At 60.4% G+C, this 69,957-nt stretch overlaps 1 protein-coding gene across 1 annotated transcript; it reads right to left on the reverse strand.

The window, feature by feature from the left end:
- Window positions 1–6,366: 6,366 nt before the first annotated feature.
- On the reverse strand, window positions 6,367–50,213 carry LPCAT1 (lysophosphatidylcholine acyltransferase 1). Its single transcript, XM_047729794.1, is given in 15 exon segments — window positions 6,367–8,137; window positions 9,582–9,720; window positions 11,259–11,357; window positions 12,382–12,535; window positions 13,100–13,225; window positions 16,241–16,323; window positions 18,498–18,552; window positions 19,963–19,997; window positions 22,024–22,082; window positions 22,332–22,392; window positions 23,411–23,523; window positions 27,522–27,736; window positions 33,332–33,474; window positions 49,974–50,023; window positions 50,026–50,213. Coding segments are annotated over 15 exon segments (1,611 nt in total). The 5' UTR covers window positions 50,120–50,213; the 3' UTR covers window positions 6,367–7,952.
- Window positions 50,214–69,957: the final 19,744 nt, after the last annotated feature.

Genomic DNA, 69,957 nt, shown 5'->3' on the forward strand with positions numbered 1-69,957 from the left:
TTGGAGAACACACTCTTGGTGGCCCGTGGGACCTTGTACGTTTATTGTGGCTCCTTTTGTATCCCAGAATATGGTGGGTCTTGGTAGGTGTTTCACATGCATTTGAAAAGAATGGGTATTCTGCTGTCACTGGGTGCTACATCAACATCAAACAGGTCAAGTTAGTTGTACTGTTTATAGGTCATCTGTACCCTTACACACTTTGGTGTGTACCTTTGGTGTAACTGTGCATGGTCATGGTTGGGAGACAGGTGCTGAGCTCTCCAGGTGTGATTGTGTGGACTGGCTCACGTGCCCTGTGGCAGCGTGTGTCTCTGCCACATTGATTGTGAAGCTCTGTGTTAGGGGTGCTCACACATAGGGCCGTTCCATCTTCCTGGGGCCCTGAATCCTAATAACCTCTACTCTGAAACTGACGTTGCTGTTAGAACTGCCACTGCACTCCTCTTCCCTTCAAGTCCGGTTGGAATTCATCCTTTCCCCTGTGGCCCCTTGGTTCAAGGGTGTTTCTTATGGGCATCGTATTAGGTCTTGCTTTTATAACGGATCTGGCAGTTTTCTGCTGTTGCTGGGGTAGAGGGGGTGTTTAGATCATTTACATTTAATGTGAATGTTGCTATGGTTGGGTTTAAATCTACCATCTGCTATTTGTTTTCTGTCTTCCCAATGTGTCTCTGTCCCCATTTCCTCTTTTCCTGCCACCGTTTGGATGGAGTCGTGTTGTACAGTTCAGCTTCCCCTCTTCGGCTTGGTCATTCGCTGCATCTCTCTGTTGTGTTCCTGACGTGCTCGCTTCAGTGCTTGTGGTATGTGTCCTGCACTGACCCAGTCTGCTCTCAAGTGACTCGATGCCACCAGCCACATCCTGGGATGTCTTCTGTTTACCCCTCCTCCTGTTGTGATGTTATTGTCAACGTTTTGCTTCTGTGTGCTGTGAACCCTAGAATATGGAATCAAATTTGCTTTAGACCCTCAGTCATCTTTTTAAAAGAATTACATAACAGGAATATAAATGTAATTCCCATTTCTGGTCCTCATCCTCTGTGTGGGTCAGGTTTCAAGATGGCGCCATGTTCCTTCTGCTTTGAGTATTTATTTTAATAAGCTAGGGTCTGCCAGTCATGAATTCTTTCAGCTTTTGCAAATCTAAAGACATCTTTATTTTTGTTTCGAGGGACATTTTTGCTGAATAAAGAATTGCGGGCTGGCGGTCTTCTTCTTCTTTCCTACTTTAAGCGTGTCGCTCCACTGTCTTAACAAAGTGTGTTGTCTCTAACGAGGTATCTTCTCTTTTGCACGTCTTCGCTCCTTTGTATGAAATGTGTCTCTTTCTCTTCGGGCTGCTGACTTTCTCTTTAGTGTTTGTCTTTAGTGTTTGATTATGATGTGTCTGGTAGACTTGCCGTCATGGTGTCTGTGCTTGGAGCTCATTGAGCACATTGGATCTGTGGGTTTATGGTTTGCATCAAATTTAGGAAGTTATTTCTTTGAATATTTTTTCTTTGCCCTTTTCCTTTGGGGACCCCATCAGGCAACTGAGGTCCCACTGCTCATTGATGCAAAGTTCAATCTTTTCTTTTTTTCTATTTCATTTTGAATAGTTGGCATGGCTTTATCTTCAAGATCACTTGCCGTGTCTTCTGCCATGTCAAATCCACCCTTAAACCCAACCCGTGCATTTGCAACTCTAACACTGTAGTTTTCATCTCTAGAATTCAGACTTGCGTCTTTTAAAAGATATTTTCCACTTCTCTACTGAACACCTTGCACACTGGCCCCGCTGGCAGGTGATAGAGTTGAGTTGTGGACTACGCTGTCCGCGCCTGGCCTGTGGGTGGCCTCACCCCAGTCCTGGCGGGGCTGGCTCAGCTGAGTAGACAGCTTTCTGCTTTCTTGCATCCTGGCGATTTCTGATCGGATGCCAGGCACTGTGCATTTTGCCCTGTGGGGTGCTGGATAATGTGACATTCCTGAGAATATTCTGGAACTTTGTTTGGGGCTACAGGTAAGTAACTTGTAAACCATCTGGTCATTCTTCCAGGTCTTGCTTTTAAGCTTTGTTTGGTTGGATCGGAGCAGTGTTTTGGCGAGGGCGAGGATTTCTCATTGCTGAGGCAAATCCCATCGGAGTTTTCCACTTAATGGCCTGTTCCGGAAGGGAGGGTCAACCCAATCTCGGTTTCTCCCACCTGACTAGAAGCAAAATTGTGGACTTATTAACTTCCATTAAGTTTGAAAGAATTAATCAGAACCTAACCAGCTCTGGCTGTGCTCCTGGGTGGACACCTGGTCCCTGGTGCGGTCTGCTAGGTCGCGGGGCTCAGCCCTGCTCCTGCAACGCGGGCAGAATTCACGTTGTGCAGCTCCATTTTGATGAGGACACATGCTCTGTATGATTTCAATATTTTGAAGTTTACAGAGATGTACTCTCTAGCCGAGGGTGTAGTCTGTTTTGTCAACTGCTTTGTGTGCCCTTGAAAGAGCAATTAAGTCAATTTGGTAAATGGGGTTGTTCAAATTTTCTACATAATTATGTTTCTCCCCCTGCTGCTTCTATCGATTACCGAGAGAGCTGTGTTAGGATCCCCACTTTTTTTTGCCGATTTGTTTATCTCTCCTGTTAATTCTGTCCGCGCTGGCTAAATATATTTGAGCGGTGTCATTAGGTACATGTACATGTACCTTTGGGACCGTGGTGTCTTCCAGCTGAACGGAGCCCTGGGTGGTCGTGCAGGGGAATCCCCTCGTCTCCATGTTCACTTGGTGGCTGGTGGACATCCGTCTCAGCCCGCTGACCTTACGGTCCTGTCGGCCTGGTCTGGATCGCTCCCATTTAAAACACTTTCAGTGTGCCTTTAAATCACACAGAGTTAGTTGTCTAAAGAGAATCGGACTGCCAGCTGATGGAGGGGTTTTTAGGCTCCATCTGATGTAATTACTAGTATGGTTGGACTGAAACTTACCATGTGCTGTTTCTGTGTTGTCTGTCCTTTGTTCTTTTTTCTTGGTTTCCTGCCTAGTTAGGATAAATTATTATTTTAAAAATATCTTGTTTCCTTTCTCCCACTGGCTTCTTAGTTGTATGTCTTTCTTTCCTTTGGGGGGCTTACAATATCCCTGTACCGCGGTCTGTCTTCACACCCTCCCGACCCTCACGCGCAGCCCGTTCCCGCGTGCGCGCCATTCTCATCTTTGCTTGGGGATAATCTTGCCTTTTCCTTGGCTGCTTGTAGGACAGCTCTTTACAAGTGGCTCTCAGTCTGTGTTTTTAAAATAACGCGCCTTGGTGTCTTTCTCTTGCCGTTATTTGCTTGCGGCTTACTGAGTTTCTTGGGCGTCTGACTATAGATTTGGGAACATTCTGGCCATTATTTTGTCAAGTCAGTGTTTTTGCCGTGACTGGGTTTCCGGGACCCAGTCGCATGTGGGCGGACACTGACGGTCTCTCTTGGTCGGCGCTCCTGCTGCTTCACCGGGAGTGCACATACCGCGGGGCGCTGTCCCCGAGCGTCTGGTCTCTGGGACCCGGTCTGGGGCGTGACAAAGGGCTGGAGGGCAGTCGCCCGTTCTCCCAGCCAGCGCGGCGTGGGCTTAAAGACAGTGCCCAGAGCGGGGCTGGCAGGGGGCTGGGCTGTAGCTCGGGTCAACGACTCAGGAACTTGGCGGCCTAAGGTAGTCGCACCGGCTTCCCCCTTGACAGAGGCAGGTTCGGGATGTAGCCCCCCACGTGGTGCTGTCCCTGGGCGTGGGGACGCTGCTGCTGGAGCCTCCCCCACTGAAGGGGGATGTATCCTTGTTTTAATACGCTTATTCCGGAGACGGATCTGCCTTCTCTGCCCTTGGCAGCTGTGCCAGCACCATCTGCGACTTAATGAGGGCCTTTCCTCCCGGCCGCCCATCGGGCGTGACACCGCCATGGGCTGCGCTTTGCTAGAGGACGCCGGCACGTGAACCCACTGCTCTGGCCAAGCTCCCCGCCCGCCCCAAGCAGCTGACCACGCCGCCAGAGGGAGGACCCAGGGGGCTGCCGCCTGGGACGGCACCTGGAACGTGGGGCATGTTCCTAGGCGGTGGTGCCCACGATAGGCAGGCTGTGCTCTGGGCTGTGGACCGACACGGGGGCTGTCCACAGCGCAGCCCACGCCTGTGACACGGGCAGGGACGGCCCATCTGACAGCCGGTAGTTACTGGGGGGCGGCGGGTGCTGCTTTGTCTTGAGGACCTGCCTGGGCTTCCTGGCAGCCCCTCCTCCGTGGGACTGAGCTCTGGCTGCCATGTGGGTCTGGCCGGTGAGCCCGCAGCAGGGCCGAGGTGCTTCGTGTCCGGGGAGCTGCAGCCCTGCACACAGGGGTCACTGCCCCCTCCCTGTGCTGCCCGCCTGGCGGAGTCGCCGGGGGAGGCCCTGCTCTCAGGCCGGTGAGCGGCCCGCCCTCTGAGAGATGAGCAGCGCGTGTGCCTGCTGTCCCTGCGTCTGGCAGCTCGCCGTCCTCACCAAGCGCCCTCTTGGCAACTTGGGGCTGTTTCGCTTGAAGATCGTAGTTCCCAGGGATGGACCCCTGGGCTCCACCCCCTGCTCTGAAGCTCGGATGCTCATAGCTGTTGGGGCCGCCCCGGCTGCAGACCCTCTGGGACACGGGGAGTTGATAGGTGCTCTTCTCTCTCTGGAGCCTGAGGGTCCTCTGGGCACTTGAATCGCTAAGATCGTGGCTAATAAAGGCTCCGCATTCTCTGGAGGGAAAACCCTCCACCAGGTGGAGACCCTTCACTTTCCGAGGAACTGGCGGCAGCCGAGGACACATGCCTTGGGGCGGGGGAGGGAGGTTGTAAGCAGTGGTCCCAGCCCTGTAAGCAGGTACAAGGCCAGGCTGGTGCCAACCATGGGGACGACTTCATGGCCTGCTGTGTGTGTGTGCGTGCATGTGTGTGCGCATGAGAGAGTGCACACGGGTGGCCGACCGCTCACCCACCTTCCCCTGCCTCGGCCTCCACCGTATTTTGTGCAGGAATATTAGTAGTGTTGAATGGTGAATGTGCGACTCCACGCTGGGAAGCATCGGAGGGCTACGTGACGGCAGCACGAGCGCCGCCAAGGACGGCCGTGAGGACTGTGAGATGGTACATTTTTGGGGAGAAGGTAAAAGCGTCTGCTTGTGCAGTAAGCGTTCCCTTGCGTTAGGAGAGGCACCCACTGGACGTCAGTCACACGCCATCAGAGGGCAGGAACCCAGGGAGAGGACGGGCCGTGCCCACCGCCGAGTTCAAAGCCCTGCTCCGCGAGCCAAGGCCTGGGGTCAGACGCGCTCCTACCGGTGGCCCCCAGGGCCCAGGCTGGACCAGCATGGTCGGGCGGGCCCCCCGGCTGGGGCCTGGCAGTGGGGAAGCCGCAGTGCCTCTTCTGCTTCCTGTTTCTGAAGGAATCTCCTGGAGCTCCCTCCTCCCGCGGCACACATCCCACTCAAGCCTGTTCCCATGGGGGTGCGGCACGCCGAGTGTGTGCAGAAGTCGCTGGGGGCGCGCACGGGCCACGTCACCCGCGGTGCGCTGTGCCTGGAGCCCTCGGCGGCTGCTCCCGTCCCCGCTGGGGAGCAGGTCCAGCCCAGAACGTCCCTGCCATTGTGGGGGTGACGCCCCTTTATATTAAACAGGCAAATACGAGCACAGAGAAGTACAACCCGCTGAGTCCCAGTGGAACGCGTGCCTGGGCGCCCTCCTCGGACCGCCAGGGGCAGAACCGTGCAGCCCCTGGTGCACGTGCTGCTGAGCGGACCGGCTCGTTCTAGTGGAGCCCTGGAGCCAGCGACTCCCTCACCCCCTTTCCTTCCGTTTCGGAGGCCGTAATGCTTCGGCCCTATTTCCTCTAATTCTAAGCCTTCACTGCCTGGAGCAGAGAACGGAGTGCGAGATCCCGTCTCGCTCGGGCTTCACGAAGTGCGTTTACGGCTTTCGCTAGGGGATTCTGGGGGCCAACCCAGCGCTGCGGCAAACGGCCACGCGCGTCGCTGCCTCCCAGTGCCGGCCACTGACCTGATGAGGCTGCACCGCGCCGGGCCTGCCTCTGGGATCAAGGAAGACTTTCCTACAGAATTTCAATTTTGTGTTTTCCAAACACGCTGGGTGACTTGCTGAGAAACCCAGCCTTGACTGGTTTTCTGCCACAGCCCAAGACACGTCTGCCGTTGTCTTTCTTTTCTTTTTGATTTTCTAAGTAGGCGCCCCACTCCGCAGGGAGCCCAGCGTGGGGCTGAGCTCATGACCCTGCGATCGAGACTGGGGCTGAGGTCGAGTTATGGCGCTTCCTGGACTGAGCCGCCCGGGCACCTCTGCTGTGGTCTCGCGGATAAAACGCCACACGCATAACAAAGTATGTCGTCATGTGGGCGAGACTACATTTTATTCATTCCACGGAAAACCCGAGGGACCCCAGTCCTCCTGGGGCCTCTTCCGTCCGCCCATCCCACCGAAGGGACGGACTCCCAGGCTACGCACACGCTCGGTCCAGGACGCGGAGCGGCGGCGGGGAAGGGGATCGGGAGGGACAAACGTCCGTTCTGGGTCTGCTCTCAGAGACTCTTCCTGAACGCTCGGTGGCGCCTCATTCAAAAAGCCCTTCATGCGCAGACCCGGGGTGCGGGGGCCACGTGGGGGTCCCCACCCGCAGAGTATCTTCGTTTGTTTGCCTCCTTCATGGGTCCCTTGGACGTTCCTCTTCGAAGAATGAATTTCTGTGCCTCCTGCAGCGACAAGCCGGCGACGACCGTGCGCCGGGGAGGCCGCGTGTGCAGGGTGGGAGTGTGCACCCATACGCCCGGGGAGGCCCGCGAGTGTTTTTTCTGGTGGCCCTGGTGGTCACGTTCTACGGAGACACCCAAATACAAAATCCAATTCATTTAAAAATTCAAAAGGACTTTTTCCCCAAGCAAACCTGGAGGCTTCGCTTCAGACCCAGCTAGAGGCTGTGGTCCCGTGTGCTTGAAGAGTGGGCGTCTGTGGCAGGAGCTGTGAGGCCGGGCTGGGCCGGGGTGGGGGAGCCCCCCACCCCCCGTGTGCGGAGACCCTGCTCCTCGCCCCGACTCAGGTGCAGGCCCCGGCGCCTTCCAGGACGCTGGGCGGGGGCCGCGGGGCGGGACGCGGCTGGCATGCACGAGGGGTGCGGGTGGGCGGCCGGGCAGGTGTCCACAGGGAGTGCCCTGCCAGTCGCCCCAGCCGGGCCGGGGGCCACAGGGACGTGGATGACATGACGTTAAACAAACACCGAGCTGGTGACGTCTATAAAAAAGAGGGGGTTTGAAAGGGATTAAAGAAGCAGAAAAGGCGCCTGGGCCGGGGTGTGCGGCGGAGCCAGACGCTGGAATGTACCTGGTCAAGAGAGGTCACAGAGAGGTTTAAGTCAAAGCCCCAGACAGCCTCGGGTTCTATCAAAAAAGGGCCCATAAATAAATATCCTCTGGCCCTCAAAGGAAAAAATGAAGTAGAAAACAATTTTTTCTTCTTTTTTTAAAAATGCTGAATGCTTCCTGAAGTATCTAAATGAAGTTTAGAAAATACTCATGAGTTCTCACAAATATAGAAATGTTTAAAAATCAGACAGGCCCTGCCTCGCTGTGACCCCACAGAGGCCGGCAGAGGATTTGTGCTGGAATCAAAATGCACGTGACACGTCTTGGTCTCACGCGTGTCGCCTGTGCGTGTGGAGGCCCGTCCACTTGTGCGAGCCGCCGAACGCAGACTCCGACAGGAATGTGAGGGAAAACCACGGTGGCAAGTGACCCGGGACAGTGCAGGGGACTCGGCTACAGCCGGCGTCGCGGGAGGGACAGCGCCCTGGGGCTCACACAGCCCCATCCCTACACGGCTCCCTGCGGAGGACCAGGGTTAGAACAACCCTGGGTGTCATGGAACTCGGGCCGAGGCCGGCACACGCACAGAGCCACATCTCTCCAGAACCTTCTGTCCTAGTCCAGTTTCTCACGGAAAGGTTTCCTTCCAAAATCCGAGTTTTCGGGGCTGAAGTCTGCGCAGAAGCCATTGGGGGTTGGAGCGAGTGGCGTCTGTGCGCTGCCGTCCGAGTGTGTCTGCTTGGGGTATAGGTACTCCTCTGCGAAGTTGGGGAACGTTTCTGCAAAACTGCAGAAATCCGCTGGAAAAAGAGGTACTGGGTAAGCTGGGGGCAGACACCTGGACTCAGCGGGGGCAGGCACCCCCACCTCACACCCTTCCGTCGGGGCTGGAACCCATGCCCTCAGAGGGGAAGGGGAGGTTGGAGGGGAGAGGAGAGGAGAGGAGAGGAAGGGGGAGAGAGGGGATGGGACAGGGGACAGGAGGGTCCTCCCGTTTTCTCGGCTGCTCATCACAGAGCGGCCAGCTCAGGGCTCTCGGCATGCCCTTTTGGGGGAAAATCTACAGAGAGCAGGCTTTGGAACCCCGCAGTGTGCTCTGGGTCTGTGTGCAAGGAAGGCACTGCTCGTCAGAGGATCTGGTTTGGGGACAGGACAAAGCGTCCATGTGAGGACCTGATCTCGGCATGGCAAGAGCTATTGAGGGACACAGCCGTGCTCCGGAGAGACCAGACGTGCGCCCGGGGAGACAGGGCCACTGTCTGTGCCGGTCACAGGGCTGAGCAGGTCTGAGGCAGTGCCTCTCCCAACAGCCCTGGGACCCAGTCCTGGGGTGGACAGTGCCCTCCAAGAGCACGGGGACACTCACAGGCCTGGGTGTGGGAGACTACGGACCCCAGGGAAAACCACCCGTGCTCCTCTGGGGGCACTGAAGGACTTACTGGGAAACGTCTGCAGCTGGTCAGCGCTCACTGTGAACAGCCCCTCCCCAGCCCACCACCAGAGCGCACGGGGACGCACGGTCTACTCTTCGAGCAGGTGGACACACACAGACACACACACACGCTCTAAATCAACACACACACCCGTGTCTGACATTTGGTTGCAATTTTAAAAACATGTCCAAACAAGACATGAACCGTGACCTTTCCTGAGCAAATGTCTCCTCTTTTTTAGCGAGAATACATTCATTTCCAAACGTGCGCACTGGTGGGCCCGCTGAGCGGGGCAGCCTTCTGGGGACCCAACCACCCCAGATCCCTTTCCCTCAGCCTACAAGTGGGTTTCAGGTCTGAGTCCCCGAGGACCTTAGCTGTCCCAATTTGCGTGGCTAAAAGTGATGAGCCCCCCTGCCCCTCAGCCCACAAGGACATGCCAGCAGTGGTCGGCCTTGAGGGGCAGGCTCTTGCTTCCATGGGGGACTGAGACCAGGGACCCCCGTGGGCTGTCACGGCCCGGCCTCAGCCCACACTGCCTGCAGTCCCTGGGGATGGCATGGATCTGGGGCTCCCAGTGTGGGCTTTGGCTCTGGCTCTATCCATCCCCCGTACAACAGACTCCAGACCCCCTAACCTGCCCCTGCCAGGCCTGAGGACAACCCCTCCTTCTGGGAATTCCACGTTGCACAGGACAGCATGGCCCTGGTGAGCACACATGGGCGTCGCTCCCACTGTGTCCCCGTGCCCCACCTCCAGGCACACCCCTGCACAATGGGCCCCTCCTCCCCCTGCCCCCGGGGCCACTCACCAAATGTGATCCGCCCCGTCCCTTTCTGGTCAATGGCCTGGAAGAGGTTGGTCACGCTGAGCTCTGCCACCCCTAGGGCAGTCTTGAGGATGCTGGACAGGGCGTCCTCATTGATGTCACCGTCCTGTGACCCGTACATCTGCCGGCAGAGGCTGGCGTCACCCCATAACCCCCCCAACCATGCAGGCATCCTGCTTCTTCTGCTCATGGGGTTCCCAGCACTCGTGTAGGCCCGACCCCACCGGCTGGGAAGAGCCAGGACTCCGAGGACACGGATCCCCACAGGGCAGGGAGCTCTGAGCACACGCCCCGCGCTCCCACTAGAGGGCGCCCCAGGCAGCGGCGTGTGTTTCCCGGGGAGAGGGACAGAGCCCGCACCCTGGGCTCGCTGGCACATGTGGGCACTCGTGGGCTTTTGCTCAATGACATGAATGAACCACCACCTTCCTTGGCTGGCCAAGGGGGTGGCTGGCCCATGGGCCCAGCGGAGAGTGACCAAGAGCAAGGCCCTGAAGGGTTGGTGTGTGCTGTGAGCCTCAGTGTGGGTCCTGCAGGGAGAGGCTGTGGGCCCCGTCAGGCAGGCCCAGCAACTCGGGCTTGGGAGGGGGGTCACCCTCTCCCCGGCCCCCTCCTCCTTCTGCAGCCGGGTAAGCCTGCCCCTGCAGCGGGGGCTTCGGCAGACACTGCCCGGAAAATGGTCTGCTCTGAGCTGGGAGAGACGAGGGGAGCATGGCCACCGTTCCCAGACCAGAGTCTACAAGCCGACAGCAGAGAATCTGCCGGGTGGGGTCCGTCAGAACGGGCTGTGCTGAAGGCAGGAGCCGCAGAGCAGCCATAAGCCAGGCGCAGGCCCAGGGCCCTAGAGGCACCTGCTCGGGCTGGAGGAGGCCGGTCACGTCTTTCTAGACAGGAGCCACCAGATATCAGTGTCACCCAGTTAATTCTCACGGCGCGACCCACAGAGGCACCGTGCACCAAGGGGGTTTCCCAGCGATGCTCTGCAGAGGGTCTGCTGGGGTCCTGGATTCTCCAAACAGTGAGAGATAAGCAGCTGCCTGGCTTATACATCAGGCTCTCATGAATCTGGCTACTAGGAGTTGCACCTGTAAGAGCTACCTATTCTGAGACCCTGACAGAACTGTGTTTCTGGATGAGGAAAGCCAACCCACAACTATCCTAGCTGACGCTGTCCTGGTGAGCCAGGAGAATCTGCAGGTGAGCAGGGACCCCCATATGAGTGTCTCTGAGACTCCCACACCACCTGCAGCAGGGTGAATGGCTGGGCTCTGGACAGGCAGCTCCTTTGCAACCCAAGTCAGTGGGCTGATGAAGAGGTCGTGCTGGGGGACCTGAGAGGTGGGGGCCTGTCCAGGATGGCTGCATTACGGCACTGGGTGTGGGGCACCCGCCAGCCCTGTCCAGGCCTGCTGGAACTCACGAAGACCAGACCCCGTGCCCTTCTGAGAGTGTGGGGTACAGACCGCAGACAGGAAGGCTTTTGTGGAGATTGGGGGGCATTTGTACAAACGACGGCAGATACAAGCTTCCGTGAAAACGGCAGTCAGACACAGGGCAAGTCTGCCACGTAGGACGGGGCTATAAGAATGTAGCACAGGCCTGACGTGACCTGCGTCTCACTGTTCCTACAGGCTAAACTCCTGTAAATGCCACACTTGCCTTGAATGCCAGCTGGATGGTGTCCAGAGTTCGGGCAGGCCGGCAGACGACAGACAGGGCGACCACGTACTCCCGAGGGTCCATCCTGCCTTCTCCGCTCTGGGGACGAGACGTGCCCTCAGGGGAGAGCCGGGCCCCTCCCGCGGGTCGGAGACCCGGGCTTGAACACTGACGTCGGATCTTATCTGCCTCCACCAAACGAGTATTTTTGGAAGAACATTCATAACCCACTGGCTTTCGCGAGGGGCCACACCATACACCCTCTTTAGGCCACTGTGATCAAGTTCCAGGGCCTGTGAGTCTGGCATATGAAGCTCACGAAAGCTCAGGCCACACGATGGCCGTCACGTGCTAAGGATTTCCTTCGAGGAAAACACCCGCACGCGGCAAGCGCACACTCGTGTTCTGAGGACCTAGTGGCCCGTGGCAGAGCGGTGAGCCTGCAGAAGGACAGCGAGCCCCCAGCCGCGATGTGAGGAACACCCGGCGCCTGGCCCACTGGACACTCGCTGAGTGCCACGGAGCAGGTCCTCAGCGACCCTGGGGTCACCATGGGACAGGCTGCCGCTTCGAACAAGCGGGCCGCTGCAGGGAGCGGGAACGAGCCAGGGGCCGGCGCGGGGCGGAGGGAGGCTCCCAGCGCAGTCTCCCACACCCAGGCCCTGAAAGGCCACCCACGTCCAGGGCTGTACTGGCAAACACGGACCCCTGGTCCAGACACGACGGGTGACTGGGTGGAGCGCGGCATGGGGACAGTTCTCACGCGCCGCAGGGAAGGCCGAGGGTTACCCTGTGTGCCGAATGTCGGGAGAGAGGCCCCCCATCCAGAAATCCTGGATTTCTGGAGGAGGGCACATGGTTTGATATTTTTAGGCTTTTTAGAGATCCCATTTAAAACCCCAAACTACAGGTTTATCAGCAAATGTTAACTTAAGTGACAAACTTCTACGTGCATTTCAAACCACAGGAGAAAACATCCAAGCGACAGGGTGGGCTGGTCAGGGCAAGGAGGGGCCGTTCTCCCTCTCCTTCCAAATCCCCAGGCAACGCTTCTAACTAAAACAATACATGTTGGAAAGCTGGAGGTTTTGCCAGGAGACCCCTCCCAGGGCCACGGCCCCACCTCATCAAACAGGGAGAACATGTCCTCCAGCGTGTCCGAGACTGGGACGCCCAGGTACTCCGCGAACTCGGGGAGGCCCATCCGTCCTCCCCTCTGTGTCCTGGCGCTTTCAGAATATCTAGCCAGATCTTTCTCAAGCGTTTCTGGCTTTAACCTACACACAAAAAAAGGAAAAGATTTTTTTCATTAAAATTACAGAATGCTGCAAAACAGGATGTTTACTGTAACAAGACTCAACAAAACATTAAAATTACTTCTACAACGGACAGCGGGGTCATTTTCAGCAGGTGTTCTAATAGTCTGAAGGCACAGCACGGATCCCGCCTCAGCGTCTCCGCGGGAGGGACGGACGCCTCTCGGGCAGGTGGGTGGGACCGTCCACGGGGAGCCCCGTGCTGAGCCCTGAGAGTTTTGAGACACCTCGAGGCAGACTGAAGCTGATACTGGGAAAGCGCCCGCAAACCCTGAGCACGAGCACTTCTATCTGCTTGAAGGCCCAGCCGGCCCTCAGCACCCACGGCGACCTCCAGCTCGGTCACCAACAACGGCAGGGGAGGGAGGGCCTGCTAGGAGTCCCCGGAAGCCTCCTGTCTTAGAAAAAGCGTCTCAGTGGTGCTCCTCAGAACTCTCCCTGTTCCTGAGCGAGCCCCACTAGTGCTGCCGGAGAAGCCACCGCGAGCGAGGGAGGGGCTTGAGGAAGAAAAGGCGCCGCACTCACCCCAGGCGCCTCACAAGCCTAGCGAATTCGAGAAGGCAGGTGTCCGCGGGAAGCCGGAGCTGTCCTTCCGCCAGGGCGAGCTGGCAGTCCTCAAATGTGTAGTCGGTTACGGAGATGCCCAGGGCCCTGCGAAGAGGGGAGGGCACCACGGTCAAGCAGCCCCAGGGCAGCAGAGCAAGGAGGGCGGCCCAGGGTGACCACAGGACAGCGAGCGCATTGAAGGACCAGGGGCCCCCTTCCCCGGCCCCACCCCTCGGGGCTCCCAACCAGGTCCGTGCAGCAGTGGCGCCTGCCGCACGTCCCACCGAGACCCCTGCGCCCAAGGCGCACTGTGGCTGGTGCGTGAGGACGTGCAGCTGGGGTCCGCCACCCCTCCCTCTGGGGCCCGCAAGGCTTGTCTGCAAGTCATGCTTTTGCTGAGGTGTCTGCGCACTAATTTGGTGTCTCTGCAAAACTTGTTTTAGTTAAACAAGAAAAAATTGCTAGGAACACAGGTGGTGTCCAGGGCGGACGTGCAGACCGTGGGAAGAGCAGGCTTCCCGAGAGCGCGCGAGGCCCGCGTGGGGCCACAGCCAGAGCGCGGTAGCTCTGCTCCAGAAAGCCCAGGTGAGTCTGCGGCACTCGGGGCGCGGAAGGCTCCGGGGAACGGGCGGAGCCGTTCAGCATCAGAACGAAGCCGACATTTGCAACTTTGAAAAACCAGACTAAAACACACGAGTGTGAGGGTGTCTGCTGAGCCGGTGAACCATTCTCGAGCCTGGGCTGGGGGCTTGCCATGCAGCCGTGAGGAGCGCTCCGTCCCTTCGGATCCTGCGGACACAGCAAGGCCGTCTCCAGCCACTCCGGCAGAGCAAGCCCCAGGAGACGGCAGAAGCCCTCGCCACAGCCTGTGTCCCGTAAGGTAAAGCTGGGAAGGCCTTGTAGAGGGACACCCTGAAAACTTCCCCTGGGTCTGGGCGTGTGGAGGACAGACTTCATCTCCCCAAGCTGTCCACAGACAGGAAAAGCCATCTCCCCTGTCCACTCCCATGTGTCCCTCCCCAAGAGGGCACATCTGGGCGGGGCCTGTGCAGGACAGAAGGACGGCAAGGAACCTGGGGCCGGTGGTGGGGGGGAGGTGACAGGGGCCCAAGCAGGGGCTCCAGCCCAGGCACTTGCCCCAGAGCCCTGTGGGACCAGAGTTCTCACGCACGCCCACAAAAGCACCCCGGCCCCCAGACGCCTCTGATAGGAGCACTGGGCAGTGAGTACTCTGAATGCTGACATGTACAGAAAGACAGCGTTTCAAGTTCACATCTGGCACTAAACATGAGCACTCACTAGTGGACCCCAAAGTCCACTTATATAGAGCCTGGGGCGCCCCAAGAAGTTAGCCATCACTGCGGTTTCCACCCTGCTAGGAAGCAAGTGTGCAGCAGGTGCCTTCGAGGCCACCACGCCACCAGCTGTCTCATTCAGAAGCACAACTCGTCTTACAAGTCGCGGGGGTCACCTTCATAAGGGCTGGCTGTGTCCCCAAGTCAGAGCTCAGCCCTTCTAAAGAACGGCATCAGATTTCAGGAAAAATGACCTTCTTCTATTACAGGAAACACAATGGTAGAATATTTGCCAAGTATTTAAAACTAAGCGCTGTCCCCCATAACTGAATGGGCTTTTAATCATCACCATGCTACAATGACACTGTGCCATTGTGGCTGGCAGATTGGCTTTGAAGTCCTTCCACGGCCAGTCCAGTCCCACTCGGCAAACTGAGGTATCATCGTGTGGGGACAGAAGGCAGGATGACCAGGAGCGCCTCGGGTCATCCCGTGAGGAGGTGGGGGGAGGTGCGCGCGGGGGCTGCCGGCGACGCTCAGCGGGTCCCAGGCTGTTCTCGGTGGGTCTAAGGGCCAGGAAGGCGACAACCCACTTCCATGTTTCTGGGTTCTCCTGTGGCTGTGGGGGCAAGGGGCTGCCCTGTGGCCAATGTGCCCTTTTCCATTCGATGTGGGGTGCTTCCCCTCCACGAGCAGAGCGTCTGTGACATAATTACTGTTAAATGTTATTAGCTAATTTATCTGAAGAACTAAAGCAGTTTACCCCCAACCTGTCAAGCCTCTGACTCTGTGGAGACGATATCCTTGTCGAGGGGTTGAACAACCTGGCTTCCCCTGAACGGAGAGTTGAGGGCATCCTGATGGCCGACCGCCCCCCACGCATCCTGGTGTGGGGTTCTGAGAGCGAGCGGGAGGTGAAGTCCAGGGAGTGGGCACCCGAGGAGGCTGGGGGTGTCCCGCGGGCCTTGTCCCCAGCGCCGGCCTTCCTGAGGGGCGTGTGGACTGCGTGTGCCTACCCCGCGGAGCTTTAACTCCCGCATGCTGAACCTGTGACTTGGCCTGGTAGGGCCGCACAGAACGTGGGAACATGGGGGTTCTAATGCGCACACAGTGGGGCAGGGGGCTTACCTCCTGCCTCGGTCACAACTGCTCAGCCACGGCGCTGGGAAAACCCCTCCAGAGCCACATGAGCCTGCCACGGGGGACGCCTGCAGAGCCACTGAGACCCCCTCCCAGCACCGCAGTGGCCCAACGCAGAGGCGGCCCCTGCTGCCCGGGAGCAGGAGAGAGGGAGGCTGGGACACGGCGGGCGAGGCTGTGCAGGCCTTAGGCTGACGTCCCCTCATCCAAGACAGCTGGGGACAGTGCGGACTTGGGAAGCGAGAGACTTGTGGAGCGAGCGTGCCTCACTTGGGAGATGCGGCATCTAGTTCCCACGCCGCACTCGGCGAGCCGGACGGAGGCCCCGCAGACACTGCCCGGGGGCCGCCCGCCGTGGCCGCCTGCCTCCCCAGGGCGCACACACCCGGCGCTGTGGCGGCTGGCTCCGACCCACGCAGGTGAAACTGAGCGAGTTTAGCCACAAAGACGCAGACCCGGTGCGCGACGCAGCAGGGACCGGGGAGCCCGGCGGCTGACACAGCCTCCAGTCTGCGCGCGGTAGGCACTTACTCGCTTCCGCCGCGACCTGCTCTCCGAGGGCTACTGAGCGCGTCTGGGCTGGGCTAAGGAGGAACGGGCTGGTGAAGGGCTCCCTAACACTCCGAGGGCTCCCAGGGGATGCCGCGGACACGGGCTCTGACCCGGCGGGAAGGGGCACACTCACTCGGCCATGACGCGCCGCACGTTGCTGGCGTACAGCGCAGGGTCCTTCTTCTCCTCCTCCGACGGGCTGTACACAGGCAGGAACTGAGCACAGAGAAGGCTGCGTTACTCCAGAGCGTGTCACACGCCCGCCCCGGCGCACTTACTGGTTGGACGCAAGGAAGGTCTGTCAAAACAGCTTCCGTAAGAACCACCCTCAAAGCGGTCACGGTGCACGGGCACACGCACCCAGATGCACGCGTCCACGTGTGTGATCATGACCACGATGCCTCCGGGACAGAAGCTCGTGTGCGCACTCGGTTCTAACGTCACGTGGAAGCTCCCTTCGGATGCTAAAGAACTACGTAAAAGTAGTTAGAACTTTTTCTCAAGTATGCTCCCCTTTCCAGAAATCTCTGCTTGTGCTGGGGGATACCACAACACGCTGCGTCCACGTGGAAGAGAGACGAGATCTGGTGTCCCCTGCCTTTTGAGAGGATCACACACTGCCCTGGGAACGTGCATCTTGCACGAGTGACACTTACTCTGCACCGTCAGTAAGTCCCCCGCTCCGTGCCGACTCTGCTAGGCAGAGAGGAGACATCCCCGAGCGCTTCTTCCTTCCTGCAGACACTCAGCCCCTCCCCCAGCACACGCTCTACAGACCCCTAATCCCGCGGGGGCGTCCTGAAGCCTCATGGGCTCTCGCCACACGGTTTCAGGCGTTCACCCCATTCACCCGCTCACAGGCCCCTGTGAGCACAGCACGAGGGGAGACGCTTAGTGCAAGTTCAAAAATTCAGAGTTGCCTTTAAACTCCGAAAACTGTGGAGACGCCTGGGTGGCTCAGTCGTTAAGCGTCTGCCTTTGGCTCAGGTCATGGTCCCAGGATCCCGGGATCGAGCCCGCATTGGGCTGCTCAGCAGACAGCCTGTTTCTCCCTCTGCGGCTCACCCCGCTTGTGCTCTCTCTCTCACAAATAAGTACATAAAATCTTTAGGAAAAATAAAGAGCTCTGAGAACTGGAAACGAGGCCTGAAATAGAGAAGCACACACAGGAGGCCAGGAAGCAGCCACACGTAATGTCCTGGCGGATGGCCAGCCCCCTTGGACTCGGGCCAGGGACCTTTCCGCTCAGTGTGTTGTAATTAAGTAGCTTCTGCTATACTGAAAGAAACTGGAAGCTGGCTGAAATCCAGGCTCACTTGTAAACTCAGTGCAATTCTGCAACTTTTATCAGAAGGTAGCAAATTGCCTCATTAAACCCTTTCCGTTGCATTTGGACTCCTCTGTCGGGGGCAGGGTAGCCACTGATTCCCCTTTTAAGAAAAGAAACTCTACTCCTCACCCACTTGGATAAAACGTACAGGCTGCATGAATGTGGCTACTGAACGGAGCTGAGAGAAGGGGTGTCGTGACCTCGGGACCTCCTGGGCTGAAAGCTGCAGGCAGGCTGTGGGATCTGACCACGGATCAAACAGGACGACCGGATGACAGATCTGTATGATCTCTGTGATCCAGCAGTAAGAGTAGCAAGTAAAAATGCCACAAACATAACCCATTGCACGTGTGCCAATGTTAAACACCGTTAAACTCCGGTAACCATGATAAAAGTAGGGTCTAACTTCCTTGTCGATGTTTAAGAACCTATTTGATTCGTGCAAAATCCTGCAGGAGACACTATGTGACCGGTGAAAAGGCCCAGGGAAGTACGTCTGAGGAGCAAAGAGAAGTGGGAAGACCTCGGAGCAGGCCAGATGACGTACAATACCGGACCTGTGCAGACAGCAACGTGACACTGCCAAAGTCGTGTCTGTGCGGACACCGACACCCTTATCTCTAGAGATGCCAACACGATGCTGGATCTGCAGACGCTGGTCAAACCTCACGTCCGCACAGGAAACAAAGGTCACGTTGTCTTCATCCAACGCAACTCTGTATCCGCAGGGACAAGGCCATAGTATCCGAACGGAAGAAGGGCTGAGTAACACTGTATCTGTTCTGACCACGTGCCGTGTTCCCTGCAGACACCAGCTAACCCTGGATCCGCCAGAGCCGATGGTGGAACAGTGTATCACTCGGCTGGGTCTCCGACCCGCTCTGCACAAACCACACCAGAGGCCGCCTCGCGCTGGCTGTGCGCAGACTGTGACCTCACATGACGTGACACTCCAGCTACAGACACCCCGACGCAACACCGCATCATGCCGCATCTGGACACTGATGCTGGACCTTTGCAAGCCCGAGCGTAAGGTTGTTGAACGCGCATCTGTACAAACCTCGATTTCCACACGATTGTGAAACTGACACAGTGTGAGCCACAGGGTCTCCAACCTTAAAAATGAACAAACAGATTTACAGCTTTGGTTAAAAGATTCTCAATCTCTTTTAATTAAATGACTTCAATTCTGGGAGCATCTGGGCGGTTCAGTGGGTTAAAGCCTCTGCCTTCGGCTCAGGTCATGATCTCAGGGTCCAGGGATAGAGCCCCGCATCGGGCTCTCTGCTCTGCAGGGGGCCTGCTTCCCCCCGCCCCCCGCCCGCCTCTCTGCCTACTGGTGATCTCTGTCAAAAAAAAAAAAAAAAAAAAAAAAAAAAAAAATCTTAAAAAAAAAAAATGACTTCAATTCTGGGGCAAACTCTGCCAACGCCCGACCCCTGCAGGGCAGCTACCTTGTTCAGGGCACGCCGCGTCCCCCTCAGGCCAAGGCCAAGCCTCACAGCACTGTGATGAGGACAGGGCTACCCTTCTCAAACGGGGTTCCTCAGTGTCCCCGCCAGATGCACCCACCCCTGCAGCTGTTCTCTGCCCTGCAGGCGCCCATTCCCCACGTGTCCTCCGGCTCAGGAAACCTCGTCTATGTGACACTGTCCCGGACCTGGCTGTCCCCAGGCCACGCAGACGCAACAGGTCCTAAGTCGTGCCATCTGCAAGGTCAGCCCCTGAGCTCCGGACCGCAGAACAAACACCACCACCCGTCTCTCTGTAGAAGTTGGAAACAGGAGCCGTCTGGAGCCTCTCGTCCTTGGCATGGCTCCTCTCCCCAGCAGGCAACTGTGCTCCAAACTCCCTCTCTATAGCCCCGATCTCTGACCATCATCAGCCCCAAGCCTGGCCACCAGGGCCCGAAGGAGCCCCTTCACACCTTTCTCCCAGATGCCCCCTTGCTTCTCACCATCCACCCCACACTCTGGCCTCAGCAATGCTAACGCTACGGGCTGCAAATGCGGCCACTCAGGGCACCCCCCGCCCTCACCCCCAGCATCCGTTCCAGACGCCTTGCCGGGGGGCCTTGGGAGGGCTCTGCCTGGTCCCACCACTCACCCTTCTGCTGTGCCAGGTCAAACACTGGTACCACGGAGGCCTGCTGTCCTAGAACCCTGTGCCTCCCCTGCGCAGCCGTTCAAAAGAAGGGCCGTCTCTGCAGCTCCCCTTTTGTTTTTTCTAGGAACTGCAGCACGTGAGTGGGATGGTGGCCACTGAGCTCACTCACAGTCACCTTCCCCTGGAGTGGGAGACCATTAACTTAGGTCCTGGAATCCAGGAGTGTGTGAACGGGCCAGGTCTGCACACTTAGTTTCGCAGCAGCAGACTCTAACTGCTACCATCGAGCACCAGCGGGTCCCATGTTCAGAGCTTCCGCATTTGCAAAAGGAACCAGAATGCAAGGCAGTGACTTGCGTGGCCCCTGTGCGTTCCCGCAGGACAGGACACACAATGTGACGGCACAGGGTCTGACTTACGCGCCGGGTCCTTGCCACGTCCACGTGATGGTGTCCTGGGGCAAGAAAGGAGCAAAACACATCACAGCTGGCAATCAGGGACCTGGGAGGGAGCCCTTCCTTCCGTGGTGTGCCCGCCGTCTGTCCTGGCCCTCGACCTGGCCCACCTCTGACCCCAGAGAATGCTGGTACCCTTCTTCTTCCCCAGTCCACTATGGAACAGGGGAGCAGGTGGGTGCCCATTACCTCCTGGCCACCCAGACACACTCCTCTCCTCCCACGGCTCCAAGGTCGGCAACTCTGACATCTGCCTGAGCTGCCGCCCCAGTTCCGCTTTCCAGCCTCCTCTGTGTTTAAGTCCCTGACAACATCAGTTCACAGCCCAGGAACCTGCTTTGGGCGAGCAGTCCCAGTGACCACTGTCCGCCATCACCATCACCCACCACGTGAGGCTCATTCCAACCCACACGCCCGTGGACCCCCAAGGCCCTGGCCTCCACTCGGGGCCGGAGACGCCCAGCAGATGAGCCCAGGCCTGCGGGGGAGCAGAAGAAACCACTGCGAGGCACTAAGCGCGCCTAAAGGCCCCCCCCACCCCGTCTCAGCTGCATCAGACACCGAGCTGGGGACGCTAGAGGACACAGACCCTGTTTCTGCCCTGACTCTGGTCCCAAGTGAGCTTCTTTCTTCTGGAGTCCTGACACCCCCTGCCTGCTTCCCGTGGGCTCCGGAAAAGCCGCCAGCTACAGGGGACACCCCGGCCCCCACCCTGCCCGTGGCCGCTGCTCCTCCGCACGGGTCCGTGCGCCAAGCTGTGAGCGGAGGCCCTCCCTGAAACTGGGCAGCTGAGGTCTGCCACAGACCGGCGGGCTGAGGGCGCACCGAGGCAGTGCTGCCTCTCTGGCAACTAAGCTGAAGGCTTCTGGAAGAACCCAGTAAGGCGATTTACTGAAAATAAGCCCATGGAACAGGCTTAAAAAAAAAAAAAGAAAATCTAGAATTCAACCCGCCGAGGATTCTCTTCTTGTCGGCCGCTGGCGAACAAGCGTGGCTCTTCTGAGTTTCAGGGACTTAATGTCAGAAGCCTCTTATCTGTCAGTTCGTGTGGCGACGGGTTCTGACCGACACTGACTGACTGACCGCTCTCCCCTTGGAGAACCTCTTTTGTGCTGTCAGCACCTGGAGGCATAGGGTCTGGTGTGCAAATCTGGGACCCTCCGGGTCTGGGCCAGAAGCAGGGGGCCAGCCCCTCACGCCCGCAGGTGTCACACGTAAGCATGCTGCCGTCTAGACAAGCAACTCCAGGCCCCACGGTGCTAGGGCGGCTGAGTTTCCTTTTTGTCGTCATAAAGACACGCTGTGACAGGGAGAAAGCTCGGTGCACTGAGCAAACCCACCTTGGTGTCCTCCGTCAACAGTCCAGGGCAGCTCACACCCAGGCAGGGCCCAGGGACACGAGCCTTGGCTGGGAGAGCCCAAAGCCCGTGCGGGTGCAAGACACACACCTGGAGGGGCCACGGCCGAGCGAGACGCACCGGGCACCGAGCAGCACCCGCAGAGGCTCGGGGCCTGCGCCAGGAATGTGGCCCACTGAGCTGGACACGTGTGGCAGGGCCACAGAGCCCCCAGGGGAGGGGACAGCTGCGGCTGCTTTGACAGATGTGGAAACGGATGCCACGGCGAGCCTCTCGCCACAACCCGTGGAGGCTGCATCCGGCCTTCCTGCCTCCCCCGAGCCGGGGCCCCGTCGAGATCACCAGGTGCTCTGGGGCCCAGAAGCCCCCTCCTGCGCTTTGCTCGGACAGAACAGGTGACGCCTTCCCCACAGACTCAGATGCACCGGCAGAGGCTCCTTTGGTACAGACTCACTTACTTCCCTTCCCTCCCGCCGTCTCCAGCCTTTCAGGGTGTAGACTCTCTTAATGTCACAGTTTCCCAGGTGACCAGGGAGCAAAGGCTGCAGAGGACGTGGGGGGACGGCTTACGTCAACGCAGCAGGACCCGTCAGCAGGGAGTTCGGGCCCCCGCTTCGTGACCCGTGCCAATAGGCAACTCACCATAGTCCCAGGAAAACACACTCACCAGTTCGTTCGGGTACCGCAGAACCACGGGCTGCACGGGGACCCCCGGGATGAAGGCGCCTGCAGGGAAAAGGGGCGTCGTCTTACTTGGACCGCTGGTTCCTCTCCCTGCACGCTTCATCCGGGCCCGGGGAAATGAGCTTTTCTGCCACCCCTTCTCGGTGGATGGTCATCGGGTGCCCGGAAGGCTTCCTCAACGGGGGTGTGGGCTGAGTCACGCCAGGGAAAACCACAGGCTCGCAGGGACCCAGGAGTGTCTCCCCGACTCGCTCAAGGAGGAAAAACAGAGAATTTAAGAAAATTACATACCGGGCTTGAAGGTAATGAGGCAGGTCCTGTTGGTACACGTTCCTTCTGGAAAAATCATTATCTTGGAATGAGAAGAGAAAAGGTCCGCTTTGAAGGAACGTAATCCGGAAATAGTCCACTTTCTGCACTCCAGACACTTCATCATTCTCAGCGTGGTTTAGGCACACGACGGAAGCACGCCTGGCTGTGCTCCCCGGGTAGGAGTTCTCTACAACGAACCTGGGGGCTGGCGCCCGCCTCCTAAGCGCGTGCCCGGGACTGATCGCGGCCGCCGTGGGGCCCGGCTGCCACCGCCTGGATGTACCACCAGCGCGCAGCGGGGTCCCCCCAGGGGCAAAGCTGGACAAAGACACACAGAAGGGGAGCTCAGCGGACGGCCCTGGGCTGAAGGCATCGGGACCAGGGCCAGAGCCGAGGCACAGCTGGGCCAGCAACCAGAAACGCCGCAGAACCAGTGGTTAAACACGTCCCTGCTGGGACTCCTGAATCCTTCTGGTTCCTACTGACCTCCAGCCACACGACAGAAACTCAACTCTCCCCTCAGCACAGGGACTACAGCCCACGCGGCTGCTTCCAGACGAGGGGCAGGAGCCAAGCACCCCGGACGTCACGACCCCCGGGGGGCTGCCTGCGGGTGAGGGTGCCTGGCAGCCGGGCCTTCCATTCTCTGAGCACCCAGGACCCAGACAGCCCCAGGGCGCTCCAGCTTCCGAAGAAATACAGCCGACATCAGCTGAGGCCGCAGCCTGGCTGCCCACAGGTCTTCCTGATGCTCCCTCGGGAGCTGGGCTCACACGGACAAGCTCGGCCCGGGGTTCTCAGGGCCAAACAGCCACGCCTTATGGACTGGCATACACCAGAGGCCGTGCCTGCTGCGGGTCCAGGGATCGCCAAGCAGTCATTTTAGGAAAGACGCTTCAGGCACGTGAGACACACGTGAGACCTGCCTCATTTGTCCCAATTTTACAATTTCAGGACCAACAGTATCTGACACTCAGCACGACCCTGAACTCACGCACACATCAAACGCAAATGAAATGAAATGAATCTGGCCCCCAGCTCGCGGTTCACTGCATTACCTGTGGCCACTTTCCATTGGACTGTGCGCGCCTCCTGATCTCCTCCACGGTCTTCCTGCGGGAGTCCTGGTCGGACCGAGACACGAACACCGGCCGGATGTACTTTATCAGAGCTGCCAGGGCAGGAGAGGCACTGGTGTGGGAACGCACGGGTTCTGCCGTGTGCAGAGGGATACAGGGGGCTGCCCAGGGCACGGGGCAGAGACGAACCCCCCGGGACACCCCAAGGGCAGCAGTGTCCCTGAGGGTGGGCGGCAGGTCAATGCCCGATCACAGGGGATCAGGGAAATCACCGCGGCTCCCTCACACGATGGTATGCCACCCACAACCTGCCAGGTCGAAAGTAGCACCACCGGTGTCCGCAGCCTGGAAAGCAGGGAAAGCAAGGGCAGTAAGGCTGATCGCGGACAGAGGAGGGAGCTGCGGGGAGGTCAACGGCTCCAGAGTCGGAAGGGCCCGAGGCGCATGGCTTAAACCCCACCAGCCCGTCATGGGCAGAGCCGTCTCCCTCGAAGACACGGGCTACTGCGCTGACCCCGGGCACTGAGGACTGTGACTTTCTTTGGAAATCAGGCACCTGCAGACGGAGTCACGTTAAGATGACATGGTATCAGAGCAGGGTGAGCCCGGACTCACGCCCAGTGTCCTCGCATGGAGGAGGAGACACGGACGTGGGCGCAGAAGGCCATGGGGCGGCAGAGCCCAACACTGGAGTGACGTGACCACAGCCACGGGACACCGAGGACAATGGGGAGCCGCCAGCGGTGACAAAGGCTGGACAAGGCCTCCCACCAGAAGCCACCCTGCTCACACCCTGACTCGCGACTTCCGGCCCCCAGGACAGCAAGAGAATCAGCACCTGCTGTCTCTGGGCGCCCAGTGTGCAGCCCTCTGTCGGGGGCGCCCCAGGACACTCACACGGTGGTGGTCCTGACCAACTTGGTACTGCTGCTGCGGCAGGTCGCTGCTCCCGTGACCAGACCTGGCGGCAGCAACCACCACATGGTTCTTGCCCCTGAGGCTCTGAAGGTGGGGAGACACTTAGAAGAGAAACCCCAAACTGACATGACAGCTGTCCTTAGAGAGCGCGTCCTCTCCTGGGAAGCACAAGTGGGCAGCCGCAGTGGCCAGGCACCCCCGTGGCGGTGAGACACATCCCTGCTGGGCACATCAGCTTTGGACTTCCGAGCGTTCTAACTACTCACGAGGAATCGTGTGTTGTGACTCTTCTTCCTGGGAGGTCTTCCAAAAGGCAAACACCTTTTAAAATTCATTAAAAAAAAGAAGAAAAGAAAAAAAAAAAGAAATTCTATCTGGTCACGTCCATGGGACTCAAAATCCAGGCTGCAGGTGGGTCTCAGTGATGTTTTCTTCTGGCATCTGGAATCTTCTTTCCTGTTCTGTCATTCTCGCGGATCCCTGCGGACGGCGCTGGGAGCGGCACGCAGGGAAAGGGCTGGGGGGACCCCCACAGGACGGGACAACGGGGAAGCCGCCCAGCTTCCTCCCGTCTGCGCCGGCTCCGCGCTGTCTTCCAGAGAGGAGGAGGAGCGGGGCAGGCTGGTCTTACTGAAGAGGGTCGGGCGTCACAAGTGCCCCTTCCTGGTGACATGAAGAGGCTGTCTCTTCACGATGCGTGGACGCGTCAGAAGCTCCAGGCAGAGGTGGGGAGAGGCTCTCTGGGCTCCGAGGATGACGGGGTTTCATCCTCTGACTGGTATCTCAGACTCCCCTTCTTTTTGGGGATCCCCAGGTGAACCCCCACACTAGAGACCTTGTAACTGAACAGCTTGCTTCTGAGGACGGACGGGAAATATGGCCGCATGTCGGGTGAGCCCCACGCAGTGTTGGCAACAAGGGCCAGGGGCGCTGTCCTGCCCAAAGACCGTGAGACGCGGTCACCTCGGACACCACCCCGCATCTGTGAACGCCAGGGGCCCACAGAAAGGACACTGGAAGTAAGCCGACGATGTAAAAATGAGAAAAATCCTTGGGCTGATCACTCTAACTGGTGGTCACAAATCTGAAGGGAACAATATTTTGAATATTTTTAACATTCATCCCTTCACCAAAGTTGTGGGCTGTCAAAGGGTCCAGAAGCACCGAGCGTTAAATAACAAGGATGAGAAGAACCAGGAGGATGGGCCACTGGGAACGCCCCGGGCCCCGCGCTGCAGGGGGGTGGGAGCCTGGAGGGGGGACGGGGGCTTGTTCCGGCCCCCACGGTGGGAGGAGCCTCAGCCGCAAGACCTGGAAACAGGGAATGCGACTTGGGATGTGCCGTGCGTGACTTCTAACTGAAACCCGTAACAAGTGGTCCGGCACTCCCGCACTCTTCTTTCTACGTCATCCCTGACACAACTGGGACGCACAGTGAGGGACGCCACACACGGAGGGCAGGCTGGTGGCCCTCCCGAGGTTCGGTCCATGGTGGGGGGCGTGGAGCTCAGCTCTGACCGCGCAGCCCCCAGCACACGCAGCCAGTGGAGTTGGCTTTCGAACCCTGACCTTGGGATGTGGAGGAGAAAGTGCAGCCGTGAGTCTCCATGACGCCAGCTTGGGACTTGAGCCGTCACCGAAGGAAGGCGAGGCTTCGAGAAGGGTTTGTGTGATTTGTACGTGAAGGAGGGGGAGAGGACATGCCCCCCCAATCCCAGAACTCCCCCCAGAATGCTGACATTCCTCAGCCTGAAGCTTGAAACCGAAAAGAGGGAATCACAACACAATTTCAGAATGGAAGTGGCTTCCCGCACCCTCGGTCGGGGCCCACACTGCCTCACACTCGGGAGCCTGTGACACCCTCTCAGCGCTTCCTATAAAGAACCTAAAACATGCACCATGTTCTCTCGCAACCAGCCCCGAACACCACCACGAGCGGGAACTCAGGAGAGTTCAGAGGAGACGGTCAGGGTGTGGACCCTTGGCCCCTGGCGCTGCGGCACCCGCAGCACGTGCCTCCTGCCGGACCAGAATCCTCGGTGGACGCACCCGTGGTCTGAACGGTGAGAGGCAGGCAGAGGAGAGGGACAGTGGTGTGCCCTCCCCTCCCCCAGGAGCAGCCTAGAGGAACCAGGGCTGGGTGGCAAGCCCAGGAACAGAAGCCAGGAGGACAGGAACCAGGAGTAGGTGGGCCGGCCCTGCGGGGCACCTGGACAGCTCTGGCGTGTGGGCCTGGCCAGGAGGAGGCAGGTGCTCTCACCTGTAAAGTGATTCCCTGCATTCCCTGGAGTTCCCAGTAATGGTGCAGCGCACCCCAAAATGATGTGCCCACATCCTAAGCCCTAGGACCCGTGCGTGAAACCTTATTTGGGAAAGCAGTCTTTGCAGATGTAATTAGTTATGTACCTAGAGATGAGAGTACCCTAGGTTACCCAAAGACAAGTGTCCTTGTGAGAGACGCACAGAGACATGTGCAGGGGAGGACTGGGAGGAGGGAGGCAGGGGGGACTCCGCCACTGCCCCGGGGCTACCTGGGGGCCAGGATCTGGAAGAGGCAGGAAGGACTGTCCCTGAAAGCCTCTGGAGGAGCGAGGCTTTGGACACTTTGACCTTGACTTCCAGCTCCAGGACTGAGAGTGTAAGTTTCTCCTCTCATGCCAGGAGTGGGGTGATCTCTCACGTGGCCGAGGGACACCTGCACACCTGGGCTTTCGGTCCCTGTAACCAGTGCCCGGGGACGGACACTTCTAGGGCCGTGGGATACGGGCCCTGCACATGCCACGGACCAAACCTGAGCAGCCACTTGGACACATGACTCTTGAGGACGTGTATGCGTGTGTGTGTGCACGCGCGTGTGCGTGTGTGCATGTGAACCCGCTGAAACCCACAAGAACTAACATTACAGAGAAGCCACAGTAGAGGGACAAGAAGAGACTCAAGGGCAACTGCCTATTTCATGTGGGTGCAACCTGCACGGACAGGCAGGGTGGGGGCTTGCCCACTCCCGGGACGGCAGGGAGGATGGGGGAACACGGCACTCGCTCCCAGCAGGATGGGGGGTCTCACTCACCCCCAGCAGGTTGGGGGGTCTCAATCACTCCCGGGGAGGGGGCCTCACTCACCCCCAGCAGGTTGGGGGGGTCTCATTCACTCCCAGGGGGGGCTCACTCACTTCCCCATATTGGGATGTCTCTGCTCTCCGCCTTCATCACGATGGACGACATCGTCAGGGTGACGGCAATGGCATCGAAGTAGGAGGAGTGTGGAGCCAGCGTGAGGATGGCGGCCTCCGACGGAGAGGCCTGCTGACCCTTCATGACCACCCAGTGGAAGCCTCCGGAAAACCACATGGTGCGCATGATGGCCTTGAGCAGGAAGTCCACTACCCTGCAAGAGACAGTGCTGCGGTCACGCCAGGCCAGAGCTGGGGGTCAAGGGTGCCGCGCTCAGCTCACCAGTGCAAGGCTGACCGTGGGGCCACGGCCGCTGGGAGCTCAGTGCCAACCTCTGGTGGGTCAGCCAGGGGGCTCCAGGCCCCTCCAAACCCCCAACAGCGGCTACTGTGGTGTCCGAAGGAGAGAAGACAAGAGATGCTGGGCCTCCCTCCCCTCTACTAGGTGGGCCGCAGGATGCCTTTTTATCAATTTGTCCAAGAAAACAGAAGTGCTGACTGCGGCACGACAGCAGCATGAGGACGACGCTGAGTCCCGAACTGAGCAGCAGAGCAAGGACACGGCACGTGGGAGCCACCGGGGCCGTAAGCGCTGGAAGGTGATTCATCATGAAACAAACCCACTAAACTATCTAGAACCGCAATTAACGCAATCTCAGCTGGGGCTGAGAACGAGCCACTCCTGTCCCTGCCCTGGAGGGTCCTGAGGTCTGGGAATCGGTGACCCAATGCCCTGTTGCTAAAGCAACCCTCTTCTGGATGAAACTCGATGGATGATAAATGTGGAAAATTAAATAACCACCAGCCCAGATTAACCGAACAGCTTCCTACTTGTTTTTCACACATACGAGAGTGCAGACCTGTAGATCCTCCCACCACCTGTGCTTGCTGCAGAGGGACGAGGACCCACATCACCGGCAGTGCAGAGAGGCGTCCGCGAGCGGCCCCGGGCTGCGAGCTCCGCAGTCCAGGGAGAATGGGGGCTGCCGTGTCACACAGACAACTGGACTGCCTGACAGAAACACGAGCCCAAAACCTCACTGGATTGACCCCCAAGGGGCTCAAAACCGTCTCAAGAGAATTCCAGAAGAGGAGGCCCAACGGCGCTGAGCGGGGACCAAGCCCAGAGGAGCCCTGAGCCCCTCGTGGAGCCCCCGCGGAAGGCCCCCGCGTGCATGGCGAGCAGTCGCCGTGTGGCGCACGCCAAGATGCTGGGCTGGGCTCCGATGCCGTCTCCGGAACCGGGCGTGACCACAGCTACACACTTCTCCTTACCTGTCCAGCTGCGAATGCTTAAACACGCTCCTCTGCACACAGGCTACCTTGCATAAGAACGCGTTCCGATAAAAGCCAGAGACAGCCACCGGTTCGCAAGGAGAAACAAGGCCTGGGGGAGGCTGCCATGGGACCGAGAGCTGCCCAGGGGAGTCAGAGTCAGGGGCACGTGGAAGGAGCCACTCGGAAGTGTGGACCAAATCCTGATGTGCCTGTGAGAGGCACCCCCTACCCCCAGGTCAAAGGCCAAACCGCGAGAAACAGAAATGGGAGCAGAGGGTGGGCACAGGACACCTAAGGACACTCTCGGGTTCTTGGAGGAGTCCCAGCCCCGGTGAGGCCGCGCAGCCTGCGGACGTGGACACAGGCCTCAGAGCCACGCCTGCGTGGATTGCAGCCCGCCCGACGCCTCCCATCCGCGGCCAAGGTGGCCAGTGACAAGCCCGAGGGGCTCATGGAGTGATTTCCAGGAGCGGTGACGCGGGAGACAAACCACATGCACCAGGCAGGGACGGCCAGCCCTTGCTGCCTCCCCTGCTCGTCACCCGGGGGGCACCCTGGAACCTGAGATGCCAGCATGATCAGCCACGCGGCAGAGAAGAGACTCTGGTGTGAGGACACGAGGTGGCAGGCACCAGAAGGGAAGCTGGGCGTCCACGTTCTCCTCAGGCTGTTCTGGAACCCGGGCCCAGGCGCCATGAAAAGCAGCAGAGAACAAGAACGCACTCTGGGCAATCCAGTATCTCAGTGCCCCCAAGAGCCTGTTCTCTGGGAGGCTGGAAGTCTCCGGAACATGCCGGAGAAAAAGGACAGCAGTGCAGACAGGAAGAGAACAGTTTCTTACGGTTGAAGACAGACAGACCTTTAGCACCACGTCAGGGAGCAGAACGAACTCAAGGCAAGACAGACTCCTACGATTTCCTTTGAAAACTGTTCAAATTCCTGGGGGCAGAGAGAAGAGTCCCAAACTCAGCGAGTAACAGGCCGTCTCCCTGAACATCACAGCCGAAGCTGCCAGCAGCTTTGTGACTCTGGGCCTGTAAGATCCGGAATCCGTGGTTCTCTGCCCGGCCCAGCTCTCCATCAGCACTGAGGGGAGAACGAAGACACATTCAGAAATGCACCCGAGTTTCTCCTGCTTGTCCTCTTTCTGAGACAGAACCTCCAGGAAATCTTGGAAGGGAAAAACGAGAAAAAAAGAAAGAAAAACCCCAAACCAGGTCCAGGAGATAGATCATGCCCAAAAGGCGTGCAGGAAAGCGCTGCACCTGGCAGAAATGGGACACGTGGGGAGCCGGGGGCTCCGGGACGCTCTGGGAGGGCAGTGTGACCTCGAGGGGGTCAGAGCTGGGAGGCTAGGCTCAGGGCTCACTATCCTGTACTAATACAGGCAAAGCAAGAGTCTGACTGTAGCTGGAAATAAGGTTAAATGAGGTCACGACGTGAGGGGACTGGTTTCCTGGCAGGAGGGAGACCAGAGCTCTCCTTGGGAGCCAGGGGAGGCCAGTGAGGGGGCACCGTCTACCGGCACACGGATTCCCGACTGCCAGCCTCTGGAACCTTCTGTGGTTGAGGCCCCTAGCCTGTGGCACATGGTTCCAGTGGCTGGAGCTACGACACCCTCTAGGCACGTGAGCTGGCCAAGGGGCAGCACCCAGAGGACACTGCCGACCGCCGGTCAGGTTTGCAAGATGCTCTGGTGTTTACAGTCATTTGTTGTTTGAAAGTAACTTCGAGTAAATGTCTCTGTGGAATTGTGTCATTCTTCCTTTCACTGAGAACCTGAGGCTTTTATTTTAAGACGTGTGAAGGACACTAACACCTCCAGCACAAATCCTCCCCGACGGGACATCACTGACTCCAGTCCGCCCGGCCCCGCCCAACAAGGAACCCGCACCTCCCAGCCGACCCCACGAGGGCTCTTCCGTCCCAGCCTGCGGACGCCGAAACCTGTTGTTCTGAAGCCCCCATCCTCCCACCTCGCCGGTCCCCAGATCAGGCACATGTCACCCTGCTCTCCTTGAAGGAGCTCTGTGCTGACTGTCCTTTGTTGACCCAAGGCAGGGCAGTGCGTGGAGTTCCTGAAAAATACTGCTGCACGGAGACCTCGAGGGTGTACGGCCCGCGCCCCACGAGCAGCATGCATGTCTATCCGTGTGCACACACACGTGTCCCTTGCGGACACAGATGTGCACATACATGGTTGCACACACAATGCACTTTTGCATGCATACAACACTCACACACGTGCACACATACCCACACTCGCCCACACACACATATACACGTGCTCACGGAAGGCCCTGCACACACGCACATGCTCGACACATGCATACACGTTCACGCACACACACATGCCCGCACACCCGCAGAGGCATGTACACATGCTTACACAACATAAACACGTGAACACAGCGCTGTGCAGTCCCCTCACACGCAGACACCCAGAGCTCTCATGAACCCTCAGACGCGTCTATGTCTTGCTGTGAAGGCTGCCGCTCGGGCACGTGCTACAGGCACACGCGGTGCCTGGAGAGCCGGGCTGTGGACGCCAGTTGGCGGTCCCCGTATCATCCACCGAGCCCAGCAGAGCTGCATGGAGCCGGCCCGGGGTCAACGGAATCCAGCCCGGAGTCCGCACTTGGGAAGGAGAATCCGCAGGGGGCATGTGAACAGGTAGGAGGGAGCCCAGCCCAGGGGGAGCAGAGGGGAGAAGACAAGGTGCCGGGAGAGACGGCCACCCTATTACCAACACCCCAAACTCTTAGATCCCCTGTCATCGGTCAAAAATTCTCCAGCTACAGATCCTCAACCTAGCAAGACCAAAGTTCTGATTCCTGTCTGGTCCAGGTTTATTTTGCTGGATTATATATTTGATACTAAATTCATATTTTAGGATTAAAACATTTAAGAAAATCCTCAAGGTAAAGCATGTCCTTCACAGAGAATTAAGGAACCTGAACAGGTCAGAAGGAGCACTGGAAGCCAGTGATGTCCCCAGTACCCGGGGGGGGGGGGGCAGAGCTGACAGGACCTCCCAACTCACTCTCTCCTCCCTTGACCCATACCCACTCTCTCCCCACATACTCACTCCCTCCCTCTCTCCCATTCACTCCCTCCCCTCCTCCCCCCAATACTCACTCCCTCTCCCCCTCACCCCTACACTCACTCCCTTCCCCCCTCACTCAGGACCCACGTCCTAGCACCCCTGGGCGAGGTGCCACACTGGAGCTGGCATGGGAACGGATCATGGCCCACCTTCGGGTCTCCCAGGGAGGAAGACCGTGGTGCACTTGACTCTGACAATGGTCTAAGCACATGAACACAGTGAGGGGTGCACATGAAGACCCCACACGCGGGCTCCCCCGTCACGGCCACGCACACTCCTCGCGGGCTCGTGCTCATGGGCATACCCATGGCTCGAAATTCCATCTTTGCTGCACGTGTGACGGTCACGTGTGCCCACGGAAGGTGCACGTCCGCAGAACCAACCTCAAGGGCAAGTGCCAGGTCCCACCTGCCTCTGTGAGGCACCATGTTCCTGCCGGCCAGAAGCTTCCTAGGGCGAGGAGGACTGAGCCCGTCTGCTAAGCCCGTGAAGGGCCAGGAGCAAACGTTTTGGGCTCTGTGGGCCACACAGCCTCTGCGTCCGTGAGGGGCTCAGCGCAAGTGAAACTGTGTGTAAATCGGGCAGCGGCCGGGGGTGGCCTGGGAGAGGGGACCCCTGCGCGAGGCTGCCGTTTCTGCTTCTGCGTCAACTGTTCCAGGACCCCAAGGGGGTGACGAGAGGTGCGGACAGCAGGCGGCTTTCAACAGGAACGACGGCTTCTGAGACGCTGGAGATCTTTATCAGCTTTCTTCACCAGCGGCAGATGCTCTGGTTTACGCACAGCTTCACGGAGGAGCGAGGGGACTGAGAGAAGCTTCTGAGGCCTGTGCCGCATCCCCAGCTACGGTGTGCTCAGAACGGGGTCACCCGGTGACCTGGCCAGCTGAGCGTCGGACGCAGGGTTCTGGCTCAGGTCATGGTCTCAGGGTCCTGAGACGGAGCCCCGCACCGAGCTCTGCGCTCAGCGGGGCGCCTGCTTGGGGTTCTTCCTCCTCCTCTGCCCCTCCCTGTTTGTGTGCACGCATACGTGCACGCGCTCTCTCTCTCGAATAAGCCGTAAGAAAAGATGCATTCAGAACGTGGCCTTCCTGCTACTCAACACGTAGCCACAAGGGAACTTCTAGGTCTACGGGGGAACAAGGGGGACACTTGATCCTGCAGACCCCAGACCGGCACATGGGACACATGTCGGCTGATGTGCAGCCTTCGGGGGCTGGGCACGTGGGAACACGGTGGGGAGCTTCGGTGCCGAGGGTACGGCAGCGGCCACGTAGCCCGCGGGACCCTGGAGGACCCCTCAGAGCGGGAAGGGGCAGCGGGTGCCAGCGAATGGGACTGGCCACCCCGACCCGCCACAGCGTCCCGGACGGAGAAGCTGCAGGAGGAGGGAGGGGCACACCCAAGTGCCTGCACACGAGGGACTCACTTGCGCCAGACAGCTGGGGGCTGCTCGGGGTCCCCGTCTGCAGAGCGCAGCGACGCGAAGAATGTGAAGGGCCACGCGAGCAGCATCATGGCCACGACGAGCAGCAGCCGCACCGGGAAGAGCGTCAGCGTCATGAGCACGACCTGCAAAGACAGAGGCGAGGTCACTCCAGAGTATGTCGCCACGGAACCGGTCCTCTGTGTTCCGCATTGGAAGCCAGGCCCAGACCCACGCGGAAACGCTGCGCCTGCCCCAGCCCAGGGCACTGCCCTCGCTCAATGGTGGGGCGTGTGGGCCGGGTGTCCTGCTGAGGGTCTCTGGCCATGGTGCCGCGCCCCTTCCCACTTCAGCCTCAAGGCCCTAGGCTGGGAGCGGCTCCCCGGATCGTGGCACCCGCAGCCCCACCCCCGAGCCCCTCTCTGGCCCAGCCCAGCACACGTGCCCTGCTCTGCTGAGCCTTCCCGAGTCCCTCCCAGTGTGGGGCTGCCCCGCAGGGACCAGCAGGTACAGAGCTGGTCAGACAGACTGTGGACCACAAGGAAGATCAGGGGCCCCGCGTGACTCTCCAGCCCCAGGACGTCATGGGCAGGAGCCCGGCAGAGCACAGGACGCAGCCAGCCCGCCTCAAACAAGCAGCACCTGGGCGGCACCGCACACCCCCCCCCTTGGTCTGCTTGGGCAGAAGCCATGGGAGAGGCTCCATGGGCCCGGGCAGGCCCTACAGTGACGGGGACAGCTGCCAACACGGGGTGGGGGCTAGGATGGACATGGGGGCTCACCAGAGGGGCCTAGTCAGGGAGAGTCATGGTGGAGGGACACTCCCATGCACAAAGCCACGGTCTGGTTCTCACCAGGGGCCATGTGCTTGGAATGCTGCGTTCTGGGATGAACGACTCTCAGGCAGTCAGTCAGAAAACAGGGCTGGGGCAGGGATGACAAGACTTAAAACTTGGAAGAGATTTACGATCAACAGACACAATTTATAATTATTTGCAACAATACACACTTCAGACATGTGGGTTTTGGTGCAGGGAGGACAGAAAGGCCGAGAAGGTGCATGATGAGGTCTCCCGGCCGCTTGGCTGACCCGGGCCCAGGAGCCCCACGGCCGCTCGCCGGCCGGGCTGCTGTCACCTGCACCAAGTCGCCGGCTGGCCCCACGGACCCTCTGCGGACTCTGCTGGGTCCTGTGTCGAGACCGGCCCACTAGTGCCGCACGTGGGAAGGAGAAGAAACTAATGTAGTGCCCCGAGGTACTGGAAGTACCGTCGTCTCGGCACAGACTCAGCACAAGAATTACAAATGAGGTATTTTGCACTTTTTCATACTGTCTTGAAAACCCAGCGTTCACCTGACACTCCAGGTCATCTGGGGTCCCAGCCACCCCATGTGGCACCGCATGGACCGGCACCTCCCTGTGATCGGCAGGGGACGGCAAGCTGGGTGGCCACCCCTCCCCTCCTCGTTCAGTCCCGGTCACCACCCGGGGCCACAGCCTCTGGGCTGGGCAGCAGCAGCGACAGCATGGTGACGTTGGGGACGTTTCCTGTCAAGGGGGCGCTTCCTCCGGGCTGTAGCACACCTTCTTGGTGGACAAGAACACCTTCCCAACCCTGGGCTTTGGGAGCGGCGTCTGCTGTGGCCGTGAGCGAGCGGAGTTTCAGCCGCTATCCCTCCTGCGTCGCGCGGGGGACGACGCTGCTTCACTCAGCACACGCACGCGCCGCGCCGCACCCACAGGGCTCCTCCGTGAGGCCTCAGTCACGGGGCCGGCAGGCCACCCTGGGGCTCTCGCCTGAGAGCCGCGTCCGGAGGCAAGTCAGGGGCAGGCCTGGCCTCGGCTTCCCTCTGGGCGGACCCAGCGGGGACGTCTGTGCACCGGGGAGCCAGCTTCTCCAGGCAATTTCTCCCAAGATACACATATCTAAGGCTGGTTTTTTTTCTTTTTCTTTTTCTTTTTTTTTTTTTTTTTTTTTACTGTTTATCTAGATTTTCTACTTCTGCCTGAATTCACTTCAGGGGTTTTACCAGAGAAAATCCTCCCTAAAAGTCCCCAAATCTTTTTCTGCCCGTTACTTCCCCGCTGTGTGTTTTCAAGGTAATGGAACGAAACCGCCCGCTGCCTTCTCCCGGCGTTTAGCACAATCTGGCCCCGGCACGCCACGCACTTGCTGTCATCTGTGTGTCGGCGACTCTCCAGTTTGTTAACCCGTCTACTGAGCCGCTGGGGACGTACTCGTGTCTCTACTGTGGGACGTCTCTCTCTCCGAGTCGACTCTAACGTCCCTTTTAACTTCTTGCGGTAAAGGCCCTCGCGTTATCCTTGACGTCTGCTTCTCTGCACAGGCGCGCTGAAAACACACACCTCAGAGCACCACTCTAGCCACGAAGTCACGTCACCGGCTAGATGACAGGTGGCTGCCGCTGTCCGGGTCCCTGTGCCGGCGGAGAAAGCACATGGACGGAAGGTCTCAGAAGGTCCGTCCCACACGGCAGGCGCAGCGGGAAGCCTGGCTCGCCGACGTGCTCTTCTACCAACCGCACACCAGCCGCCTCCCTTTCCCGGACGGTGTGTGCCACAGAATGGCACCGCACCGGGCAGCAGAAGAGCTCACGACCGCCGTCCCACCCCATGCATCTCTGAACCACGGACCGGGTCAGGGCTCCGAGGGGCCCCAGGAAGGCAGTGCCAGGGAAGAGTGACCTGGACCCGCCCAGTGCTCTTCACGTGGCTTAGTTAACGACATACGTCCCCGTAGGCAGGCCGGCAGCCACAGGGCTCACTCAGCCATCCCCCATGGGACACAGAACGTGGCCGCCTCCAGCCCTCGATGAAACACTCACGTGCCTGCTCTTACGCGCACTGTGAGGAGAACGCAGTCGAGTTTCCAAGCTTCGCAGCCAGCAGGGAAAGGACACGTGAGCGACCATCGCAGGCCACAACCCTCTGCAGACACGCCCCCTGCGAGGGCAGGTGGACACGCAACGTGGTCTGAGAGTCATACACTCGCCGAGTGCCGGGTGAACTGCCCGGGGAGGGAGCGCACTCGGGAGCACACGGGGTACGGGGGGACCTGCCCGGGCTGCTCCCCGGGACCCCAGGGCTCTGCCTTCACCTCTAGGCAAAGAGAGGGGCCTGCACGTTTGCGCCGGGCTCAGCCCGGCCCTGGAGGAGGGAAAACTGTCGCCAGGAGGGTAGGACACGGAAGGCTTCATGCAGCCCCTTCTAGAATCTTCTGTGGGCTCTGACCACTTGTCCTGAGCGCTAGGCCGCCCTGGGGTGGACCTTCCTGTTCTCCTGCTTACACCGCCTGGTCCGCTTGTCTTCACGGGCTCTGTGGCCTGGCCACTGGCCTCCTGGCACTCTCGCTGTCCAGCACACCCTGCACACACTGGCCCCGCGCCTCAGCCTGTCCGAGCAGACTCAGCGTTTCCAGCCGTGGGACGACAGCCAGGGATGCTGTGTCAGCCACGTGGACATTCTCAAGTGTGCTGGGGCTGCTGGAAGACCGGAGCCATTGCAAAGATGTTGGGAGAAAGTCCTGCTGAGCTGGAAAACAGAGGGCACGGAGCAGAGCACGGGGAGCGGCCCGGCTGCCTCTAGGCAGTCCTGCTGAGCGCTCGCGGGCACCATGATTAGCAGCCCGGGGGACATGGTGCCTCCGTCCCCGAGGCAGCCGTGGGCACCTCTGCTCCTCAGCCAGCCTGGAGGGCAAGCCCGCGGAATCACAGAGCCCCAGTATCACGGTCCCCGGGAGAGAACCTGTAGGGAGGCAGGGGGTCCCCTCGGGAGAGGGCAGGGCTCCGTTTCCCACAACCCAAACACCCAGCTCTTCTGGGTCTGGGGGTTGACTCAGACAACCCCCCGGCCTGGGAGGGGACCAGGGACAGACCCCGACATCCACTCCACAGAAGCCCCTCGCGGAACCGGGAGGCGGTCAGCAGCCACAGGTGATCTGTATTGGGCAGGGACGGATGGACGGCAGCCCCTGGAGGTGCAGGCACGGGTGGGAGAGCAGGGGCCTGGGGGAGGGAGAATGTGAGCCTCGCTCCCGGGTGATGGCACTGGGCGGAGCTGGAGGAGAGCAAGGCCGCAGCATGGGGGAGGGGGGCACGCCGCAGACCAAGCAGGAGAGGCTGGGGGTGTGGGACCTGCGCCCTCCACAGAGCTCCAAAGGCTGTGGCCTCACTGCCCCTCAGCAGCCCGGCCACCCTCAAGGGCGCCAGGTCAAATAAACCCGGGGTCGCCCCTCTTGCGAGCTAAAGGTTTACAAGCCCCTTCTAGGAGGGCCTCCATTCAGGCTCCCCGACTGAGTGAGGTCACACTCCGTGGAAGTTGGCTGCGACACGTGGTCCGTCAGGAAGGGGTTTACCCAGACACGGACTCAAGCTGATGGTTCCTGTGTCCCAGAGCAGCATTCTCCTGTGGCTCGCTCCACCACGAGTCCCTGGTGGGGGCCCAGCTGCAGGGCGGATGTCATGGTAGCCTATGGGCTCTCAACACCATTTCCTGCCCAAAGGTGCCAGGACTCCTGGGAGAAGCCAATTCTGGGCTGAGGGAGAAAACGTGGAGGGTGACCGGGGACAGCAGGGAAGGAGGCAAAGGCCCCCAGACTCTGGAGCCCCCATGGCAGACAACAGTCTGAGCACCGGTAAGATCGTCACGCTGATGAGAACCTCACGTGTGCTCACACCCTGCGTCCAATGCCCCGGGTGCACACACACGCCTGCATACACCCCGCCTCACTGGTCACCTCTGGAGGGACGTGGGCTCCTGAGTGTGACACCGGCCCATGTGGTCATGAGACCACCCCTCAGGGCAGCCAAGAGGGGGGTCCAGGAGTGTCCCGCACACCCCCCCACCCCATGTGGAGGAGACACAGCACACGCCAACAGAAACGGGTGGATCTGCAAGACAGGGCCTTTAAAAGGGGATTAAGGTAAAGTGAGGTCACTAGAGTGGACCCTAATTCCACACGGCAAGTGTCCTCCTGAGAAGACATTAGGTCACAGCAGACGGCTCCTAGAAGAGACGGCGTCTATACGCCCAGGAGCGAGGCCTCAGGAGGAGGCTGGAGATGGGGCTTCCAGTCTCTAGGACCAGGGGACAGAAACGTCTGTTGCTGAAGCTGCCGGCCTGTGGTGTCTCCAATCTCCCGTGACAAGACACGTGCAAGACGATTCCAGTTCCAATGTAACACATTCACCAAGTGCAGTGAGTTCACTAACAGGCCATCTGGAACTCTCTACTGAAGGCCCCTCTGGTCACAGTGGCCAGCTCAGAGACACCTGGTGGTCACGCCCTCCTCTCTGCCAAGGCCACTAACCTCGTCTTTGTGCAAGCTGTCCCAATGTCTTGGGTTTCACAACACGTAGCTGCTGACGTACTGTGTAGGAGACAGAGGATGCTGGAGTGCACACAGGTCCCCAGCGTCTCACCCACGCTATCCCCATGCTGGGCTGGGTCACTGTGGCAACACAGGTCCTTGCCGGGAGTGGACGGACCAGCCACGCCCCCAGATGCTGTGCACCCCCAGAGCATACATGGGCCTGGTGCATCGAGGGCCCCCTCAAGCTGTGCTAGATGCTGACTCAGCACCTGCTGGTAGGAGGTACTTGCGGGAGTGCAGCGGAGGGTGGGTGTCACTGTGACGGCCTTGCCAGGAATGGGGTCAGCAGCCTGAAGGCCCAGGGGCCGAGTCAGAGCACACGGCGAGCACCGGGCCATGTGGCATGGCTGCCCTCACGACACTCGTCACGGCGGTGGGCAGGCCACGGGGAAGGGGTGTTTCGGGGCCGGAGTGCTTTCCCGTGGAAGAGAATAATCATCGGAGCTCCAAAGGCTGTGGAGACACAGACAAGTACACCGCAGAGAACTGCATTCCCGTGGGGTCGGAGACAACGGGAGCGCCCGCGGGCTGTGGAGGACGGAGCCGGAGCCGTCGGAGCCCAGGCAGTGGCTGAAAACTGTGCTCACGCGGCAGCGCTCGGACCGCCCTGTCACCGCAGACCCCGCCGGGGCACGGGTGACGGAGAACCCGTGTTCCCTCCCCCAGTGACTACATGAGCACCAGCCCCATGTGTTTCACAGCCAGAGCTCAGCGGCATCGCCACGAGAAGGCTGATGCCAAGCCCTGGGTCCCCCGGTTCTGGCAGAGGTCAGGGAACAACTGTAGCTCAGGCCAGTCCAGTCCCACAAAGCCGCGTGCCGTGTGCTGGGCCCTCTGCCCTGCAGGGGACGGCTTGGGAAGGGCCCATGTGGGCGCATCTGGCTGGCTGGCAGCCCCAGTCCAGCTCCCCGCGGAGCGGCTTGCGTGGGCGTTGCTGGTAGCAGCAGAGCAGGACGTCACCTGGGATGCCAGCAGGGGCAGTGAGCCAAAGGTCGCCTGTGTGACGGGTGCCAGCCGCACCAGAGGGAAGGGCTTCCAGGTCCTCGGGGTACAAGGGCAGGTCCCGAGGTGACTCAGAGACAGAAAGACAGAACAGGACTCCTATCTTCCCGTCACCTGGATTACAACATTTGAAAGGCACGAGTTTCCAGGACGGCCACAGGCCATGCACTGAGTGAGCGTGCGGAAGGTGGACAGTCGCTAACGGGTGTGGGGCCCGGGCCAGGGAGGGTGCATGGGGCCTGATCAGCGGGGGTGCTACACAAGCAGTGGGCACGGGGCCCCAGAGGGACCAGCATGGAGGGTGCTCAGATCCAAAGTGGACAGGACCCATGGTATTCTGACCGCGGGTCTGCCCGCACCCACGAGAATGGGCTCCTGAGGCCGAGGAGGGGAAGTGCCAGCCTCGGTGGTATTCTCAGCCCAGATGCCCGCAGCAGGATACGGTGGACCCATGGCCCCGCAGCTGGAGGGATGTCCCCGCAAGGCTGTGGCTCCGGGGACAATACGACAGAGAGAATCCACGACCCCCAATCAGTCAGCCTGCCCCATCCCGTGTGTGCCCCGAGGCAGAACGAGGTGCAGACAGGTGGCCCGTAGCCCAGCTGGGGTCTGGGTCTGCGGGGGCAGGAACAAGCCCGCGCTGGGCCTCCGGGGTGGGAGGCGCACCCTGCTCTCTGGGGCTGGGTCTTGGGACAGCCTCAAACGGCTCCCTGGGAGGCTGGGCTGGTCCCCCCGGCTCTGCCCATGAGACGATAGATGAGCCTCACGGACTCTGCACAAAGACTCCCGCGTGAGAGAAACGGAGGGACACCGTACCTGTGGAATCCGTCTTTCTCTCTGGCTGTTACACATTTTAAAAATTTAAAGCAAGTTGTTTTAAAAGTCCTGACTTAGAACAGAGAATCTTCTGAAACTGGGAAGCCATGGCCTGACGGCCCTCCGCCCAGCGCGGGCGGGGAGTGGCTCTGTAGACATGGCCCTGGTTCCTGCCTACTGGGGTCCCTCCCTCCTGACACAGCAACAAGACAGACACATCGACACGTCTTCTTTCTCAAGAATGTGGGAAACGACAGCAGCTGTCTCCGGAGTGCCACCGGCTGGGACGTTCCAGCACAAACTCCCGTCCTCGCAGCCTGGGGCATCCAAGAGCATCAGGTCTGGACGCAGCGCTTCGCAGGCGCCAGCCCCGCTGGTTTGCTGGGAGAGCCGACCCCCACGGCTCCCCTCCAGCAGCAAAACACCTTTTCTGAACATGCTGGGACGCAAACCACCTCTGAGTCCGAAAGGAAAGAGCCGCGTTCCCAATGGTGGCGCGAGCGTCACCCTCTTGTCACACGCGGCTGCTTGCGGGAAAGGCTCCTTTCTACGGAGAGACGGTGCGCAGGGCGAGGCCGAGCTCCGTGGTGTAGGCGGCACGGGGAGGTGGGGACGGCCGCCAGGAGCCGGGCCATCTGCGGGGCCTCCTGTTTCTGGAGCAGCTGGCCTTCGGCAGTGTGATTCGTCACTATTTAATCCTGTGTCCGGCTCACGTCGGGACTCCCTTGCCTTCTTCTTGCGGACATGTGAATGTTGGTCTTCCTTGCCCTGGTCTTCAGCAGTGCCAGCCCTGACACCGTGAGTCCACCTGCGAGGCTGAGGACCATCTCCTGCCAGGACCACACTCACGGCTCCGTACGAGCTCTCTTCCCAGCTCTCCCACTGAGATCTAAAAGTCCCCAGAGCGTTGCTAGAACAGCTCTTTTCTCCAATCCATAAGCAGCGTCGCTGTCCCCAGCACGCGGGCCTCTGCACGCTGGAGCCTTCGCACCCCGTCCGGGCGCATGTGGCCAGCCTGGAGCCTCGCGCAGGAGAGGGCCTCTGGGGAACTCACTGTGCATGTGCACCTGTGGCCGGCCCTAGCACGGCCACGCTCTTGGACAGCCGCGTCTTCTGTCCCTGTCAGGGCTGACGGCGTGGCCGATGCGAAGCCACAGGCACCCCTGCAGCTCCTCATAGGAGCGGAACCGCCCTGGTCTCGGGCGACCCTCCACACACACCCTACAACCAAGGGCGCCGCACCAAGAGCCCTCCCGACGCCGCACGGTCCTTCCGCTCCTGCCTCCTCGCCAGTGTCCGAGGGCCCAGAGCGGTGGAGGTCAGAGCCTTCTGCGGTCTCGGGCCCCAGGCCAGCTCTGTCCCCCAGCGCCGAGGGTCTCAACGACCCTGGCACAGAAGCAGCGGGACCCACAGCCACAGGGTTACAGACACACAGTTGGCGGTCAGCACGGAGGGCAGCTCATGGCCCCCAGGCGAACGCGGCAGAGATCTCCGGGCTCGGGGGCTGAGCGGGCCCTTGGTCCATGCATAAGGGCGTCAGCAGACAAGCTAAGGAGCTGTGGCATGCAGGCCATGGCGGTGAAGCCTTGGGGACATCGGGAGACACCTGCCACGTAGTCAGCCTCAGGGTCTCCAGGAAGAACCACCGGGAGATGCTGGCCAGCTGAGGCTGGGCCCCAAGGCAGGGAAGGGACAGGGTGGGAGGCAGCAGGAAGGTGCACAAAAGGCCCAGGGAAGCACGTGCCCTGCTGAGCGCCGCGTCACTGCTGGGCGACAAGGCAGCAGTGCAGCGGACCGGCTTGGGGGCCTAGGGAGGACTCCCGGTGCCTGCTGCCCTCCTCACGGTCACCACGGCTACCACCGCAGCCACCCGGGGCTCCCCTGCAGGAGCTCAGCCCTTGGAGCCCACGCTGGTGCGGGGGAGGGGTGGGGCACGACACGCCCTTGGCAACGACCCTGCTCCCTCAGAGCATGGAGAGCCCTTGTGCTCTGAACACGACACCCCGCCCTCGCCGCAGGAGGCTTTTGTGCTCTCTGCCCTGTGCCGGATGGCGGATGGTCCGGGGCGCACACACAGGGCTGTCTGTTAGCCACAGGAGAAAACGCGTAGGAGAGGAAACAAGTTCACTAGGTCAGTGAACACGTGCCAAGTGCCGGTCACCAGCCAGCGCTGCTCCCAGTGACCCGAGGAGGCCTGCAGCCCTGCCTGGCCTGGAGCCCCATGGGCAGGACAGCAGGCCCAGCAGCCAGCTGGCCTGGGGGCAGAGCTGGGGAGGGAGCTCCTTTCCTGTAGGGAGTTGAGAAAGATCCCTAACCCTGCAGGGACTGAAGCAGAAGCAGGGGAGACCAGGAGGATGCATCCTCCCCAGCTGCCAGCCAGCCTCTGGGCTCCCCTCGCCCCTCCTCCCCACTCGTTTCCTACAAAATCGCATCTTCTCAGGGTTTTCAGGACCCTGCAGCTGGAGACCCTGTGGTCTCTGCCATTCCAAGCTGCCACCCCAGCAGGCTCCAGATGTGAAATCCCACAGGAAACCCAAGTGCAGGCCCAAGGCCCCTCCGCCCCTGTCCTCACCTCACCCGAGAGCTCAGCATGCAGTGGGCCGCCTCTCTGGGCACCTGCGAGGAGAAGAGCGGGCGGGACAGAAGCAGAAACACTGCCAAGAGCCCAAGCTCGGGGTCGGCTGTTCGCTCCAGAGATGAGGCTCGGGTCCAACCCAGGAGCTCCAAATCCCCACCTGAGGACCACAGGGACACGGTGGCCCCTGACGCGCTCCCACAGGCCTCTCACCTGGGGGGCCCGGACACCCGGCAAGGACAACTGCTTGGGGGCTTTCCAGGCACAGACCTCCCCCTGCGGAGTCAGCTCCGGCCCTGAGCACGCTGGGTGGGCCCTCTGGGGCGGCGGGTACAAGCTGGTGGAGGGCGGGGGCAGGAGGGCCAGCCCAGGGGCACGAGGGCCAGCCCAGGGGCACTGGCTTTTTTCTCGAGAACACGCCTCCCCAAAGGGAACGAGAAACGAGGGAGTGGGAGCCGCGAGGAACAGGCACAGAGACCACGCACAGAGAAGGACCTGTCCTGGTCCCCAAGCAGATGACACCCAGAAGCCACATACAGGGTCAGAACAGGCCAATGGTACATGGCGCCTGGAGGGACCCCCCCCCCCCCCGGAGTTCCCTCGCCCAGGCGAGCTCCAGGGGGCCGTGAGCTCATCTGTTTACTAACAGTCTGTGCGTCTCACCAGCTGCTAGGAGCCCCTGGCTGTGGTCCAGGAGAGAGCAGTCCCTGCTCTGGGCTGTGGGCTCAAAGTCCCGAGAGAGAGAGTCCCCCCAACACCTGCCCCAGCTCAGGGAGTTCCCTGCCCGGAGCGGGCTGCAGGGGAGTGGACAGAGGTTCACCTTCGCTGGCCTCGCACGCAGTCTGCGAGGACAGTCAGCAGGGGCAGGGAAGGGGGATGCGGGTGGGTTGGGGCCCGGATGGAGGAGACGAGAGAACCCTACCAAGGACTCCATCCCCTCCACCTCGGGCTGGCAGACACAGCCAGGCTGTGCGGCCTGAGGAAATCCTGATCTCCAGCGCTTCTGGCACGGCCTGAAGGAAAGAGTCTTGGAATTCCAGGCTGTGGGGTCTGCGGCTGCTCGCCTTTGCTCAGCAGGTCCCAGCAGAGCACTGCAGGCCTAGGACACAGCACACCTTGAGGCCCTTGCCAAGGGGGCCCCTCCAGCGCAGTCCTGGGCTGTCCTGATGGGCTGCAGATGCTCCCACCTGGGCTCCTCCTGCCCACTCAGCTCTCCGTCAAAGCACCCCCAGGATATCCTGGCTCAGCCTCACTCCCAAACCACAGGCTCTACCCGAATGCTGGCTCTGGGCCCCCATCTGTGGGAAGCTCCTAGGGAACATCCAGGCCCTGCTCCCCAACTGTAGAGAGCCCCCAGCCCCCAGCTGTAAGGAGACCCAAGGGCACGTTCTGTGCTTCCCCAGCTGCTGGGAGCTCCCCGGAGTGTCCTGGCTATCCTGTCAGCTGCAGGGAACTCTTGGCCCATGGGTAACATTTGTAGGGTGAGAATGGGCCTGACGCCGCCTGTGGTAGGAGCCTGGTAGTCTGCCCCCGGCTAGGGTGTCACTCTCCGAACACACGGGCGAATGTGGGAGCAGACTGGTCCAAGTGCTCCTCGGTGCAACAGGGGAGCACTCGGTGGAGTGGGAGGGTGCGGGCGGCGGCTGCTGGCCGGTGCACCTGGTTAGGGGAGAGGGCCCGAATGGCCCTGAGCGCTCAAGGGTAAGTTGGGCTCCGGCTTGGGGTGTGCTGAGCTCCAGCGGCCCGGGGGCCCCCACGAGAATATGGAGCTAACGAGTCCCACAGGACAGAAGTGACTGATGACTCTTTCCTACCAGTGAAGAGACCTACTGCTACGGGGAGGGGGTCTGCTCCGCTGTTGGGCCTGGTCCAAACCAGCCCCCCAGCCTAGGATTCCTGGCTGTCTGGGGCCTCGGGCTCACTGCTCGGGGTGCTGTGCATGAAGCGGAGGGCCCCACTGGGTGGCCACACCGGTCCCTGGCCTCCAGGCCTCAGCGACCCCGTGAGAGTCAGCTCTGCACCCCAGCCTAGGGGTTTGGAATATCAAAATTGTGAAAGATGTTTTTTTAAAAAAAAATTTCAGCCAGCAAGTAGCTTTTTAGAGAAAATAAGTCAGTCCTCTGGCTCTCAGATGGACACGACTTCTGGGAGTAAAGAGGCCGCTGTCCCTGGGCTCCTGTGGCGGGTCCTGCCCACGGGCTGGGAGCGTGTCAAGGGCTCGGGCAGGGCAGTCTGCAGAGCCTCTGGGCCCCTGCGAATGCATGAGAACGGAGTTGGCGCCGTGCCGGAGACGCTGGGAGCCGCAGGCATGTGCGTGCTCAGGGACAGCGTTTAACAAGCTTGGAGACACCTCCGCTCGTGAGGCTGGAATGGAGGCAAAACCAGGAACGTGACAATTACTTATAATACCGCAAAGTGTGGCTCGAAGGGCTGCTTGGTGGCTGGGCTTGAGGTCAGCACTGCGACCCCATCTAGACACACGCTTTCCTCTGGGCGCATTTTCACAATAACTCACAACCTCACTCCAGGTTTACGGACACTAGAAACGGTAGAAGCTCAAGCTCAGGAGAGGTTAAGGTCACCCAGACACATCACAGCAAACGCAAGAGGGCTGGGCGAGGGGCGGGCGAGCTCAGCCTTGCAGCTCCAGGGACCATGGCATCGTGTCCTGGCTGTGCTGGGTGAAGGCCCCGGGGGCAAAGTGGTCTCTGGCCGGGCGGCAAGGGGGGGGGTGCTTAGTGAAACACGATTCGTGGGAGCCTCACTGAGACTCCCAGGAGCAGAGGAGCCCAGAGCCCCTCCTTGGACCTTCTCCAGCATCTGGAGTGCCCTCTGGTGCTCAGATACCCGTGGGGACAGGAGCAGGGCAAGCGCCCTCCTCCCGCACCAGGATGCTTCAGTGGCCACTTTCAGGGGCAAAATCCTGATTTTCTAAAATGAGAGATAAGACTGACAGTGCTTTACTCAGTACTAATAAATTTTTAAAATGTTAAACACAAGTCTGTGTCTACACTTGCGTGCATGTACACATACACAAGACCTGTCTATAGACACACACGTCAAGCACCCATATTCCAGGACCAAAGAGCAGGATTATGAAAAGTCTCCTCAACCCCCACCCCATCCGCCAACTTGGCCATGGTTAAAGCTTATGTGTGACCCTTCAAGAACAGCAGACCTGGATGACAGGAGGCTCCCAGTGTGTTAGGAGAAAAAGCCAGTCCCCTAAGGGCTCACCTGCCCCGAACCTGCCTGGGGTCGAGGCCCGCAGAGTCCCTGGGTCTAAGTCTCCTTATCTGGGACTCAGGGACGTGACACGACCCCGCACCCGCCTGTCTCCAGGTCTGCACTGAGTGACCAGAGGCAAGGACACAGGAGAAATGCCCCTACATGCCAGTGGGCTACAGACACACAACAGAGGGGTACTGTCAGGCCCCCAGGTTGTCAGAGGTGACGGGGCCTGAGGCCTGACGCCGGCCCTGCTGCAGCCAGCCCTCTCTGTCTTCCCCTGGGACACACGTGTTCCTGGAAGCCCTCCATCCCCGTGCCCCCCCCCCCGGTTTCTACCGCCACCAGCTCCGAGTCACGTCTGGTCCCACGCGCCCCTCCCTCCACGCCCCTGGGCAGACCGCCGGGGGGGATAAAGAGCCGTCATCACGCACGGACACAAGGGGCAGCAGGAGGGCTGGGGTGGGTGCCCGGGAGCCTGGCAGGTCACGGAAGCAGGTGGAAAGCACCTGCAGAAGTCTGGGGCGTGGGACTCCCTGCCCCAGAAGGGCCACGCTTGACTCAGGCTCTAGGGAGAGACCAAGGGCATCTGCTGTTGCTCTCTTCCTTTTAACCAAAACTCAAACATCTGGACAGGAACTCAGAGAAAACGATCATCCGTTTCTGGGTACTTACACTGCACACAGGCCACCCCACAGGGCTGCTGGGCTGGAGTCTGTCCCTGCATCCGACCTTCACGGTAATCCTCTCTGTGGGTTTAACGTGGAAAGGGGAGCACATGGCAGCGCTCTCCCACAGACAACTCACTTCCAGTGTGAACAGGAAGCCAGACTGCCTTTCGGGAAGTGAGTCGTCCTCGGCACTCGTCCCTGGGAGTTCAGAGATGGGGAAGCACCGGGGCTGGAGGCGGGATGCACTCATGCCTGGGGGTTCCAACAGAGGCACCCCCCAACCCTGGCAATAGAAACCACTCTATGACTCCCCACAGCGAACCGCCAGGTGACCCCACAGCAAACCACCAGGTGACCCCACAGCGAACCGCCAGGTGACCCCATACGACACGACTTAGCTTTTCTATCTTGATAAGTTATTTCCCGTCTGAAGAGGTGGTTAAGCTCCTCACTAAATCGGGTGGTTAAATGACAGGCGGACTGGCCGTTGATCCGCAGACAGTGGTGGCCCATCCCCAGCAGCAAGCCTAACAGGTGCACGCAGGCGTCCTCCCGGGCTTATCCTGACTCGGAATGCCGGTGGGTTCCTGAGTGCCCTTGGGTGTCTGCCATGGCTGGGCTCGTTTACTAACTGATTTAGGGAGTCCGACTTTCTTTGCTTGGACAGGCCAGATCCCCCCCCCCGCCGTGGAAACCTCAGCCTACTGTATTATTTAAAGGAGAAAAGCTCGCAGAGCACTGCTTGCAAAAAAAACAAAACGTCTCTGTAGGACGGAACCTGGAGCTTAGGAGTCATAGACTCTGTGCCCTGGACCACGGGCCACTGACCTGAGCAGTAACCACAGCTCTGGGACGCACACAGGAAACACACCAGTTATCCTGAAGAGCCAGGACACAGGCCTCTGCAACATCGCAACAAGGTGTGCACAAAGTATCCTCCCCTTCCTGGGGGGCTAGAGCGTTCCACCCACCCTTTCCTTTTCTGAATATCTTCCAGAAACTGCCCGCCAACATCTAAAACCACAATCCCCCCTGTCAGGAGCTGCTCCAAACCCCCAGTTTACAGCCCTGTGTCCCCCGCCCCGAGGGGTACCCGGGAGTTAAGGCTCTGCTGGGACGTCCTTCCGTCCTTTCTGCGTGTTTACTCATCGACTAGCGAGCCTCTACAGCGCACCCCACTCGGACAAAAAGCACCAGGTCGTGGCAGGACAGACCCGGCCCCTGTCCCTCCACACTGCTGAGGGAGGGGGCTGCAAGTGTGACAGGGACACAGAGGCGGCCCTCCAGGGACCTCCAGGGAGGAGGGGGTTTCCTCCTGCAGGTGCCGTCACCCACGGCCTGACTGAGCAGAGAGGCCAGGACAGCAGGCAAAGTCAGGAAGACACAGATACAGCGGGACCTTGGAAGCCACCTGGAGTCAGGGCTCATTCCCACGGTCACCCTCTGAGGATTCAGAACAGTGGGTGGAAGAAGGCCTGTGGACCACAGGAGTGATGGGGTAGGGTCTGGTGGGGGGCACCATTCAGGAGCCCCGAGGAAGTGGCTGTGCTCCTAACCCCCTCACAGCTGGGTACAGCAGCTGGCAGGTGATGAGTTCAAGTCTGCAAGCAAAAGAACACAGAGGGGGGGATTGCCGGCAGACCCCAGGGGCGGGCAGATGATGGTGTCTGTCTCCAGACACACACAGACACAGGGGACAAGGCCCAGGAGCTGACCGGTACAACCTTGCTTCTTCATGTCACTAGAAGGGATGCCACCCTCCCCTCTCTCCCCTGTCCTCAGTCTAGTGCCTACCCTTTCCTCTCCCACGATGATAATCAAGCCCACCTAGAGGAGGCTTCAAGAAAAGCGTGCAACCCAGGACAACAATATCAAACTTCAAGAACTTTCCACTTCAATATTATTTCCAAAGACTAACTTCATGCATTAAAGAAGAATCTCAATGTCACCCCAAAATGTTTCGGTCACAGCTGGAAATACTCTCCACCAACTGCACAACTGTTAAAATCCTACACTTGTGCCTGCTTCCATTATGGTTTTGGAGTTAAAAGAAATGCCATGTCATGAGCAATCTTACAGAAATCAAATGTACAACCCAAGAGCAGGAATGTACACAGGGAGGCCCAGCCCTGCGGGGGAATTACCCCACCGGGTCAGGAATTACCCCACCGGGTCAGGAATTACCCTACCGGGTCAGGAATTACCCCACCGGGTCAGGAATGACCCCAGCAGGTCAGGAATTACCCCAGCGGGTCAGGAATGACCCCAGCAGGTCAGGAATGACCCCAGCAGGTCAGGAATTACCCCAGCGGGTCAGGAATTACCCCACCAGGTCAGGAATGACCCCAGCAGGTCAGGGAATGACCCCACCAGGTCCGGGTATGACCCCACCATGTCGCGGAACGGGTCCCCCCTAGAAGCCGGCGAGGACAGGGACGTGTGGGGCCCCGCCGCTTCCAGCAGGCGTCCATCTCTCAGCGGGACCAGAGGGCTCCGCGCATCGCACGCGCTGGAAGCGGACTCCGCTGCTCGCTCGCGGGAACCCGGGACGCACAAAACCGTCACGGCCGAGCCCCCAGGGCAGCGCCCCCGGCACTCGCCGCACAGCACAACTTGCAGGCGCAGAGGCGGAAATCCTGCCGCTCCCGCCGGCCGGCTCGCACCGCGGGCTCCGGCCCGCACTCAAAGGACCGACGAGGTCCCTACACGAAGCTCATCAAGTGACCAAGTCACATCCAGGACAGCCGCGCGGTTCCCTCCAGGGGCCTGCGCGCGGCCGGAGCGGACGCAGGGCCCGGGGACCGCGGGTGCGGCGACCCGGGGATCCGGGAAAAGGGGGTGTGGGGCCGGGCGCCAGGGCGCGGGCCCCGGATGGGGGTGAGGCCGCCCGCCGCGGGGCCGTGGGGGGTCTCAGGCCGCGGGGCCGGCGGGGCCGGGCCCGGCCCGGGGCGCGCACCCACCTGGGCCTTCTGCAGGGCACTGAGGCGCAGCTCGTGCACGAAGGGGTTCCGCCCGGGGGCGCCAGCCGCCGCACGTCGCCGGCCCCCACGCTGGAGGCGGCGCTGGAGCCGGGGGCGGCCCGGGGACCGCGCGCCCGCAGCCTCATGGCCGCCGCCCGCCGCAGGAGCCGGGCGCGGGTCGCGGGGCCGGTGCGGAGCCGGTGCGGAGCGGGCGCGGGGCGCGGGCCGAGGATGCGCGGCGGCCGGGGCGGGCGCGCAGGCGCAGGCGGGCGGGCGGTGTGACGCGAGGGGCGGGGGGCGCCGGCGGGGCGAGGCCTGGGCGGGCGGGGGCGGTGCGTTCCGAGAGCCCCGCCCCCGGGCCCGCGAGCCCGCCCCGCCCCGCCCGGCGCCTGCAGTCAGCTGCTTGGGGGCGCGCAGGGGAGGCCGGGGTCCCGGGATCCCGCGTCCCGAGCGGCGCCTGGGTCCGTGGCGGCGCTTCCCGTAGTGGCCGGACCGCGGGGACCCTCAGTCCGGGCCTGTCCCCTGCGCGGAGAGGCCCGGCAAGTCGCTCTCTCCAGCAGCGTAGGACATCTCCGCACCAGGCGCCCCCCTGCCCGAGCGCGGCGGCCGCGGCGAGCCAGGCTGCACCTGCGCGAGGCCAGCGCGCACTCTGTCGAGGCTCCGCTAGGGATGGACCCAGTCCCGGCTCCGGCTGCCTTTCCTCCTTGCCTGTCCTCGAAGGCCGCCTTAGGGGAAGCAGGTTCTCCCGGTGCGCCTCCCAGGTCCGGTCTGGGCCAGCGCTGGCTGCAGGCTGTCCCAGGAGGCCCTGAGCGCAGCCTCTTCCCCACGCAGCGACCGCTCATCTCAGGTCCACCGGGAATGGGGGGGGGGGGGTGCACAGACGCGTTTGTGACTGGACCCAGGGTTTTCAGTGAGTGTGAATCAAAGGATTCTTTCTCGTGGCCTCATTACTCTAGTTCACGGAATCACTCCCTTGCAGGAAGGGAGACATGTGGGGGTCTCTAATTTGTGGCATAGTATTACTAACTAGGGCAAAAGTGAAATAGTTCATCAAAATTTATCAATTTCAAACATTTACCACAAACTGCAGTGTAGTGAGAGCAGCTAAATTTCTGTGCCTGCCTCTCCCTGTGCCCCTGATGGGAAGGGGGTGGAGCCCCAGACAGGCAGCGGGCATGGGGGGCATGGGTGAGGAAGGACAACTTGGACACAACCCAGCAGCTGAAATCATGAGGAAGTAGTCGGAAGACTTCTTGCGTTGCTCTGGGGCCCCTGCTGCGGGACTGCCTGGTCCTGGGGTCCTAGGACCTCCATGCCTTGTGAGGGTCCCCAGCCGTGTCCCTGCCTGAGCCTCTGATAACCTGGCTGATCCCTTTGCCCGCTGATATGGTGAAGTGTCACCTTGCTGAGGGCGCTTCTGCGATTTGATGGACAGAGAAAAACTGGGGAACCAGAAGAGAGATCCGCGGGTTAGCAGTGGTCCAGGTCCTCTGACACAGCCTTGTCCATGCAGACAGGGAAAGAGCAAGGCTACATCCCAGCGCCCTTTCTAAGCCTCACACCGGACCAGGGCAGGTGACGTCTCCTCCGAGGCTCAGTTGTCAAATCCGTAAAGGCAACTAGCACGGTACCTACCTTCTCTGCTGTGTGTGATGACAAGATGGCCCTTGGGGACTGCAGTGGGTCTTACTTGCTGGTGGACTGTGGCGGGGACTGTCTCCATCGCCTGATGGCCATCAACACACGGCTGATTTCTGAGCATTCAGATGACAACTGCTCTGATCACAGACATAAAAGAACCTAGCTGGGAGTTGCTGGGACAGGATAAAGAGCTACTCAGAGTGAGAGCCAAGAAGGATGGCCAGCAAGGAGGGGTTCTCAAATCCTTCTCAACAAGCAGAGCCCTGGAGAAGCCCGAAAGGTTGACAAAGGCAGAAAGCAGCCAGGAGAGCCGGGGTGAGGAGTGCAGGGCCCAGAAGGGTGAGTCCAGGAAAGTTGGCTGGCTTGCACTGCTTTATACTTTCTTTTCTTCAGTTTCAATCCTGTGATGGAATTTTCTAGAAGTCATGGAGTGTTCTGGAAACTTGACTAGGAGAAGTTGGTATTGGGCAAGGGGTTGTGAGAAATTGTCTTTCTTTTTTGAAGAAACTACCGGCGGGGACCCTGAACGTCTAAGGCAAATCCCCGGCGGTTCTCTAGGAATCTTCTGGAATACAGACCCTGGCGCATGGAGCAGGTGGCCAGGCTCAGGCCCTAGCCCTGTCCCTGTGGCTCCTTCTTCTTGCTTTGCCTCTGTCTTAGGAAGATGGAGCATCCCGTTCTCCAGGGGGACTGACAACACAGAAGGGGTGCTGCTTGCTGGTGTGGGGCTGTGTATTTTGGTCTGTTTGTTGAGTTTTAGAGTTCTGTACAGATTCTCTGAGAAGATGAGTTCTCCGTTTTCTTCGGATACTTTTCATTCTGCCTTTCATGGTGTTTTTAATCCATTGATGCGTTTTTCTCCTCTGCACTGGGACCCTGTGTTCTCGACGCCACCCAGCAGCCTGCCTCCCCACAGTGGCTCCCTCAGGCATGAGCACAAGGATTGATGAAGCTCTTCTGGACGCTCTGTTTCCTTCCACTGGTCTGCTGGTCCCCGCGGCCCCACACTGCTCTAACTGCTGTACCTCCGGAATCACGTGCCTTAGTTACCAGTAGGGCGGATTCCATTGCTGCCTCTTTTCAAGAATTGTCCTAGCGGGTCATAGAAGTTCATGTGTCCGTCCGTGTTATAGCACGAGTTTGTCCTGTTGCGAGGACTTCCGCAGGGGGTTTTGTTCTGGAGCGCGCGGAGTGTACACTTTCACAGGAACGCGTCGGAAGGGCACCTGGGATTTGTTTTAGTGCGCTGTGCTGTGACGCACAGATGTGCACAAGGCACGAAGGATGAAATTTTCCTCACAGTTTCCTGGGACCAGGGAGCATGCGTGCCACGGGGGTCGGGAAGCACCAGGTCTGTCAGGAAGTCACAGGAGCGGGTAGAAAATGTGGCAAGACCCTTTACTGTGGTTTCCACAGGGGGAGCAGAGGAAGTGGGGGAACCAGGCTTAGAGATGGCTAGTGTGAGTACTTTAGTGGCGGATGGGCTGTGGGGCTGTACCCAGTTGTCTGGCACCTGCCCTGGGGTGGCCATGGAGGGGAGGGGTGGGAGTGGTCTCTGGCTGGGCTGGCTTGTGCGGGGGGAAAGGTGAGTCAGCCAGCTCTGGGAATGGCCATGCCTCCAGGGTCAGCAGGTCCCAGGAGTCAAAGCTCAGAATAAAAAGACTTCCGTAGGGCAGACCTTCAGAGCACTGCTACCAGAGCGACCCTCCCACAGGCCAGCAGACTCCTGGCTCGCTGGCAGCACCCTCCCCGTTGGGGAGAAAGCTGGAGGCCTCCGTTCTCACCCCTCTAGCTTGTCCCTTCCCAGGTGGCATCCCAACCCTGTGGGCAGAGGGCCTCAGGTCTCTACCACCTGCTGTTCCTTCTGCCTGGACACTTGCATTCCTGCCTCCTGTCTTTACGTATGAGCCAAAATTCAGGCTGGTAAGACCCGGGGGTCCTGTTACCCTCTTCCCCGGGGTGTGTATGGCTCTCAGGGTGCCAGTGCGTTCCATGTGCATTTGACGTGACGTTTAACTTGTTTGGAACAGAACAGTTTCCAAGATACCTTCTGTGAGAGAATTGGGGCCATTTTACAGATTGGGAAATTGAGGCACAAGAAACCAACCGACCCACCCAGATCACCACCAGGGCCACTGATGGCTTTGGCCTCATGTCCAGGGGTCTTTCCTTCTGCTCTCGGGTCCGGACTTCCGGATGGATGCTGCCCCGTGGTCATCCATTTCTGCAGGCCGCCCTCCCTGAGAGGTCGTGTGTGTGCTGCTCCAGGCTCCAGTAAAACCACTTCCCTCCCATGTGCAGACGCTTGACATCAGATAAGGCTCGAAATACTGGGCGGCGTTTCATACCTCATGTGTAGATGTCAACTATCAGGGAGTCCGGTCTCAGGGTCTGCAGGTGGGAAGGCCCATCCGCCCAGCGCCTCCGGTCTCAGGCGCCTCCCGTAGCTGTGTTTTCTGCTCTGCTTCCCTCGCCGTGGAAGACGCGGTCCTCAGTATGAGCCGTGACCCAGAGTGGCGGCCTGTCTGTGGCCTTCGCCGACGCTTCACCGAGTTTTGCAATTCAGAGGCCTAGGAGCAGGTTTTCGCGCTTGAACACATGGTTCTTCACACCTTCAGTTGCAGAACAAATGCTTCCATGTGCTTGTGCTTCCTGAAATGTCAAAAATCCCACAAGTGTGAAAACAGTTATTCTCAAAGGAGGGGTCTTTGATGAAGGACAGTTGCTTACCGTGACTCCGGCTTTGCAAAGTGCCGAGTTACATCCGCCGCGTGCAAAGACAGAGATCTTGGTTAGCAAGGTGGAGGCCAAGTCCCCAGAGGGGACAGTCACTGTGAGGAGGGCACCCCGGCCAGGCCTGTGAGCCTGCTGTCTCTCCCTGCCTGCTCTGTCACGTCCTTATCGGTGGAGAAGCGTGAGGCCCCGCGGGGTAAAGACGGCCGTCCCGGGCCTACCTGCAGCCATGTGGCCGTGTCGGTCTGCAGAGCTGCAGGGAGAGCCAAGCAGGTCCTGTAGGAGGACCGGGAGGGTCCCTAGGCAGGAGGACGTGAGGTCTGGAAAGAGGCCCAGGAGGAAATTAATTCCCTAGAGATGAAAACGTCCTCCCTGCAGCGGGGGCGTGTCCCACCGAACCCAGAGCCACAGCCAGTTAGGTTAGCAGGACGTGGTGCCTCGTGTGGACGTGGGCCCGATGGACAAGGATGCTCGCTGCCCCTTCCCTCTCTCTCCCCTCCCCAGCCCCATGCTGTCTGGCTGGCTGCAGGTTCCGGGGCAGAGCCTCTCACACGGCCAGGTGGGTTCCCGTGTCTCATTCGGCCTCCGAGGTGAGTGGCACAGCAGGTGTGGATGGCGTAGGCCGACCGCACCTGCCCACGGACCTGTCTCCCCCATTGCACCCGGACCCGCGCACGCAGACTCGTGGCTCCAGGCGCACCGGCACCTGCCATCACACCCGCCTCTCTTCCCACCATGCCCCGCGTGCACAGACGCCCCAGCTGCGGGGGCCAGGACCCGGGGCTGCTCTACTTTGCCCCCGTGGTTCTTGCTTTAGCAAACAGGGAAGCTGTTCAGGGTGAGAGCTCTTGGTCTCTTGTAACAGACGCTGGGGATCACCTGATCTGGCTTCCTCACTTCAGGCTAACGGTCGTAAGAGGACCCTTGTACATATTTTCAACCTTGAGTTGATGAGGCCAAGAACTCGTACTGGATCCGGGCCTTTTATGAGCTACTTGACTGTAAAGCCTCCGTGGAGAGGGTGTGTCCCATAGAACAAGGAGTGGGAGGCTGGGATTTGTGTCCGGGAAGGACATACAGGGTGTGCGGTCCTTGACCCTGGGCATGTTTGTGTGGTTAAAAGTGAAACGGTGTGTATTTCGCTCACTGTGTCTTTCTAGGGGGCTCCCCACCGGTCACCCAGAACGAGCCTGGTTCCTTATGCAGGGGCGTTCTTCGAGCCAGAAATCAAGGTTTTGCTGATGTGCTGCTCCGTTGGGCCAGTCCCCTCTGGCTGGGCAAGCGTGTCCCACTTCAGCTACTTGTAGCCCACACCGTCCTTGCGGCTCGGGGCTGGGATGGGCTGGTGCAGGCCACGGTTTCCCCAGCACGTAGGTTACATCCCATGACACGAGAAGGCAGTGGACCGGAGCCACGGGCATGGGTTCTGCCGTGACCCTGGGAGGGACTCTCCTCCCCTCTGCCTCCCGTTCTCTCCTTGGCTGTTTACAGGGAAACAGCCTGTGGGGGAAAGCTTGACCCTTATGGGAGGTTTTCCTCAGGGCTGGGAGAGTGAACGCAGGTGCAGTGCCCAGCACGGGTCTGGTACCGGGTGAGGGCTCGCTGAGCACTGGCTGTGTTCGCAAGGGCACGGGGCGTTCAGCTCTGGAACCTGCAGCCTTCCCGCCGCAGGGGGCCTGGCGGGGGACAGGTGCCCCTCCCCCCACCCCCAGTCCCTCAACGTCTGACCACACTGGGTAAACATAGAGTACGGATTCTTTTAGGAAGGTTAGGGAATCGGTCTCACTGCTCTGAGAGCCAGATCCTGGATTGCAGATGGAGTTTTGTGGAAAGCCGCGGTGGGTCCAGAGGCTGACTCGGTTCTGGGTGGGGGGGAGAGGGCGCTGCTGACCCGAGTTCCCCCTACAAGACCGCAGCTCCACAAGCCCAGGTGTGGACATGTCTGATCCCTGAGGAAGAGAGCAAGAACCCTGTGTTGGGCAGCTCACCCCTGTCTGAACGCGCACAGGTGGTGGGGTGGCGGGTCCTCCGTGCTCCCCGAGACTCTGGAGTGTGGTGCTGTGCAACACACATGCAACACACATGCGTCTCTGGCACGTGTGCGTCGTGCGTGACTTAGCCGTGCAGGTGTGCCGACGGTGCGGGCGGGGCCTGCCTGTGTGTTGGGGTGGGGGTCAGTCGCCCTCATTCACTGACAAGAACTTGGGACAAGTTCCTTCCCCTTCTCAGCCTGGGCTTTGTCGCCTATAGAAAGGGGTTAATGAGACAAGCCCTCTCCAGGGTCCCCGGGAACGGCACCCTGATGACGGGTCCTCGCTGAGCCAGGCTTCTGGAGGCTGTTGGAGCACAGCGGGTCGGCGTGTGCACGGGAAGCAGGGGCCCCTTCCCCTCGGGCGAGCACAGGCCTCTGGCGTTTCTCGTTCGCTGTAGCGACAGAGCGGCCTCCTCTTCCTTCCCTTAGGTGGATCCCGCGGCCTCTGTTTGGTCTGGGGACTCTCAGGGTCCGTGGCCGAGGCTTCCCGTGGTTTGCTTGCCTGCCCCACTCGGACCGGACCGGCCCCTTCATTCCGCTGTCGCTCTGATGCAGGGATGTCTTCACGGCCGGTTTCACGTGCCCAGAGCGAGGCTTCGTCTCCTCAGGAAGCGCGACCTCCGGCGTCCCTCGGCCGCGGGAGGCTTCGCCGAGCAGACCTGGACGGCAGCTCACGCCTGAGCTCCAGTTCCGCCCCTCCCGCCGGCGTCTGTGGGAGCGGTTCCCTTCTTCCTCTCCTTTCACTGTCATCAGAAGAGACTTGTGAAGAAAGTGACCGAGTGAGTGTTGCTGGGCTGCGTCCCTGGCCTGGGCGGGCGTGAGGCTCTGGTGCGGACCGCAGGGGCCCCAGGCGGCCCTTGGAAGACGTGCCTCCAGCTTTAAGCAGTGCTTGTGAAGAGTTGCGCCCGGTTCCCTACAGGTGGGACGGTGACGAGGGGCCCACGTCCCCGCGCACGCGCCGCAGTGCACAGGAGAACCCCTGGTGGCCCTGTGGCTTCTGCAGACACTCTGTGCTTGACGCGTGAAGTGTGGAAGCGGCTTCCTGGGTAGAAACCCTTGCTGGGAAACCGGGACGAGGATGTGGAGTAAGTTCAGATGTCACTGATGGGGGGCAGGTGTGTGCTTGTCGTGGACCCCGTTTTCAGGGACAGGGCTCAGAGGGGCCAGCGGCCTGGGGGCCGGGAGGGCTTCCTCCGGTCGGCTGGGGACCCCGAGGAGCACGTGTGCTGACCCGACTATCATCCGCTTCGTCCACAGTCAGAGGTGGGGGTGCAGCCCGACCTGGCACGGGCAGTGTTACCCGAAAGGCGAGTCCAGGAGACACTCCTCTTAGAATCGTCTTCCACCTTAGGATGTGAAACTCTCGGTGAGGCCTGCGGACAAACAGGCTGGCCCAGCTCCGTCTGTCTGTCTGTCGCATCTCACAGCCGCCCCGCCTCGCCAGTCCCCCGAGCCGTGTGCAGCCCCTTCCTTATGCTTATGAAACCCGATTCTCTGAACCCTTACATTTACTTCTATTTCAGCTCAGCAGTGAAGACGGTTTCTGGTAGTAGGAGACGTTACCGTTTGGTCGACGTCGCAAGTTCTTACTTGATTGTCCCCCACACGGTTTCTCCCCCACGATGGCTGCACAAGGCACCCCGGGGGACCAGCCTGCCTCCACCACAGGCTGTGGGGACATCGCCTGATGGCTTTTCCACCGAGGTCTGAGGTGGCTTGCCACTGGGAGAGGGCGTAGCGGGGGTGATGACGATGGCACCTTGGGAAACCTGGGTCAGGACACTCTGGGCATGGTCAAGGGCCAGCCTGCGAGGAGCACATGGGGTACGGGGGTGCCCGTCCTGTCTTGGCTCAGCCGGGGCTGGACCAGGGCTGGCCCTGCCAGTGGCCTTTTCTCTGGTTCCACGAGTTAGCCTGAGACCTCCCACTGGGAGCTGTGCAGTGTGGCCCCCAGCCCTGGCCCGTCCCACTTGTCCCTCAGTGTGCGATCTGAACCGGGCTCTCCCACTGCAAACCGTGGGGGCGCCCGCCTGTACCTGGCCACGCCTGGGCAGAGTCCGCCAGGAAACCTGCCCCCTGGGGCCCCAATGGGACCAAGGCCGGGGCCGTCCTCAGAGCCACCGTCCTGCTGCCCGCCCCCATCCACCCCTCCAGAAGCACGTCCCTGTCAGGTCCCTGACCTGTCCCCTCCCACGTGCACAGACACCCCAGCTACAACCCGGGAGTTGCTCCTGTCACCAGGTGCCTTTCCTTGAGAAAATGGCTTTGAGTCACAGCAGTGGCCACTCCGAATCAGGGCCGACGTGTGGCTGGTGTGGAGACCTTGCGTGCCGCACCGCAGGCTGCTGGTGGGCTGCGGCTGGAAGGGACAGCTCCTGGCTCCGGTCTCCAGATGCGCTCCCTGTCCCTGTGATGCCGTGTGCTGCCAGCTTCCTCTGTGGGGTCAGTGCCCCGGGGACAGGGGCTTCATTTATTCCATTTACCCACACGTTCCTGCGCCTCACAGCAGCATCTCAGAGATGCTCAGTCAGCATTTGGGGAGTAAAAGAGTTAAAAAATGAATGAGTCGGTCTGGGGAGAGGAGAGAGCTCTGGTGCTGGTCGCACCGTCTTACGAATATTTTACCCCAGCAAGAGAACCCCACGAATGAAGGAGGGGTTAAATGTAGAAAGTGTCGTCTTCAAGCTACAAAAATAGAGTTTATCGTAATGACTTTGGGATAGAGAAAGATTTCCCACGAAGCCCACTAAGAGACAAGTTGTGCAGGAAAACACTGACGCGCGTGAACAAGACAGCGCTGTAAAAGTCTTACGTGAACCACGGGCGATACAAGCTACTAGTGGGCACAGGATAGTTACAAAGAACGTCACGACGTGTACGATGTGAAGAGGTTCGCAGAGCTTACAGGAAAGCGAACAAGATAACGGGCAGAGGACGGGAGCAGGCCGTGGCCAGAGGACGCGCCCCGCGTGACGAGCACACGGAGAGAGGACGCTCGTGTGGCTGCAGCTTGGGAAAGGCGGAGGTGCCCCCCAGGGGAGTAATTTCATTTTGGAATTGAGAACTTCGGAAACTGCCCATCAAGGGGGAGGGCATAACCTGTGTGCGCGGCCACCTGTGGCCTTCTCAGTGTTGTCACACTTGTAACCAGGAGCGGAAGGCCCCACTGTTGGTGGCACCAAGACGCAGCCCCAGAGCCCCGTGGAATGCGGGTTTGCTTTAGAAGCACCGAGATGCTCCAGAGGGAGACCCGGGGCGGCGGGGTGGACCGGCTTTGCCAAGCGGAGACGGTGGCTCAGCGGAAAGTTTCAGCGGGGCTGGCGGACAAGGCCCCGTGGCTGGGCGCGGGCCGAGGGGCCGAGCAGGGTCTGCTTGGGAAAGCGGGCTGGGGCGGGTGCGAGGAGCAGGTGGTGAGAACGTTCTCGAGGCCTCGCTCATGAACTCAAAGTTTAGACGTTTACTTTTATTTTGTTTGACAAGGAAACTGGTTTTTACACGTTTCATTTCAGCTTTCCACTTTTATTTTACTTTTGCGGTTGGAACTGTTACTCTAAATGGAAGTCGTTTTACCGCTCACGGGATTGCCACGGATCTGGCCCCAGACGCAGCTCCGCGGGCGAGCCCCCGGGTACAGGGCAGAGCTGAAGAGAACGGGCACCGCGCCCGCCCCACTGGGCTCTGTGGGAGACGCTCTGTCACGGGCTGACGGTGTCAGCAGAGGGATCGTTCCAGGCCGACACTTGGCACAGACTGTCCTCAGCCAAATGCGGTTTTGAAAGGATTTGATCTGTCATTGCACTCGGTTCCATTAACAGAGGGTAAGAGAAAACAGGTTATCTCGCTTCTGATTCTGTGATAATTTCACTTTCAATCTAAACGCTGTGACCCTGGCAGGTCGCGCGCGGGCTTCTGGCACGGAGCCACGTTTCGGTGGCTTTGGAAAAAGAAACCCCATTCACACGAGTCAGAGTTTTATGAACGGCTGTCCCCCTTTCCCGCCATGGCTGTGCTGTGATGTTGACCCAACACGACACACAGATCCCTCTGTCCCCTGCTGGACGGTGGCCCGGTGTCTTCCGTCTGTGGAGCGAGATCACTCAGCGCTGGAGAGCTCAGGGCAACAAGAAGCCTCTGTTCTCGCAGTGACGGGCTCTGAGCAGAAGGGGTCCCTGCGCGCGGGCTGGGGTGATGAATAACAGGCGGGCGCCCAGGCAGAGAAGGGTCTTTAATAAGGCCATCCCAGCGGGTGGGGCGGAGCCAAGGGCCGACTCTGGTTCAGTGGGTGAACCTGGAGGGAGCCCCATCCCACGATCGCCTCTGGCACCTGGAGCCCAGCCGTCCCTCGCAGCCACATCTTCCCGGCTTCCTGGACCCCGGCATCTGGCTTTGGGTTCGGGGCCGTGGGGGCCGATCGGCGCTTTTCCGCTGCTTTTGGAGGATGCCCCCCTCCCCTACACACTTGGAACCGAGAGCGTGGTTTCAGCAAGGAGACATCCTCTGATGCCATCTGTGGCACTGCTGGGTTTCGTCCTCAGTCCTGGCTTTTCTTGGCTTTGAACCCCGAGCGGCTTGGATGGCTCCCCGGAAGGAAGGGGAAGGGTGCCTGATGTCCAGTACCCCAGGGGAAAGTGTGTCCAGGGACAGCCTCTGCGTGGCTGTCCCTGGAGCTGCTCTGATCACCTGCACTTCACCCCCACTGGGGAGGGGTCCCCCCTAAGTAGTGTGACCTCTGACCCCGGCCCCCAACCCAGGACAGGCGAGATGGGCAGCAGGTACCAAGTCACAGGTACGGCCTGGGGAGGAGGACCCTGCCTGCCTTGCAGGGGTGCACAGGCTGCCCCAGGGCCCATATGACACGGCTGGGGCCGCGGGACAAGTCTTGGTAGTGACAGGGGTGTAGGTCACCCTGGCAGATGTGGGGGCAGCTAGGGGGCTAGTTTGAACATTCCAGGTCCCAGGAGCAACCCGGAAGCCATTCGCCTCCACCTCCGGGAGCCAGCCCGGGGCAGCCTTTCCCGCCAAGGGCAGGGGACTCTCAGTCAGGGCCTGGGGACCGGCGTTTTGGTGGGCCTTTAGACATTTGTTTTGCTGGCCATGGTGAGATCTTCTGAAGGTGGCCTGTTGTTTACACCAACGCACTGAAGTCTCCGTCTCAGGAAGTCAGCAGAGCAGGAGAGAGGGGCCACTTCCTCCTTCTCTTCTCAGGCACATTCCGCAAAGTGACGCTTGGCCCAGACCCCTGGCGGCGGAAGCAGGGCTGGAATTGCGCTGCTGGTGGTCCCAGGGCTCTCCCTGTCTGGGTCTCCTCTCTCCAGCCGCTCCCCCCGGTGGTCTCCTACCCCAGCCCCGCTTCCTCCCTCCAGCCAGTGTCTCCGGGCTTGTCTTCAGAGTTCCATGCCTCTGGCCTGGGGCATGCGGGTGTTGGAGGCTCGTGCAATGAGACCCCCTCCCTTCTATGTGCGGGTCCCAACTCCCACATCTGTGTCCTGACGACCCCCACCCCACCGCTGTGTAAGGTGGGACGCAGTGTGGGCAGGTCTGGGCGGTGGCTGTGTGGCGGGGAATAGGGGTCCCTGTCCAGAGGGCGGCCGGCCTGGGCTTTCTTGGGGACAGGTGCTCTCCCATGGGCAGAGGGCCACACGGCGCCGAAGCTCGCCAGGGCGGCAGAGGGCTGCGCGGCCTGGTTCTGCCGGGTGTGTCTGTAAGCAGGCCGTAGAGGGCTGAGCTCCGCAGCACGGGGTAGGGAAGGGGCCGCAGAGTTCGGAAGCGGGTGACGAGGCGGGGTCCGGGCGCAGACCCAGCCGCAGACACAGGGTGGGCTGGTGGGGCCCGGGGTCCGGGTCACTTTGTGTCCTCGACAGAGGTGCGGGCCGTGGCTCCTCAGCCTCCCCGTCTGTGGGGTGACGAGTTTGGTTCCATGGCCCCTATTGCTTGTTGAAGGCCCAGCCAGAAGTGGGGGCCGGTGTGACGCCTGTTCCCACCTGTCCCCACCTGCCTTTCCCACCTGTCTTTCCCCACCTGTCCCCACCTGTCTTTGGTCCTGGCATCTCGGCGTAAGAGATTCCGACCGTAACATAGATGGGTGGGAAATGACTCTTCTATTCAAATTACCATTATTAGACCTCACAGTGATTCATTTTAAAGTTTCACGTTCCAGGCCACGTGCTCCCCCACAACCATGCGTGGAGAGCGAGGCCCTGCCCCTGTTGCCTCTGCCCTCGGCGCGTCTCTCCTGTCCGCTCACATGGCACTTGAGGAGGCAGGGTGGGCGGTGCAGGCTCTCGGCCCGTGGGCAGGGACGAGGCCCAGAGCTCGCCCAGCACCAGCCCCTCCCCCATGCTGTGTAGACCTGTGTCCAGGGGCTTCCCGGGGTGGTGAGGCCGAGAGGCTGTGAGGTGCTGTGGGGGCCCCACTGGGCAGGTGCCCTGCCCAAGCCAGGACCCAGTCCCCCCACGGCCAGCTGCTTGGGGTGTGGCGCACTGTGCTAATATTTACTGGGCTGTTGATTCTTACTTAGGTCCTTCCTGAAAACGTCTCTCGAGTGTCCCCTGCACACAGCGGGTCAGGTTTGCCCGGATGCCCAGCTCACCTGTGGTTTTCCACACATTCCACCTGCCTCAATAGGACGCCTGCCCTCTTGTCACTCTTTGCTCAGTGGGGCCCACAAGGTTTGGCCTAAGGGGCTGGTCTATGTGACACGTCACACGTGGAAAACAGAAGCATCAGGGAGCCGACCAGCAGCCTCCACAAGCTACGCACGTCAGCTCCCGCCCTTGCCCGGACTTCCTGTGAGCGAGTGAAGCAAGTCGCATGAGGGTCGGGTCACTCCAAGGTCACAGTCAGGGTGATTTAGGACCGGGGGGTTCACACGTGGGGGAAGAGTCTGGGTTGTGGCTGGACCAGCTGGGCACAGAGCTGATGGGACAGGGTCATTTTACTCGCCGATGGTGACAGTGGGGGGGTGGCTTCAGGCTGGCCGTGGGGGCCGGATGACTGCCAGAGGCCGAGCAGACTAGGACCCTGTCCCGCCCCCTGGGGACCCCAACATAGCCTCGACACTGATCTGTGGAGGGCACGAGCTTGCCATGTGCGGCCCCGTATGCTTCCGTTGACAGAACCACCCTCGGGGTGCAGAGGCTTGTGTCCCAGCACATTTTACAGAGAAGCTGGAGGCTCAGAAAGGTGGGGGGTCCTAGACTCCAAGGGGTCACCTCACAGACTACAGCCTCAAGTCCAGTCCCGCCTCCCTCCCGGGATCCCCCTGCCCCGGACCAAGACGGTGCAGACCGAGGAAGTGGCAATGAGCTCAGGACCTAATGTGACGGCCAGGAGGCCGCGCTGCCGCGTGCTGCCTGTTGGGGGCGGCGGTGTGACCGCCCGGCTCCCGGGTACATGGGGCCTCATCCTGCCCCCGGATCTGCGCTGCTCTGACCCTGCTCTCCGTGAGCGGCTGGGGAACGTGCACAGAGAGCTGAGCCGGATGTGAGTCCCTTGGTGTCCACGGGGGCTCATGGGAGGTGGCGCTACGTCCATCCGACCCCCCATGCCCGGCCCACGTGCACTGCTTCACGGAGCAGCCACATGTCTCTGGAGATGCCCAGGACTGAGCGTGTTGGGATACAAAGGCTGGGCTGCCGGGCCTCAGCCAGGACCACCTCTGGGGTATCGTTCTCATGCAGAGCTCCCGTGGGATTAGGGGACACTGGACTTCTCCCAGCCCCGTCCCTGCCCTCCCCCTCCCCCCACTGCCCTCAGGCTGCTCCGGACTTCTCTCCCTCAGTAACCCTAAGAATCTCGGCTCAGAAGGGAGGGTCTGATACCGGTGTGATGGGTCAGGGTGGGCTTCCCTGAGGGGGAGGTCACTGCTGTGAGGCCGGGACAATGAGGAGGAATTCACATGACTCGGGGATGGACACTGAGGGAAGAGCCTGTGCAAAGGCCCTGCACGGAAAAGAAGCTGGTGGAAGGAGGGATGGAGAGGGAACAGAAAATGGAATCACGAAATCCTGTGGAGCCCTTCAAAATGAAGCTTTTGTGGAGCGTCTATGACAGACCATTCTTCCTTTTTAAGATTTTATTTATTTATTTGAAAGAGGGAGAGAGTGAGCAGGGGCAGGGGCAGAGGCAGAGGCAGAGGGAGAAGCAGCCTCTCCTTCGAGCAGGGAACCTGATGCGGGTCTCGATCCCAAGACCCCGGAATCATGATCTGAACCAAAGGCAAACGCCTCCCAGACGGAGCCCCCAGGTGCCCCGATGCAGACAATTCTTAAGAAAATGTTCTATGGAAATGACAAAACACAGCAGGTACGGCTTCAAGCCTGAGTATCGTGTCTTTGCAGAGAGAAAGCCACGGGGAAGGTGGCAGCCATGGCTCCAACTTCCTCCTCCTCTGCCTCTGCCAGTATATGAGGCTCTCACACATCCGAACAAGTCAGTGTGCTGGGACACAGCTCAGAGCATTAGAACTTTTCCTTCTGGGTATTTGCTGGAAGGTGAACTTGTTTTGGAAGCTGTTTTCCTAAGGCTTCTTCATGAACCCATCGAGAAGATGGGCCCAGGTCACTCGGGATTCACGCACACGAGCCGTGCGGTGCGGAGCTCCGTGCTCAGCTCATGACGATGCGAGAGTCTTCGGACGTGCGTGTGGCCACCATGCAGGGGGGACAGCGGAGCTTTCTGGGGTCATGACTGCCTGAGCCTCAGGCGGCCGTCAGCACGCGTGGGCGGCCAGCGTCCGAGGCTGGGGACTCATGCTGCATGGGGGGCACTTCCCGTGGGAACCCTGACCTTGGTCCCAGGCACCGGCCCCAGGTCGGAGGTGACCCGCAGATGGGACAGCTCAGAACTACAGACATTTGCTCTGTCAGAGGTCAGAGGTCAGCAGGTGGGAAGTCAAAGGTCGGAGTGCCGGCGTGTCGTCTCCTTCTGAATTCTCTGAGAAGGGATGTGGTCCAGGCCTGTCTCCAGCTGCTGGGGCTGTTGGTGTCCTCTGTGTGCGTGGCTTATGGGTGCCTCCCGCCACTGCCACCTCCACGTGTCTGTGTCGGGAGGACACGGGTCCTGGTGGGTCAGGCCCCACCCTAGTGACCACTGTAACTGGGTCGGCTCCGTAGAGACCCGTCTCCATTAAAGCCATGCTCTGGCACTGGGGTCTAGACTCTAACACATCTTTTAGGGGGATGCAGCTCAGCTGCTAACACCCAGGACGGGGATGCCCCCAGCCCTCCCAACCCCGGCTTTTTTCGGGCGGACGCGCCGTGGCCCCGGGGCACCGTGTGGGCTCCTGCGCTGTTGCTTCCCAGCCCCTGGGGCCGGGTTTGCTTAGGGAGTGTCTGACCTGAAGCTCCCACATGCTCAAGGCCTCTCCCACGAGCCCAAAGCAGGAGGCACTTGGAGTCTTGGCTCGGCCCTTAGTGATCTGCACCAACTGAGCTTTCACACCTGGCGGGGCGCTGGGTAGGGCCGTGCAGGTCTCCATCACATGAGGGATGGGGGGGGCCAGGCTAGCAACTGTTGGCTGACCCCAGCAGAAACCCCAGGAGCGAGGGCACGACGGCCCTTGAAATGGGGTCCGCCTGCAAGGGAGAGCGGGTCCAGGCTGGGAGGGCTCTTCCTGGCATCCTGAGCAGGCCAGTGGGGGGCAGCTAGCAGCACCCCAACACCGGAGAGGCTCCCCCCAGACAGCTGCGTGGGTGGGCGGCCCCTCCCAGGGCAGGGTCTCTGGAGGGAGGCGCAGCCTGCTCCCCGCCCCCTGCTCCCCGCCCCCTGCTCCCCGCCCCCCAAGGCCAGGCTGTGGGACAAGCTTTGGCTGCAGGCATGGGTGCTCGCGTCCCTGATGCTCTCTGGGTGTGTGCTGCATCCCCTCCGGCATGACAGGGTCCTGTGGGCTGGGGGGAGACACGTGGGCACTCTCGTCCATGCAGCACCTGAGTGGGCGAGGTCTGGGTTCAAGTCTGGCCCTTTCCCTCTGTGGCTGAGGGGCCTGGGCTGTGGCCCGTCCATACGCCTCAGGTGGGAGCGTCCGGAAGCACGAGCAGGAGGGGCTGGCGTGGGCGATCACCGGTCAGTTCACGGCAGGCAGAGAGACTCACTTCCCCGCGTTTCTCCCTCTGCCGCAGCTCAGGGGAGCCGCTCACGGGCCTTAGCGCATGATGCCCCAGAACCTCAGGCACCCACAGAGCCCCACCGGCTGTCCAAGCCCGCGTGAGTGCACGTGCGGCCACACACTCGGGAGAAAGAAACATCCTCATCTTCGTGGGGCCTCCCGGGGGGCCTGTGCCTCTCAGAGCTGGGGGCAGGTGTCACGCTCTGTGGGGAGGCGCCACTTGAGGGGACGGGCTACTTCTGGACAAAGCCCCAGGGGTCAGCGCTTTCAAAGACAGCTCCTTTCCTGGGGGGGCTCTTCGTAAGCGCCGCCTCCACTTAGGGGGACCCCAGCCAGCCACGGAGGCAAACGCTGGCCCAGCTTGTGCGCGTCTGCGGGCAGAGGGAGGACGGGTGCCACCCGGGCCCGCGAGCGTCTGTGGGCAGCGAGCACTGGTGGTTGCTGCAAACAGGAGCTTCTCTCTGACAGAGCTGACAGAGCTGGCTGACACTTCAGAATCAGCAGGTCAGGGACATGGTGCCAGGTACTAGAGCCCAGGCCTGGCAGCTTTGGCTCCCAGAACCAGGGCGTGGGTGCATCCCCACAGGGCGTGCTGGGGCGCGGAGGCAGGAGGCTGTCTCATGGCAGCTGTCCCTGTCTGCTCAGAGCCTCGTAGCTGAGACTCTGGGCTTCCCGATGAGGCTTCACTTTGGGGGTGTTTAGAGGAACTGGAGGACCCCTGAGCAGAGAAAAGTGTGGGGCTGAGTCTGGGGGTCCTGCTGGGGGGCTGAGGAGGCGGGGTGTGACCAGCGTGCGGAGGAGGTGCACAGAGATTTGCCCGAAATTTCCACTCCTGGCCCAGTAGCAGTATTATCTTGCTGCAGAAGTGAGCCTAAGAGAAAAGTCTGGAACACGGATCTTTCTGTGTGTTGGGTCCAGGGGCTTCTAGACCTCCAGCATGGCCACAGGCGTGGGTGCTGGCTGTCAGTCATGATGAAAAGCCGGTTTCTTCCTTCGATGGAGATTAATGCAGCCCTGGCACTTGGCCAGACGCCTTCCTTGTCTGAGGTCCTCCCCTCCTTTCAGGCGGCAGGCTTGGTGTGAAGGTCAGGTCTCAGTGTCCTTGAGGACACACGGGACCCCGTGCTGCAATGCCTACTGCTTGCTGTCTGTACCCTGTGGGCCCGGGTCATGTCACCCATGTCAGCGCATCAGGGTGTCAGCCCCCCGTGGAGACCACCACCCTTGCCATCCCAGGGCCCCCTCTGACTTCTCCCATCCCGTGGAGCCTCTGGGGACAAGGGGAGCTCAGAGACCGAGTTCACGCCGGACCTGGAGCCGCCAGCCCCCTCCCTTCTTGTGCGCGAAGACGGCCGGGAGTGAGTGCCAGCGTTTCATTCCTTTTCCAGAGCCACCGTCACAGTCACACGCTGTGTCATGGGGCAGCCCGGCCTGCCTGGGGGTGACTCACTCTGCCCACCAGATTTCTGGGTTTGGGCCTTCCCTCTGGCCACTTCTACTCAAATGAACGGGAAGGACAGGGGACCAGCCCCGAGCAGACTTAGTCCCTCCGTCCCACGTGTCTGCCCAGCCGCCTCACCTTGGTGCCACTGGCCAAGCAGGGGCTGTGGGCACCGGGGTGATCCTCCTGTCCCCTGCAGCCCTGTCCTCAGGCAGTCCCCGAAACTCATGCCCACAGCTGGGTGCAGAGACAGCTTTACTCCTAGCTGAGCCTAAACGTGAAACATAGTGAAGTGATTTCGGAGACAAAGCTGATTTTTGAAGGATTGTAATTTAGGAAACTCTGGTCCATCTGTTAGGCGACCTGAATGAGAGCTCGGCATGTTGCTCGCGCACATAAGACGCCCACAGGCTCTGCACTTTGTTTTGTTTTCAACTAAGAACTTTATCATCACGTGGTTCTAATGACCAGAGCAGTGTTGGAGTTTGCAAAGCGTTTTACAGAATTACCTTGTGGGGACCCAGACAGTGCAAGGGAGGGGTTATCCCGCGACTTCCGGGCGAGGGGGGGAAGGAAGACGGAGATTCTGCAGCAAACAGCCCTGCCTGGGGTGCCCCTCGGAAGGCCTGCTGGCTGCCGTCCTCCAGAAGACACGGCAGGTCCCCACTGGGGCCCTCCCGCAGGAGCCCTGTTAGGTCCTCTGCGTTTTCCCTTCTGGTTCTTTGGGGGCGAGGCACGGCTCCGAACGTGGGCAGTGGGCACGGCATTCCCCAGCACCTGCGAGCCAGCCGGGGCCACACCTGCGTTGCTGTGGGATATCGGTCACAACCTGTGAGCCAAGAAGAGCCTCATTGCTTATTTATTCCGATTTCCTCAGTTTTTACCCAGGGTCTGCCCTCCGCCCCAGCAACCCGCCCAAGCTCCCACGCCACATTCAGCCTCCTCCAGGCTATGGCAGTTTCTCAGACTTGCCTTGTTCTTGGTTACCTGGACTCTTTAAGGAAGACTGGGCAGGTGTTTTGGAGAATGTCCCTCAACTGGGACGAGCCTGGTGGGTTGTGGGTTTTGGGAGGAAAACTGTGAAGGACAAGCCATAGTGGATGTCGAGCTTGACCTCTGGCTGAGGTGTGTTCGGGGCTTCTCCGTTCTCGGTCCCCGTGCGCAGCCCACACGTGGGCGAGGGAACTGCGTGGCTCTGAGGACTCACCGCGAGTCCTCTGTCCTGGAAGCAGCTTTCGCCTCCTGGGTGTTGATCAACCCGACTGCTAACATCTGTGTGGACACGAGGAGAGCTCCTGTGGGTTTTGGGTTAGGACCTGGGGCCCCGTGGGCATCGCTGCCCACGCTGTTCCCACGTCAGGCATGGTGCATGGAGGTGTGGCTGCTGGGCCGCCACAGAGATGCTTGGACCCCGCCTGTTGTGGCTGTGATCTGGCTCTGTCTCTGGTCTGTCCTTGGTCTGCAGTGTCTCTGTCTTCTCTCTCTTCTGATCCGGATTCTCTCGTGTTGTATGAGCCCCTCTCCACAGCACACACGTTCTCTGCAGGAGCAGGCCTCCTGCCCCCACCCCGCCTGCCCTCCTGCGCAGTGAGCTGACCACAGCCCTGTCTGTGGGGAACCAGGAGCCCTCGGCTGGGACTGTGCCCGCCAGACACAGGCCTGCAGAATCCTCCAGGTGAAGGATGGTCCCCACCTGGCTCCACGTCCACGGTCTGTCACTACAGTGCCACAGAGGCCGGAGTAAGGGTCAGGGAGTGGCTAGTGCCACCGGGCCCCCGGCGCTGGACTGCGGTCTGCCTGCCATCTTGTTTGCTGGCTCCGGAGAGACGCGCTCCTGTCTCAGGGCAGCCCCGGAGAGGGGTGTCTGCTCCCGCCCTGCCCTGTGGGCCCTGCTGAGCCCTGGCCCCGCTTGGACTTTGTGCTAGGTGACGTGTCCACCCCAGCTGAACGCATTTCCCAGGAGAAGCCGTCCTATCACAGGGGGAGCCTGCCAGGTCAGGTTAGGGCCCGGGTGCGGAGGAATGGGGACAGT

Source organism: Lutra lutra, chromosome 5, assembly GCF_902655055.1.
Source record: "Lutra lutra chromosome 5, mLutLut1.2, whole genome shotgun sequence".
NCBI classification, from domain to species: Eukaryota; Metazoa; Chordata; class Mammalia; order Carnivora; family Mustelidae; genus Lutra; species Lutra lutra.